Source organism: Pelophylax lessonae (genome assembly GCF_965119305.1).
Source record: "Pelophylax lessonae genome assembly, chromosome: 1".
Taxonomy (NCBI): Eukaryota; Metazoa; Chordata; class Amphibia; order Anura; family Ranidae; genus Pelophylax; species Pelophylax lessonae.
In genome coordinates, this window is record NC_138768.1 from 317,189,658 (window position 1) to 317,261,746 (window position 72,089).

Consider the following 72,089-nt stretch of genomic DNA (forward strand, 5'->3'; position numbering starts at 1 on the left):
TCACAAGAGGTACATTTGTTAGGACATGGTGCCCTGCTTTGATAGCTCTTTTAGTAACAAATATGAAGACATGTACATGGTTATCTACGAAAAATATGGTACATTAATGTTTGACTGTGCATAGGAACCAATTACCTTTAGTAGAATCTGTGCCACCATCTGGGCCCATTTCCTCATCTTCTCTTACAACTGCAGATGGAGCTGCCAAACCTCTCCTCCTCCTTTCCCATTGTTTGGCAAGGAGTTTTCGTTTTTCTCCTATTTAAAGGTTTGAATAATAATCTGTGATTAATAGGAATGTTTGCAGAGAAGATTCGTGCAGGAAAGAACGTTCGTTGCAACACAATACATATATTTTTAACTATGGCTTCCTGACTTTTAATGTCATATACTAAAACATCAACAATAGATCGATCTAATCACGACATGACAACTAAAATGAGTAATCTAACTTTTTACATAGACATTATAATCTAGACATTAACTTATCCATGATGCCATCTTTCCTGGCATTGGGCAGATCGTAATTTGCCAACTTTCCATCATAGTCCATTTTTTCTAAAATGGAGACCATCTCCACCATTTCTGCCTTTGTCATGGGTGTAGCCCTTGATTTTCTGGTGGCCCAATCACTTCTGCCCACACTAATTGAGCTCTCAGATCGTTGAGACATGGTTCTTAATTAAAAAACGATTCTTCAACTGCCTCAGGTGTGTGAGTGTCGCATGTAGGCCTGATCTTCAGCACGTACACACCCCTGCACAAGCCCGCCACTGGAGGAGGAGTTGACGCATGCGCTGTATTTAAAGGACGCCAGATCTTTCGGCCGACGATTCGCTAGCGGACATATCGAGGGTTGGAGCACGATCGAACGGCGAATCACGACTTTTCCCCACAAACAAAGGTACGACTATTTTATTAGAATGTGTGTTTTGGGCCCTATACAGCTTTTATTATGAATATCTTTATTATGTCCCAAAATACATGCTATTTTAATATGTTTTGTGTTGTGTTGTGTTGTGTCTTGCAGGCATATACTGTCCTGCAAAATGGTGGACAATTACACCAGCCATAATTTCCTCATCAGCTTCATTGATGAATTCCGGCAACTGCCCTGTTTGTGGAAAGTCAAGTCGGCTGAATATAAAAATAAGCACCTAAAAAAACAGGCCATTGAACATTTAGTGGCCTTCTACAAGCCCGTCTGTCCTGTGGCAAATGCTGAGTATATCAGAAAGAAAATTAACAGCATTCGCACTGCATACAGGCGGGAGGTTAAAAAAATTGTAGAGTCCACCCAGTCTGGAGCAGCTGCACAGAATGTACATGTACCACGGCTGTGGTATTTTGATAACCTCAGGTTCCTGGCAGACACATTGGAATCGAGGCCGTCAATTTCCACGCTGCCTTCGACTTCGGCAGAGGGCTCAGTGTCTGTAGATCCAAGCCAGGATGAAGATATCCTAGAGGGCAATTTGACTCAGGTATGGAATTTCACTATATATTGTCTGCTAAAAATGTAATCATGTAACAAAATTATAAGCTAAACCATAATTGACTCTTTATGTAAACTGGCATAGCAAGGGGTTGGCATGACAGGCAACCGCCAGGGCCGCAGGCCAAGGGGGGTGGGTCGCAAAAACATTGCCATTGTTTTAGTGATTTTTTGAACAATCCACTCAGCCTGCACACCCCAGAACCCCCAGTTTGCAGGCGGATTCATGCAGGTGTAAAACATTGAGAGCTGCTTCATGCAGGTGTAAAACATTTAGAGCAGCTTCATGCAGGTGTAAAACATTTAGAGCAGCTTCATGCAGGTGTAAAACATTGAGAGCAGCTGAGCCAAAAGACCAGGAGACTGAGAGTGCCTCTCACTGCATCCCCAGCACACCTCTGGTCTTCCAAACACTGCTGCATCCCCAGCACACCTCTGGTCTTCAAAACACTGCTGCATCCCCAGCACACCTCCAGTCCTAACAAACACTGCTGTAGCCTCAGCATTCCTCTGGCTCAACCTTTTTTAAAAGAAAACTAACAAACTAACAGCTCCTGCAAATGATCCATCCATCCTTGCTTCCATGTCTCTGGTCTCTCACTCCAGGTCAGCAAGGCAGGTGGCTTCCTTATTCCTGTTTTCCTGCAACGCTTCACCCTCAATGCCCTACATCAAGCCCTCTGCAAGTTCAGGCCCCTCTCTCTCTGCAACCCCCCTCCTCTCTCTCTCACACCCCCTCTTTCTCTCCCTCTCTCTTTCTCTCACCCCTCTCTTTCTTGTTTTTCACACCTGAGACAATGTTTGCCCAGCTCTACACTGGGCAAACAAGGGACAAATGAGAAACATTTAATGCCCTTTTATATTTTTTGGGGGGGTTACATTTTTACATTGATCTTGGGGGGGGGGGGTTGTTGCCAAATACAGCTTCTCAACAAGGGCACTGGAGACCCTAGATACGCCACTGTATGTAAAGTCTGCTATTTGTTCACAATAATATAACAAACATGACTTTTTATATACACTATAACATTCTAATCAATTGTTCATTTCATCAACAGGGAAGTATCACTGAGGAGGAGCCAGGTTGCAGCCAGGAGCCTGGGGAGCCTGCGGAGCCATTGGAACTCTTTCCAGCACCACCTCCTCCTGCCAAATGGAGGCAAAAGAGGAAGCACGTCGATGATCTCACCGACGAATTCATACATGAGGCCACCATAGCCCTCCGTAGGAAACCGGGGGCAAATGAGTCCTTCGGGAAAATGACGGGCAAAATTTTAGAGCAGGTGGACCTCAGGCAGTGTCAGTATGCCCGAAAAATTATTATCGATGTCCTGCACAAGGCGGAAAACGGCGTCCTTACTGAGCACAGCCACGCGTGCGAGGAGCACCCATGCCCTCCACCTCCACCTCCACAACACCCACCACCTCGCCAAATGCCACATGGCCAGTGGCAATATGGCCAGCAGGATCCAAACCTGCCCTCATGGCAGCCTGATTACAGTTATCAGCAATTATGATTTTTGTAACCCCCTATTATTTATTTTACCCCTGTTTGTCATTTTCTAATTTAATTTAGTCCAAATGGACCTTTTTTATGTTTATTTTTTAAATACGGAGAGTATTAATGTTTTCTTTTGTTTATTTCTGAGATCCAAAAATAAAGAGAATTGGAAAAAAATAATGGCCTATCTGAATTTGTTAACATGTTTAATATTGAGCATAACCTGAAAAATATGTTTTATACATTAATTCATAAAAGAATAAAGGGTCATATCAATAGTTAGATCTTTGGTGTGAAAATACAAAAATAATGGCGAAGAGTTAAAATTATTTAATTAGAAAATTTGATAGAACAGATAGAATAGACAAACATTATCTTCATCATAACAGAACACATGCCTTTTTATTAGAAAAGTATGGCATTATGAGCAGCATCTTCCTTCTTCTCACATTTATCAAGATGAGCATGTGCTCCGCATTTCACCTATTTTTTGGACTGCCGCGAGCCGAAAGTTCTTTCTGGATAAAATGTTGAGTTTACTTGTGAAAATTCTTCCGGGACCTCATTTGGTTTGATCATGCGTGTTGGGATTTGTAGCTGTGTGTCGGCCGAATTCTGTACTGACTGGCGAACAATCGGCCGTTCTGGTGTCGGCATACAAAAATTTTAATGCTTGCAAGACAGATTCTTGTCGGCAGAATGTGCGCTGACGGCTGTCGGAGGCATCATACTAACAAGCGTACAATCGGCAGATCGTTCGTCAGCCGACGCTTGTCTGCCAACGATCGGTACGGTGTACGGGCCTTTAGGGGTTGGTTGTTGGCAGCTTACACCTTTAAATAAAACACACACATCTGTCGCGAACTCCATAGCGCTGGTCACTTCTGTTTATTTTCCCCTCTAATATGGTTTACTCATGAAGGGCTTAATCATAGAGGCCTTTCTGGCTATATAAAATTAATGGTGGGCGAGCGGCTCAGTATGATTTCGGCCCGAACATCACCCGTTTGGCAAACAACAGAATTTGTGGGGGGGCTCAGCAGGATGTTTGCCCGCTGAGCACACCACAATGCACTGCGTGCTGCACAGTGCATTCCAAGCCCGGATTGGCTGAAGCAATGCACCTGACCGCTGGCCAGGTACAAGGCTTTGCCCAATTAGGGCACAGTGAATAGCTGCTTTTTAAGGAGCAGGCCGGGAAGCAATAAAAAAATTTGAAAAAAAACAGTGTGGGGGTCCCTGGTGTGAATTTTGAGGGAAACCCCCACACCAACATTGAAGAAATAAAACAGCACGGGGTCCCCCCCAAATCCATACCAGACATTTATCCAAGCATGCAGCCTTGCAGACCGGGAAAGGGGGGAGACAAGTGATCGCCCCCCCTACTTGAACCATACCAGGCCACATGCCCTCAACATGGGGGGGGGGGTTTGGCACCATGTTGATAGGGACAAAAGCCTCTTTCCAACAACCCTGGGCTGTGGTTGTGGGGGTCTATGGGTAGAGGGATTATCAGAATCTGCAAGCCCTCTTTAAGGAGAGGGCCCCCAGATCCGAGCCCCCACATGTGAATGAGTAGGGTTACATTGTACCCCTACTCATTCACCAAAAAAAGTGTCAAAAATAAATAAATAACACACACAATTTTTGACAATTCCTTTTTTAAAAATAAAAAAACAATGTCCCCCCCCCCCCCATGTAGATCCAACGTCAGCCAGGATGCCCGTCACCACCACCAGACCCGAAAAAAGAAATAAAAAGCTCCACCCAGTACGCAGGCTAACCGCTGACTGCCTGCTTTGTCGTTTGACAGTTCTTAAATAGGTAAGGAGTGGGGCCACCTGGCGACATCACCTGGTGGCACTGCCCCATTGTGACATCACTGACCCATCATGCAGTGATTGGTGACGTCACACAGGGTGGTGCCACCAGTTGACATTGTCAGAGCCGAATAGTGTACCCTTTATCATTGCCACCATGGGTGAAGGCTCTGCCAGGCAGAACTGGGAGCAGATCCACCAGCCCGATCCGTCCCTAGTCTGGGACACCGGAATTCGGATGGTGCAGGACGGCGGACTCGCGCTGTGCACAGGAGGCGGCCGGGAGGTCCTAGGAGCGGTATGTCCCCAGTGTGCCACTGTCACATTGCAAGCGTGGGCCCAGTGCGAGCAGTGTGGTTATCTGCTGCTCCAAGCAGAAAAGAGCAAGGGCCGGCCCAAGAAGCTATATGTTGCATGGGAGTCAGGCCTCACTCAGGAGGTGACCGGGACTGAATCTAAGTTCCTCCGCGGAGGCGGGAGGGGCATGTTGCGTCTAATGATGCAGTTAGAGGCCTTGCCAGCCGTCAGTGGGTCTTCATTATGTGGAAGGGGAACTCGGTTGCAGAGCTCCCTTGGGATGGGATCCATGCCAGCACCGGTGACCGGAGGGTGGCCGGAGGATGTAGCTACCCCAGCAGTAATGTCAGGATCCACCCCTATTAGCATTCGGCAGCCTAAAAAGCCTGCAGTTACTCAAGCCTCATCCACCAGTGCTAGTGGTGAGGAAGAAGCATGCCCTGTATCCATCTGGTCCCCGTCTTTTCAGTACAAGTACGGATCAATAGAAGAGGGGATCGATGATTGGGGATCCACAGACGAAACAGAGAGGGATTGGGGGTCAGAAGCTGGGAGCAGCTCCCCAGGTCCTGATGTGGCAGTGATCATTGATAAAAAGGCCAAGGAAGCCATGGAAAGTGGGGACTTAGCTCAAAAACTGGGGTTCTGCGATACTTATGTTAAGAGGATTCCAGACCTCACTCCTCCAGGAAACATTGCCAGAGCCAGAGACCAGAATGCGGCCTATGAGAGTATGATACAGAGAGTGTCCACTCCATTTTCTCCACAGGGGAGGGGTAACAGGAGGACTCTCCCCCGGCTGTCTCGAATGCAGAGGTGGCTACAGAAGAAGGTGGCACTCAAATATGGATATGATTATCCATATGCACCCAGAGAGGTGATGCTACTGATAGAAAAATTCAGAGACTTTTGGTGCAATGAAATTATCTGGGATTTCCTGTTTGTCCCCAAGCCATACAGGGACTCACTGGAAAAGAAATAAAAAGAGAAATTTAACAGTGTGAAAGGTTAATGGAACTTTGGGCGCTCCATTTATAAAGACTGAGTGGAGGTTCGTCGCCCGGATGGATCAGGACAGGCCTGGTCCATCAGAGTCAAGAACGAGCAAGGTACTTATGTCCGGGTCCCTCACCCTGACAATTATATCTAAGGGAACCAAGTGGTTCATCTGAACATTCAAAACCATGAAAACTGTGTTGGCCAGCTGGCCATCGCAACTGACCAAGGAACTTTGGAAGTGTAATGCTGAATTTCCATGTTGTTAAAGTGTTCAAGTTCAATGCAGACCCCTTCGGCCATCGAGCCAGGGTCTTGGAAGGAATGTTGCTATGTTAGACCCCTTGGGCCATCTGGCCAGGGTCTCTGTGGATTACAAATAACTGTGTGGGAAACCTTCCACAGTTCTGACAAGGTGAAGATAGAATTTGTTGCAGATTCAAGTGTATCCAGGAACTCTGGTGGGGGGTACCCTAAAGGACCCCTGTGTTACTTCCCTGACTCAGCAGGACTGCAGGTCACACAGCATGGTGACTTTCCCTGTTTCCTTCAAGAAGTACCTTGAAAGACAGCCAGAGGGTGCTGTGTCTCACTTCAACCAAAGGACTCTGCCTAGTTAGTCAGTGTGAGGGTATAGACTTCTACCTGTTAAGAAGTTGATCCAGCGAGTCAAGACACTGGATATCAGAGGCAGTCAGGGAAGGGAGTGGAAAGGTTGCCCTTAGAGCCAAAAGGAGGGTCTTTCCACTCAACTGTCTAGACAGATAGTCTTGTATTTTCCAAAGTGTATGCAGTTGACTAAATTTTGCTTCCATTTTTCTCTTCAGGTGGGATCATCTTAGAGGCAGTCAGTTAGGAAATGTACAGTGTGTTTTGCTTTGAAATCCCCACCAAGCAGACTTGTATAAAGTACTCGAAATTTCTACTTGAGTAAAAGTACAAGTGCTCGATCAAAAAATTACTTGAGTAGAAGTGGAAGTGCTCACAGAAAAAGTTACTTAAGTAGAAGTACTAAAGTATTCAACATTTTTTTTACTTAAGTATTGCAAGTAGTTTTATCAAAAAAATTTGCTACTTAAGTACTAAAAGTAAAAAGTACCAGTAGTTTTGAAAAAAAAATTCTACTCAAGTACTGAAAGTAGAAGTACAAGTACTGTGTTATGTAGTTATTAAAGAAATAAGTCAAAAGTTTGAACATCATATTGTTTTTATTATTTCAAATGATTTATTCAAATGATTAACCTGTGTTTGTTAGTAGTTTCTTGATGCACTTTAAGCGCTGTAGCACCATTTATTTGTTTGTTTCATATTTTCTTTTTATTGGAAAGATTTGGTATAGCAGCTTTTATTATACACAGCCTTTATTTTCGTATGCGCTGATTTACAAATGACATTATACACATTTTTTTGAGCTTTATGCAACCTGCCATCTACTGTTCTGGCAGTGGTAATTTTTTTAAAAGTAACGAGTAACTATGCAGCACAAAAAAAAAATACTTGAGTAGAAGTATCGAAATCATCGAAAAAATGTAGTGAAGTAAAAGTAGAAGTAGGAGAAAAAAATTCTACTCTAGGAAAGTACAGATACCGCATTTCGGTACTTAAGTACAGTACTTAAGTAGTTCTACTTCGTTACTATACATCTCTGCCACCAAGTGAGTTTGTTTGGTGGGGGGTGCATCAGTTCTCGTGCACTTTAAAATGTTTGTATATTTGTACTGCAGAGTACAGCTAATTTTTTCACCGTAATTTATTTGTACATTCGTTTTTCCCTTCTCCCCCTTTCAAGGTTTGTGGGATACTCCTGAGTTTTGGTCAGTGTTTTTGACAGGAGGCGGCTGCCTCAGAGTCAGAGGGACCCGACTCAGTTTGGTGTGGGGTGGATGTAGCACCCTACAAGGTAGGTGCTAGGCAAAAGTATAATGGGCCTTGGCTGCCTAACAGCAGGGCCATGATTTTCAGCTGGGCTGTCATGTCTTCCAGATGTTGCTATTGAGGCTGGGAAGTCTCCCCACTGGCTCCATGAGAAGGGTTCTCATTGGGCAGTGGAGGAAGCCCAATCAGTGGCACATTCAGGCCTGTGTCTACCCGAGAAAGGCAGACTCTGCCGCACAGGATTCTGGGAGTGGGTATAAGTCAGAGGGGAACGCATGACGCAGGTCTTTGGCAGGAAGCAGAGTCCCAGGAGGGAGGGTACGGCTGTCTCTCCTCCTGTCATATGGATCGGGTGTCTCGGGTGGCTGCCTGAGAGTCCAGAGATAGAGCTGAGCTGAGCTGCAGAGAGGATCCGGTGTGCCGAGGACCAGTGGAGAAAGAGGGGTTCAGTTCCAGGAAAGCATGCCAAGTTCATGAGTACTGTGAATTTTCCCTGAGGGTCTGCCTGAAGTGTAGAGGTGACCACTCCGGTGAAGGTCCCAGGGATCCAGGAGCCAGCTAGTATCAAGGGGGGTGCCTAGTGAGAGGACCCTGAAGTGTCAGAGGGGGTGCCTAGTGAGAGGACCCTGAAGTGTCAGAGGGGTTGCCTAGCGAGAGGACTCTGAAGTGTAGAGGGGACCCCAGCTGTTGGGCCCTGAAGAGTTAAGTGTACAGTGTTAAGGGTTGCAGCAGCACAAGCAGTTACAAGGAGCTACGTCAGTCAGTGAAGGGCTGGAAGGAGCCATTCGCAGGACTTTTGAGCTAGACAGAGTGCCAAGAGTCAAGAGTTACTACAGTCCTGGATCTTCTGAGTTAACCAAAGAATTAAAGTCGAAGTTTCAGCACATCTCAGCAAAACAGTATTTTCAAGCGCCAGGAAGCACTTTTTTTTATATATGTCTGTTTTGCAGCAACAGTTTCTTTACACAGTACAGGTGCACCACTTTACAGACAGACTAAGGGGACCTCTCAGGCACTATATTTAAAAGTTTTTTTCATTTAAAGCATCAGTAAAATCACTGCTCCTGTAAAAAACAATATTTTAAAAAAAAAATGTTTGCATTGATACATGTCCCCCAGGCCAGTACCCAGGCCCCCTTATCCTTTTGATGGCCAATTACTTGCGTATAAGCCCTCACAATTGGGGGCTTTTGATTTTTCAGGGACTTTAATAGAGTTTGCGGCTCAAGGCCGAACTTTTTATATGTTCAGAAGTTCTGGTGTGAACTGAACAGGGGGGTGTTCATCACTATATGAAATCATTTTCTATGAGACACTGGTGATGTTACCCTGGCCCTGCAGCTGCATTCTGAGAAGTTGCTGTCACATGTTCTAGGGGACAGACCCAGAGTTCCAGGAAGTAAAGGGAGATGGATTAATTTACCCTTAGTAAAAATGGCTACTGTGAGAATAAGACGGAAAAGAAAAATAAGGTATACAAAAAAATTAAAAGCCTGCATTTATGTATACAGTGGAGTTGATTTACTAAAACTGGTACACTCAGAATCTGGTGCAGCTGTGTATGATAACCAATTAGCTTCTAACTTCAGCTTGTTCAATTAAGCTTGGAAATAAAACCTGGAAGCTGATTGGTTTGTGTGCATAGCTGCACCAGATTGTGCACTCTCCAGTTCAGTAAATCAACCCAAGTGAGTATCTGCTTGTAGAATGAATTTCATAAACATTTCTCAGTGTCATTTGTATAAGATTTTTAAAGAAATTAGCTTTTGGGAAAACGTAGATCAGTCTATATATCCCAGCCAGTTAAAAGAAACTACGTTCTCCTGAAAACTTGCGTCTTTTTTCATGTAAGTTAGCCAATAAAGAATATCACTTTCTCCATGAAAAATTACCTAAAACTGCCAAACTTAGCTCTTAGTTCCTTCCAACTTTTAGAACCTCAGGGTTTGTTTGGGTAATTTGACACTGAATTGTTAGCTCACTGGTTCTCCAGATGTCTGCATAGAGACTAAGGTCAAAATATAGGTATTAACTGAGTCAGAATAATTGTCCTAACAGCAGGATTTACATCCCTGTGGTCCTCTTTTCTAGCCTTCCTCCTGTGTACAGCTGATGAGCAGCCACTTTATGCTGGCTCCCAATTTGCGTGTGCCCCCCTTTACACCACTAAGCCACAATCCTCCCACTGAGTACCAATGCCTGCCTTCTCCCTCACTGGACACCAGTGCCCCTTGTTTTCTCCCACTGAGCACCCATGCCATCCTCCTGTCCCTCCACTGAGCACCAGCGTTTCCCCACTGAGTACCAATGCCCCACACTGCCCCATGGAGCACCTCTGCCTCCATCGTCTGCTCCCTGCTGAGCATAAATGATTCCCTTTTTTTCGCTCTGAGCACCAATAGCTCAACTTTACCCCAAAAGAACACTACAACAGTTTTTTTCCCAACAGCAGCACTGAATAAAACATTGTGGAAATGTTTTCCACCCACTGACCACAGATGGTAGACATTTTTTTCCTCCCACTGACCACAGATGTCAGGCATGTTTCTTTTCTTGACAGGCAGTATACAGGACATTAGGCCACTGCTCTTTATACTGCATATTGTGTTTTACATTATATTGTGCTGATCACTCTACTGTATTGTGTTGTGCATTACAATAGTGCTGACTGCTGCACATTACATAGTCTAGTCTTGACCAAAATGTTTATTGCCACAACAGCTGCTGGTTGCTGAGTAATTTCTGAATATATTAATGAAGTCCTTTAAGTCATGCTCAGACAAAGATTTAGCTCTTTGCCAATACTCTGTTATTTTTATTTTATTTTTTTATTATTCTTTACTGTAGGTTCAAGTGTGTCTCTGAAACTCTTAATTGTGGAGCAATAATTTTGTGGGTACAAGCACTGTGTCTATTACAGAGGCGTAACTAGAACCTTCAGGGCCATGGTGCAAGAAACCATGAAGAGCTCCCTGACCCCGTCCTGGAGCCCTTGCCACTGATCCAGGGCCCTTTACTTCAATCGCGGGGCATTTTATTGCGTTCCCACAGCAGGACCCTTTCATGTGTTCTGCAGCGGGACCCCTTCCTGCATAGTTCCCAACCCTTACAAAAAAATTTCAGGGACACTTTTTTTTTCTATTTATTCAGCCAGCTATTGTAGGCAGAAAACATATCTTAGTTAGGGGTGGGCCATTTACAAGAACCATCTAACGCCATACCCCTTTGCACATTTCTACACCTCCCAGAATGCCTCTGTACCCCCTGCACATCTCTGTACCTCCCAAATAACTGATGCACCCCTAGCACACCTCTGTACCCCCCAGCATATTTCTTTACCCTTTTGCACATCACTGCACCTCTTACGCACACCTCTGCACCTCCCAGCATCCTCCGTATTCCCGGTACACTTCTGCATCTCCTAGAATCCTCTTTACCCCCAGCATGCCTCCATACACCCATCAAGCCTTTGTAAACCCCCCCCCCCCCCCACACACACACACACACACACACACACACACGCCTCTGCACCTCCCAGCATCCTCTGCATTCCCCAGCAACACCCCCCAGGCAGATATATGTACTCTGCTGCACATCCCTGCACCCCGAAGATCTGCATTTTGGCACCCCACAAATCCCTAAGGCCCCTTTAACACGGGGCAGACCTGTCAGCCTGATTCGCTTGCTCAGCAGGGGATCTCTCTTTTGATCTCCGCTGAGCAAACAGATAACAGTTCCGTGCCTGCTCCACTAATGCAGAGTGGACACAGTCCGATGCTCTCTATGGGCTGTCGGATAGAAAGGGACCACCTGTCCGTCTCCATCCGACTGTCAACTGACCTGATCGGTTGGACGGATAGGGAATGGATCTCTATCCATCTGTTTTTAGTGGACAGGATCGGACAGCAGCAGGTGTCAATGGACAAATGCCCGTTAACACCTGCCCCTCCTTAGAGAGCAATGGATGGACCAATCAGGGCCATCTGAAAAATGGACAGGCGGACCCGATCAGTCTGCCAGTGTGAAAGGGGCCTTACACATCTCTGCTCTGTACCCACTTGATGTGCACCTCCAACCCCCATCACATCTCTGTACCTAACACACACACACTATGCACCCTCGTCTGCAGTCTATGGCACCCCTCTATTATGATCTCTGCAGTCTTTGGCACCCAGCCAGTATGAGCTCCATAATCTGTTGTATCAGCACATATGAATTTTGAAGATAGTAGCACTCAGTTCACACATTCTCTGTGTACTGTGGCACCCAGATTGTATCAGTAATGGTGTGGAACAAGTGGCACCCAGCAGCATAAATCATGCATTGCCACCCAGCTAGGATAGTCCTGTACTGTGTTACCTCCCCCAACATACACACATATACACATATTCTCACACACACACACATGCACAGATATACAGTATATACACATATATGCACACACGCATACACACACACACACACACGTACACGTACGCACATAGAGTATATATTCACAGATATACACACACCTGCATGCACACACATACATATATATATATATATATACACACACACACACACACTGCACTTCTAGTACAGTCAGATCACCCCATGGCCACTTACTTGCACATTTATCAGCAGCTCTGTCATGCCCACAGCATCTCCACCTGCACCCCTGGCTGTCAGATCACTATGCAGTGGAGGGGGCGATCGGCAGCTCTGTGGTGCCCGCGGGATCTCCCTCCAGCTAGCAATTCACATCCCTATATACAGTGGAGAGGGGAGGGGCCGATACCTGCCCGGGTCAGTGGCCACTCCCCTCTCCACTGTATAAAGGGAAGTAAATTGCTAGCTGGAGGGAGATTCCGCGGGCACCACAGAGCTGCCGATCGCCCCTCCACTGCATAGTGAAGTGATAGCCAGGGGTGCAGGGGGATATGCCGGGTCTTGGGCCCCCTCCACAGTGGCGGAACGCCAGGGCCCATTCGCAAATGCAACCGCTGCAACCCTGGTAGTTTTGCCACTGGTCTGTTAGTTGAGTTTTGCTAAAGTGTAATGCCTCCTAACTAGTTTTAATTCATGGGAGTTTTTCCAACTATAAAAACCTTCAAGCCATCAGCAGCCACAACAGGTGTGGCAGTACTCAACAGATTGGTCAGTGTCAAATAACGTTTTCGTAAATATTTTATGGAAATTGTGTTTGCAGTATAATCAGTGTTATCATTGTATTTCTATAAAAAAAAAAAAAAAAAAAACTGTAGGGTTGCCACACTTTAAATAGACTATACAGAATAAAATTTTTAGCTATCTAAACAAATACATAAATAATTTTACTAAAGAACAATACCTATTAATAGAACAATAATGATAAGAGACTGTATTCCTCAAGTTATTATGATTTATTTAATTAATTTATTGTTTACAGGTATTTATTTAGAGCCATCAGTTTACGCAGAGCTTGATAAATCTTTGTGTATATACAAAATGTCTAAAATAAAATTGTACATACAAAATGTCTAAAATAATTGTACAATAGGTTAGTAACATTTTTGGCCACTATGCCCTCTTTTCTCATGGAAGCTAATTGTGTGTCAAACGTATTGTCTCTTTCCTCTTTTCCCCCTTTTTACATTGCAAATTCATCTTTCACATTTCAAGGTACAGAATCACAACTGCTTTTGGCCCATAACAGTAGCAACATGTTGGCCTTTCCAGAATGGAAATGGTTAAGGTCACTGTGTTTCCTGCAGCACTACAAATTGGTTGAACACATATCCCTTAGTATCCTGTTGAGGCGGTGTATGTGACAAAACTTTTCAATTACATATGTAGAGGACATCTGCTGTGTGGCTACACAGACACTTTCACTGGCTCCCCTCCCAACTCTGCTCACTGTCCCCTTTTCTCCCCTCTTTTCTACCCCCCACCCTTCATTTTCCCCCCTGCAGAGTTATTGTTCTTTGCCAGAACTTCATGACTTGCTGAATAAGAGGTGGATCAAAGAGACACTGAAGAAAAGAGTAAGCCTTGCTGAACTTGTATTAAACCAACACAACCAACCAAATATTAACTAAAATGTTGTCTGTTAGTAAAAATAATAAAATAGTTTACCATTTATTTGTGTATATATGCCTTTCTTAGCATTTGTGTTCATATTTACTGAAAATAGTAGAAAAGTAAATTATACACGCCTGCTATAGGACATTATAAACCTATTTTCCATTGCAAGGATTTATAGCTACATGTGCTTCTGTACGAGGTTTCACAGGACTGACCTGAACTACCACCAGATCCCTTATCAGACTGTAAAGTCAGCTATAAAGTCAGAATTCCGTTTGATTTTCTATATGTTAGTTGGGTCAAATTGGCTTTGTTTTCGACCAGAAAATTAAAAGAAGCAAGATGGAATTATTTTTTCTTATGAACAAACAAATTTCTAACAAGCCAAAAAGTCCATTCATTCCTAATTTGAATGTTAAAAGTTTCAAACTAAATTTTGAATACTTTCGAACAATATTCAAATGGGAATTTTTTTTTTCTGGATTTTCATATGAAAGTTCTTTCTGAAATTTGCCACCTAAAGTGTGATTTACAAAAAGGATTTGAGAATATGAATTGAATAAGTTGAGAGGATATTCACTTTAGCTATCCAATTGTCTCAAAATTAATCCCTGTTAATTTTAAATACCCAGTCATATGATGGTGAAATAGGTAACCAGAAATTTGCTTTTACAAGTTTGGATAATTTAAGTGAGTGTTTACTCAATTTAGGGAGATTCCCAACTCCTTTAGTAAATCAGAAGTGGTAAATGTGCTGTGTTTGACAGCCTCAGATTAAAGCCCTGTACACACCATAAGAAAATCATAGGAAAATGTCAGTTCAATGAACGATCGGCCGACTATCTGATCGTTAATATAGAGCTTTTGACAGTGGATTGCAACTGTTCGGATGACAAAAACTGAAGGTGCAGGCTAGAAAATTGTTATTGTCCGGGAACACAATGTCTGATTTTCATTTACTTAGTAAAGTTTTCATCCAAAAAAAATCAGAAGAGCAAGACTACGCATGCTCGGAAACTAAATAATACATTACACTACGATTCAACACACTACATCACTTCCAAAGTTGTATTTTGTTGTACGAGAATTTTCCTAAGTTAAGTAACTTAATTTTTGATGTAAGGCTAGCATGCAAAAAAAATCGGACGATCATCCAATATTCTCATTGTGTGTACGGGGCTTAAATCTCCCACTCTATAATAAAAATAAAAAGAGCAGGAAGATCTGGATACTATTACCTCTTTTGACACTACTGATAATGTTTTCAACTGGCCATGCACACTGTTTAATATTGATCAGCTGTATGGAACATTTTCACAGAAGGCAAAATTAAAACTGTGTAAGCAGTTACCAAGCTACTAATGTTATACAGTAAAACAGCAACTGGTTAGAACTTGTAGGATCACTCTATAAACCTTAAAGCGGAGTTCCGGGCACAGAAATGATTTTTTGCTGAACATACCCCCGGGGACAGTCAGGGCTAGCACATTCCACAATGGCTAGCCTCTGATCTGTCCCGGTTCGCACTTACCTTTTAGAAGAAATACTTACTTAGAAAATTTCTTCCACAGCGTTTCCATCTCTGTTGTGGGCAGCTGAAGCCGGCGCGGTCCTCTTCTCTGTCTTCTTCCGCGTCTTCGTGTCCCAGAATGCACTGCACCGGCCCCTCTCGTCACTTCCGGTGCGGCGCCGCATTCCTAAACAGCTTCTGGGCATGCCCAGAAGCTGTTTAGCAGGGGAATGCGGCGTCGCCCGGAAATGACGAGCGGGGCCGGTGCCGTCGCATTGATTCCTGGGAGCTATGACGTTTAGCTCCCAGAAATCATCGCGAGGCAGGAAGTGACGGGGTGAGCCGCGGCTCCGAGGGAGGAAGCAGTCAGAGGTGAGTATTTACGATCTTCAATAAAAAGGTGAGTAAACAAAAAAAATAAAAATAACTATCCAATTCCTTTTCAGGTGAGCTCTACCTAGCGGAGGGGCACAAAAAAAAAATCGTTTTTGTGCCCGGAACTCCGCTTTAATCTAAATTCTGTGTCTGCTGAATACAACACAAATCTCCATTAAGGATTACTAAGTGGGCAGTAGGAGTTCACTTCCTGAAGTTTGTTCTTTGTAACTGTGTTCCTTCTGCTTCCTGCATCACAAATTCCTTTTAAATTTTTAGTGCATGATTGAATCTGGTTTGTGGCTGTGAAATTATCTCAGCACTGTTGGTTTTTAAGTTAGGCTTTAAAAGCTGAAACAAGGGTGTTCCAGCATCTCCAGCATATGTGTTCCAGGAGCACCAGATTTCTGTGGGGTACATTGATGTACCACTGTAATGCCTTGATAAAAGACTAAAATAGTACGCGGGTAATTCGTTCTTTCTTTAATTTATCATTTTTCATTTTAACTGCAGTGGACATTAAAAAAAATGTTTTTTAATGGATTACTAATGGGAAAGGATGTGACAACCGACAAACAATATTTCATTGAGCTGGACTTTTACCTTAAAAAGAGTCCACACATATTGAAGTGCGTTTATCCAAACTGTCACACAATACGGCAGTGCTAATCAAGATCAATGAGGCAGAATATGAGACAGATGTACACATATAATAATTTGGCTACTTGAATCATAAATTTCCCCTCAACTGCTCAAAATATTACTGAGACAGAATAAAACCTGCCCCTGACCACTTCTTTACTGTGCTTCTGTTTTTGGAGAAACTGTCTCGTCTTCAAGCAAATCGGTCTTATCTCCAGTGGTAATTCTGCACTTGATTGCACACGACTGTAGGCGAAGGGGTTGCAATAACCAAAAAGTTGCATAGACATTGCAAACCAAAAGGTAGCCTGATTTGTCTAGTTTTGTCACAACTTTGCTTGATAAGAAAGTTAGAACTGTTCTACCAAAATTGCTGCTATGTACAACAATAAAAACTCTATCACCATTTACGCCCACACCATGAAATAATATTAGAGGCAAAGTATCTTCCAAATAGATGCCTCACAAAGCTACATTCTTCAAACTATCTTCTTATCCTGAAAAGAAGGTGACACTGGGGGAGGGCTAGGCACTCACTTCACAGGGCAATCAGTCAATTTCATGGAATTCTTGCCTTATTTGTCAAAATAAGTGGGAGTTGGTAAATGTAGGAGTGTCTGATTAGTAGCTGACCAACTGTGATGTGCCTGAGAGTTTGGGACAAGAGCTTCAGATAAAGGAAAGGGAGATTAAATATGCCTCAGGGGGAGTGAGGAAGACAAAGAAAGTTCCTGGTACTCTCGTAAGTGGTAGGGAAACACAGCAAAGAAAGATAGATCAGATAGATAGATAGATAGATAGATAGATAGATAGATAGATAGATAGATAGATAGATAGATAGATAGATAGATAGATAGATAGATAGATAGATAGATAGATAGATAGATAGATAGATAGATAGATAGATAGATAGATAGATAGATAGATAGATAGATAATGAACAATGGAGGTTCTGATAAGTGTTACTTAAATGCCTTTCGGCAGTGAGCGATAAGGTGGACAAAAGACAAAGAATCCAAGCCACTGTGAAGGAGCAGTCAGATATCAGGTTCTACACTTGTTCTGGGGAAGCGGTGTTTCCAGTGCTTGAAATGTCACGCAGGAAGCAAAGGAAACCTCAACAGCTTATCTCCGACTGTGACAACTCAACCTCTTCAGAGAATGGTAAGGACAGTCCCTGGAGTTGGGGCAAGGCAATGAGAGAGCATGTGTGTGTCTATGCTATGTGTTTAGGAGTCTGTATACTTCAATGCCACTGTAATCTGTAGCTCCTTTGATGGGGGTAGATGTTTGCAATTTGCAAACAAGTTATACAAGAAAAAAAGAAATCCTTTAACTAAATGTACATTATATTGTGAAGAATGTATCCTTCTTTAAAAAAAAGCATCTTGCATTGTATCTGTGTGTGAAGCCTGGTACAAAACGAGTTGTCTATTTACTGAATGCACTACAATTCAGATTCTAGATCAACCTAATGACAATTAAATGCATGTCACTGAACTCAGTGAGTGTATTTTACATCTGTATAGGTTTAGTATGCGTAGATCACAATTGTTGCAGGAATTTGTGTATGAGCCATTGTTACCTGCTATGATATATAGGCCGATTTACCAAAGGTATTGGAAATGTTCACTTAAGGAATTGTGTGAACATTCACTTCAATTATTCAATCATATGAAAAGCATGTTTCTGGATTTCAAATGTAATTTGCATCTGTGTGATTGAACTTTACACCAGGATTTTGTTACTTTTTAAATTCCATACTTGCTATTTGTCTGTACCTACGTTTTATATTTCAAGAAAATCAGAATGAATACAATCATATGAATAGCAAATTCCTTTTTATTTATTTCATTTGCACATGGTTGGGTATTCAAAGTGAACAGAAATTTGCTTTTCAATTGGATAATTGAAGTGAATATTCACACAATTTATAGTGCAAACATTCTCAACTCCTTTAGTAAATCAGCCTTGTAGTTTCATTGTATTGACTTTAGACATTCATTTCAAGACAGATAAGTATAAACTATAATAGACCAGTGTATAACTTTCCAGTGACTGTACATCATTCAACAATTCACTTTGCAATGTTGCTGCGCTGTTGTCTATAATGGTCAATGTTTGTGAGATCACGCTTCCACAGTCTTACAGGGCAGGAGGCTACATATATGTTTAGATTGATAATGGTGTTTATGTAAATGATACAGATTAGTTACATTAAGGCACTATCTATCTATCTATCTATCTATCTATCTATCTATCTATCTATCTATCTATCTATCTATCTATCTATCTATCTATCTATCTATCTATCTATCTATCTATCTATCTATCTATCATTGGTATCTATCTATGCCTACTACGTATCGCACACAGCCACGCTTCATTGTTTTATTGCATTTTTTGGCCACAAGAATGAAAGTGTTTAGGTGATGTTGAGAATTGCATTATACATGACTTTACTTAGAGAGTAATTTTTACAGCTCAAAAGTATCCATTTAATACTTATGGCAAAGTTTCTCCCAATAGCTTTCTGTGCTTTGAACAGTTTGTGATACCAGTTTATAAACAGTTAACATTCGCAGTTCTTATTCAGCTCAGTAATAAACACGCATATACACATGAATACTGGTGTTTGTTGCCCATGGTAGATCATTCCAGCAGGTGCGTACTTTTAAATTGCTGTGTGACTTCGGCCATTCACGTTTATCTTTTTTCCGCCATTTGCCCCAAGATCGTCAAGCCATGCACGCTGACTCCATTTTTAAAGGATGAGTTTTCATCATATGCTTTTAGAAACAGAAAGATTTCAGAACAAATTTGCTTTTATTGTTTACATAGTTTTTTCATAAAAGACTTAATTTTTGTAATTTGGTCAACTCCTTATTTTTGTAAAGTTGATTTCAGGCTCTAAGACTACATTTTCCTGAAATTTCTCCTTCCCCTTCTGTACATATATACATTTCTATATTATATTACATTCCCTAAAACAATAGCTTTTCAGCATTTGCTATAAATACATGTAAATCACATAATGGGTGAATTGTTGCCTCTTGTGTTACCCAACACAACAATCGCAGTCTGCTTCAAGCTGTACAACTCACTATGAAAAACTGTTGACTTTTATCTTCAGATGTATGGCAGTATTGAGCACTGTGGGGTTGATTTACTAAAACTGGAGAGTGCAAAATCTGGGGCAGCTCTGCATGGTAGTCAATCAGTTTCTAACTTCAGCTTGTTCAAATTAAGTTTTGACAAAAAAAAAACCTGGAAGCTGATTGACTTCTCTGCAGAGCTGCACCAGATTTTGCGCTCTCCAGTTTTAGTAAATCAACCCCAATAGTCCTAAAAAAGCACAAACCTAAAATTAGTCTTTGGTAATAACATCCACAAGTACAAAATATTTCACATTCATGTAACTTTCCAGTACCAATCATTTGTATGGGTGCATGATTAGCGTCATGTGATATAAAAGACACCAAATGGAAGTCTTCTGCTATGGAATTACTGGATAGGAAGTCTGCTGTTTGATAGAAAATGTAACTGCCCATCCACACCACCTTACAACTAACTTAATTATTCCACCTTGCGGGTTTCATTACCTGTACACTTAGCTTAAAGCGATTGTAAAGGTAAATTTAAGAAAAAAAGATAACAAACATGTTTATAGTTACCTGAGTGGCCACAAACCTTCTTTTCTCGGGTCCCCCGCCAGTGCTCCTGGTTTCTCCTCTCTGTCCAGTGCTTGGGAGCAAGCACGCACGAGTTCCCCCATGGGAAGCGGCTTCTGGAGGTGCTGGGGGCACTCGTGCATGCTCGCTCCTGAGCCCCACTGCTGTGTCCATTATCACAGACAGTGGGACTCGGACCTGCCCCCTGCTCCCTTGTCACTGGCTCCCGGTCCCCCAGCAAAGCCAGCAAGACTCAGAAGAGAGGGGAGAGAAGAGCTGCAGATATGCATAGCCCTGGATCAAATGAGAGCTCAGGTAAGTAAAAGGGGGAGGGGGGATGCTGAAACATTTTTTTACTGTAAGGCAAGAAATCCATTAAGGTAAAAAATGTTTAGGCTTTAGAACAACTTTAAAGCTGGGTTCATACTTCTTAGGTCTACCGTATTGCATGTCCTTTGTACAGGAATCGCACCGGATTCCTGTACAAATGGCATGCGAATTCAGTGCAGTGCAAATTGAACCATACATTATGGATGGCTCAATTCGCACTGGACCCGCACCAAAAACATGCAGGAACCTTTTTTTTTTATTTGTCCATGCTGGATCCGATCTCATGGGTGTTCAGACACATGTGATCCGATTTCATTTGATTCCACAGTTTTCACTGCATTCTGCCAACCGATTTGGGGATGTCGTTAACTTTAAATTGACACCCGCAGTGGTTTGCAGAGCGCAGTGTGAAATGCCTGTGATTCTGATGCGGTGCGGGAACAGTGTGAACACAGCCTTACTGTACACTGTTTCTCTACACACTGTTGATCTTCAGGAACACATGCGTCAAGTCCTCCATTAGTTTTCCAACATGTAATAGATAAGTATGCACCAAGGGAAGTCAGTGAGAGTGAAGGCAGAACAGCTGCATGCAATACATATCTGCATGCATATTTCAGGGCAGTTACCCGAAAATGACTGAAGTCATTGAATTAGAATGACAGCCAGGTAACTAGCATTTAATAATGGCAATCTACTCATAACTTGCAGCACAGGTTTCCTGGTTGCCTGAATGTCTTTGGCTTAAATACTTTCAGGGTCACTAGCTCAGAACAAATATGCAGCAAGGGAGTCCCTTTAAAAACATACTTTTTCCACATCAGAGCAGGCAGCATACAAATCCATACAGGTTTCCTTTAACATTTTATTGATCCAAAAATAAAAAATAAAAAAAAAAGTTGCATTGGGGTTATCTTATACACACAAAAGCATTTTTATTTTAAATAATAAACAATACAGATTGCACCACAAATGAATTAGCAAGATGTAAAGTGTTTATACACATAGAAAAGTAATTGGGCTTAGGGAGACAATATTAGTCGGGTGATACAACAATAAGGATGTGCAATAAAAAAGAAGAGTGTACGTTTTTTTTTGTAGCAAAAAAAGTTTCTATATTTTGCAAAGAAAACAGTGTTAAAGTTTATTAGGGTTAAACTTTATGGGTGATTTTTATTTAATATTCCTATACAATTGAATTCCTTGCTGGCAATGACGATATTCACAGCACATCAAAATGAATGTGCAAAAAAAAGTAATGGTCAACAAGTGAAAATCTCTTACTCACATGAGATTAACAATATAGCTTAACTGTAAGGACTTTTATTTGAGTACTTTAAGGACTTTTAAGAATTAATATATAAAAATGCATATATATTATTAGGATGAACTTTTTAGTATGTGTCTTGTTAGAAATATAAATAAACAATAATTAAAGAAAAAAAAAAATCATCAATATCGTAAAGGCAGAAAAATACATGACATTTATTTTAACTTTAAAAACATTCTTGGGTTTGTCCTCTTCTAAGTAGTGTGCTTATAAGTTTGTGTGCTTCTAATTTCACACCCCTGATCTCCGATTTCTCCCTCTTTATGAACAGCAATAAAGAGGGACGTTACACGCGTAACGTAACAGCAATAAAACGGTACATAGGAAACCATGCCTTACTGAGAAATAACATTTAAACTAAGTAACAAGATATAAAAGAACGTTGACATTATGTAGAGGAGCACTTTACTCTTTCAGGAACTGCACCTTTGTTAGTACTTTGGACAATTATGTATTTATGTATCATGTATCCCAGATTATAACATATATATATTTAACTCAAATATCACATTTTTTTTTTTTTTTCTTTAAGTCCTCCCTAATAGAACAGTTTTATCACACTTAACAATTTTTCAGTGTTACTTTACAAACAGGCTTAAAAATGTGGCAAGGAGTATACCTTAAAGTTACACTAAACTCTGGTTTAAAAAATATATATTAGTGTATATATTCTTATAAGCACCTAGTTCTGCTCTCAGTCTCCTTCAAAACTCTAAATTATTTTTTTATTTTTTATTTTTTATTTTTTTTTCAACTTTGATCTAACATCCTGTAAGAGGGTGGCAATGTTCATTCTCCATAGTCCCACTGTATGTAGAACATAGCCACCCTCTCTTACCCACTCTTGAAATAGGAAGAGAGACTATGGATTATGGGATTTCAAGTGTTCATAGAGAAGTGCACATGACCACAACTAACATGCACTACTTGTTTCTAACAAATGGAAAGGGAGATGTTCAGGATCTCATGAAAGACATCACAGGGAGGCAAAAAATAGTAAGAAACGATTTCATGAAAAATAGAATACAGGGCTATTAAGTAATGGATGTGCATTGATGTTTTTTGAAGAATAAGAATATCATTCAGTGTCACTTTAATTTCACATTGCACATTTACAATCTTTTAAAACAATTGCCTATGTTAGATGTATACACAAAATGGCCCATAAAACAATAACCTGTATAATATGCCCAATATTGAATGTGTAAGTTAATACTGAATCACAGGCAATGAGGCTGATTTACTAAAAGCTGAAGAATCTTAACTGAAAAAAAAATTGTGTCTATGTTCACTATGCACAAAATTGAGTCAAATCAATCAGGAATTTGCTTTGCTTAATTGCAGAAAATATTCACACTTTGTTTTTAATTGAAGACTCTCAACTTCTTTAGTAAATCAGCTTCTATCATGTCATTTGTCTTCTCTCAAAATTCAACCCTTTGAAATAGAGTAGAGTTAATTTACTAAAACTGGAGAGTGCAAAACCTGGTGCAGCTATGCATGGTAGCCAATCAGCTTCTATTTTCAACTAATTCAATTAAGCTTTGACAATAAAACCTGGAATCTGGTGGGTTTCTATGCAGAGCTGCACCAGTTTGATTAAATCAACCCCAGTCCATAGTTCTTCATTCTCAGATTAGCATGAAAGCCACATGCAATTACTAGAACTTTTTTGCAACACAACTGCTGGTAGAGACAGTGAGCTGTGGTACTTTGAACTTGCCAACAGGCTTTTGTACAGTGCCAAGTGTCAATGTTTGTCTAGCTTCCAAAATATACCACTTTATTAAAAAAAAAAAAAAAAAATGAATATTAAATAACACAAAGTATAGCATTATAAAATAAAAAACACCAGCAACAAAGCTTTTAAAAGAAAAAATATAAAAAAAAGACCAACACCTTAGAGTTAGATGAAAGAAAGGACACAAGAGGAACTACAACTGGTATATATTAGTACTGGAACCTTCAGAACAAATAACATTATGTTCACTTTACCTTGCATTCATTTTTAGGGTCTGCCGTATTAGTCTTTGAAAAGGGACTCTCAAATAAACCCTAATATCAATAAGATTTGTTTTTCTATGAGTTCACCAGATCAATTAATTCATCCAAAGACTTCAATGTCACTCTGCCTGCTCAGCTTCTGTTAGCACCACTGGCAGTGGACAGCATGCTGTCAGGTCAGACATTGAGGGAGGCACGTGCTGTCTACGAACAACGCAATGCTAATGGGAGTGAGCAGAGCATTGGCAGGCCTTGCACAAGATTTTGGACCCATGAGGTGTTGTGAAGGCTTGACCCTAGATAAGAATAGGATGTCCATTGTTAAAAACTTAAGGTAAACAATAGATATGCTTTTGCACTGCTTTTGAATTTTTAAATAGTCTTGATAGCTATGGATTGCCTCTAGCTCATCCAATCAAGTAAACACTACCTATAAATTGGATAATGATGTCTTTTTATTGCCTTTGAAACAGGAAGATCATTGTCTTAAATTAACAACACATACTAGTTTCTTAAATAACAACAAATTCATTTTACTAGCACATATGCTAGCACTGCTGGGCCCATAACTGTGAAATATACTATGGATGCAAAGAAAGAGTTGGGGATGCCATTCTTAATCTCGTCTTGCATGGTATTGTGGAATATGTTGGCACCACACAAATACATAATATTAATGCAAGGCCACACACAGTGTGGGTGAGATAAAGTCCCTCTGGCTTGTACAGTCAGCAGCGAGGCTTGGATGGGAATTCAGGGGGTTGGCTCCATTCTCAGCTCATTGGGTTGGGACACTTTCTTTGCATTGTCACTGTGATGAGAAGGGGGCTTTTGTGACTCACAACCTTAGTTCAGCCAGCTGCAAAATCTTTTTCCCAGGATCTGAATAGGAAAAACTGAGGGTAAAGGAGGGGGAAAAGAGCAGAGAGGGAGAGGAGGGGGGCTAAGTAAGAAAGTATCAAGAGATCTTCAACACACAGGCAATAAGACTCCCTTAGTTTATGAGAATCCCGTGAAAGGAGTAGGCCTCCTCACCTGTATTTGGTTGTATAGAAGAGTTTGCAAAGTTCTGCCCTTTCTCAGGTATACATCAGGTCATGCATGAACAATGACATCTCTATTTAATGTATATTGTTCAGTGTATATATATATATATATATATATATATATATATATATATATATATATATATATATCCATATAATGAACATAGTACATAAAACAGAGATGTATATCTATATATTTTTTTTTTTTTTTTTTTTACTTTATGGGGTTGATTTACTAAAGACGAATAGGCTCTTCACTTTGCAAAATAATTTTCTCTGCGCTTTGTGAATGTAAAGAACTTTCGCTATGTAAACAATACCCAATCACATGTAAGAAAACTATAGAAATTATGATTGGACAAAAGAAGTCAGCAAAGCTTCACCTTATTTACCAAGGTAAGGGAAAATTCCCTTGCAAAGTGAAAATTCTCTTGCAAAATAAACAGCCCAATTGCCGGTAACAAACGAGTCCCTATGTCTTTCTAGTCAAGTGTACATGAAACATTGCATATAAATATTTCCATGTACCTTTTCCAGCCAGTGATAGCTGATATACTGCCGAGTTCAGCATACAGATCTGAGTAGCAGGAACTCAGGTTTAACAGACACAGCTGAATGGGTCAGCTGAATGAACCATAGCAGTGATAAAACCCCCTCCTGCTTTGTAGTAGAGACTGTTCTGTTCTTCAGTCTGCAGGAGCAGTCAACAAGTGCAAAGCTAGCACTGGGCTTTCTCATTAGAAAGCCCAGAATGCACTACACACATTAAAGCATGAAGGTATTACATTTTTACTTGTAAAGAAAGACAGTAATTAAAAAAAACCAATAATATTAAAAATGATCAGTTTATAAACTGAATAACTTTCATAAAAGAATAAAAATTACAACGAGTCATTATCGCTTGAGTACCGAGTAACTAGTCCTCTTTTGCTCTGGTGTTCATTAATCATATCACATGAAGAACTCTACTAGCAACCAAAAATCTCACTTTGTAATTTTAATCCTTCCATGCATCTCACATGTATGGAAAGGATCTAAATACACTATGTAAACATTGCTCATTGGCCAAGGATCAGCAATGCTAAAGTAGGTCTAGCCCATTTCTGGCTCAGTTAGTTTAGTGATGACCACACTTCAGGCTAGGAATGTATTCATTTTGGATCAAATGCATAGCCAAACATGCTGGTAATGTATTTCATTCAATCAACACTATTTGATTGCTGCTGATTGCAGAAAACATCAGAATCTTGCTTGACTACACATTTTATAGCCTGTGCAGTCATCATGGGACTGAATGGTTTGTATGGAAAGAAAGAGAAGATAGTCTGGTTTCATCTAAATTCCACAGTTGGGAGGCTGGATTTCGAACCATCAATTGAGGTTTCCTTACCCTGTCCCTGGTGCACACAAACCTATACAGATATCTCACATCATTTGTGTCACACACATGACAGGGGTTTTGTCAGAATGTTAACTCCCTGTCACGTATGTAATAGGGCCTGTCTCATGCTTGCACTGGCACAACAGGAGTTGAACAAGTCAGTCTGTTTTATTCAAGTCATAAAGAGAAGAATTTGCACCGCACACAAAGGCAGATATGAGAGGGACTTCGGAGAGGGTATGGTAATCTACTCAAATTTAGAGGCAACAGAAACCACTAAAATCATAGGCAAAAAATTGGGACAAAAGTGAATGAGTTGTCCATTGCAACCTGTGCTATACGGAGCTGCCACTTAGCAGTCTGTACTCCCACTAAGCAATTAAAACAGAAGTTCTAAGTGATAGGAACTGTAATATTTCACAATGTTCTGTTGCTGCTGGAACCTGCTGGTTTATCCTATATCCTCTGTGTTACATGCAGTTTGTTCTCTTTTCTCTTGCAATATTCTGTAGAAGCCATTTTCTTATCATAGTTTCAGTGTTTACCATTGCCTGCCCCTAGACTAACCACATTTTACATTATTTTGGATCCTTTGTCTTTGATGTAATACAGCATATATTCAAGGTATAATTGACTTTGGTATAGCTTAGTATCAGCATCTTGGATATGGTATCAGGAGTAATTTGATTCTACAAGCATGGAATGGAAAAAAGATGGCACTCTTAAACAAACAGAACAATCATATACAGATATAAAAGTGTGTCTCATATAAACGAAGCAATGTGAACCCCCAATTTTTTTTTATACTCTGGAAGCATCAGTAAAGAGTGAAGGACTTTGGGGAACAAAAAATAGAGATATATTGAAATGCAACTGATGTGTACTTAAATACAGATAATGAGAAAATGTTGATTATGCTGCACAAAACACTTGACACAATTCAGTTGTATAACTCTGGATATAGTATATAGACTTTTCTAAGCAGCTTCCATAAGAAATGTGTGTAGGCATTCAGGAACCACTGATATCTAAGAAAAAATAAACATTTTTTGCAAGATATCTGTTTTTAGCACACACAATGACCTTGGGATACCTATGGGCAGGCAGAAGTCTCCCCTATGGTCAGTCTCCCCCCCCCCCCAGGCAGGCAGAAGTGCCATGAAGACACCCCTGGGAGTCCTGTCACTATGGCTTCCTTCATATTAAAATCTTCAGTTCCATCACAGAGAAAAAGATAGCAGGATAAGCACTGGAGAATTCTCTGTTGAAAGAGTTTCAGTTCATGTCAAACACTGGAGCTGGGACTTGTAGCCAGGTGCTTGGATAAGAATGGGGAATGAGAGAAACACTGGGGTTGATTTACTAAAACTGGAGAGTGAAAATCTGGTGCAGCTGTGCATGGTAGGCAATTAGCTTCTAACTTCAGCTTGTTCAATTTAGCTTTGACAAAAATAACCTGGAAGCTGATTGGTTTCTATGCAGAGCTGCACCAGATCTTGCACTCTCCAGTTTTAGTAAATCAACCCCACTGTCTGCAGCTGCTCACTGCAGATGCTGCCCTGTGGCACTGAACTAATTAACAGCTATATCAGCAAGAGGATGGAGCTGGTGAGCAGAAAGAATTTAGCAGGCTGAGTCAGGCAGCTCTGCACTGTGGGAACTGTAGTCCAGAACAGAGGAACTCTACTGTAATTAAGAGCTTTTTGAACTGCATTTACCAGAGGGAGATTGCCAGAAGGAGGGGAAAGAGCTGCACTTTCTCAGGCTCTACAAGACAGAGCTTCCTCTTGCTGTAAGGGAGACCAGAGAGTGCACATTGCTGTCCATTGTGCACCATCACTGTTGCATATCAGCGGCCTGAGTGGGATCTGGAGTGTTGAGTTTGGGAGTGCCGTCAGCCAGAGTTACCTAGGAGCAGAACAGAAAGTCGACTATTTGCTGTGTGTGACCATATGGTGAGCTGCAATATCACTGGGACTGGTGATCTGCTGCTATGGGGATTTTCTATTTGTTGTTAGAGAGAGAGAGGCTGAGCCCTTCAGGAACTGACATTACAGCCATATAGTAGAATTATTGCTGCCTGCAGGCTTGACTGGCATGATTCTCATGTGCACCAACAGTACAACTCGGCCCCAACGCTAGCTGGCTAAAGAGTTAGAACTAAAGACTGTCCCTTTACAGCTGCTACACAGAGACCTTCACCTATTGCTTATGCTAACAGGTACCTCTCAGGGGACATTGTACCATATACTATCCATTCTCCTAGAGTGCACTCTAGATTAGTTATAGTATTATTATTCACATTGCAGTTAATGTTTAAATGCACTGTTGATCTTGCTGGTTCATTAATTAATTCCAGTCTAGAGGTAGAGAACTCTAACCTAAGTCACTTCAGTCTGGAGATCAAATTTCTTAGCAGACTGTGTCTGAATCTTACCTCTCTGCTCAAACCACCATTTACCCATATCAAAACATTGAGTTAATTTACCACTAAATGGTCTTGTGTCTATTTCCTGATGCTAATTCACAGTCCAGTTAAAGGTATCCACACTTGTTTTCCCATTAGGTGCATGCAGTAACTTTCACTCAACTAGGTGTATCAGAGGGTCTGAGGTTGTTCTTAGGGTCAAGGCGCAGAACATAGGATCCAAATTACCAACCGGCTCCTTTGGGGGTAGTCCTACACTCTTATTAGGTTATTCTGTAAGCCTTGTGTGAGCCTAATTTGTGGCAGTAAAATACCAACATAATTGGAAATTTTGTTAGTGTAGTGAGATACTCTGTATTGTGGGGCATGTTAAATGTGGTGAGGAATCTGTGATTGCTAGAGAATGTTTACTAATGGTCTCCATGTATCCACTGTAGTAATGGAGTGATTGATAGATTGTACCCCCATTTCTTGTCTGAGGGTCTGGCAACTTGGGGTACTAGTAGAAGTCATGCACTATGCAAAGTAACTTGACTTAGGGTAGGGTAACCCCTGTGTATTTACCTGTTCTTGAAGAAGTCTTGGCTAGTCTACAGTTTGGAGCTTCCCCTTAGACCATGTCTGGATCAAGAGGAGAGTCCTTGGTACTATTGGTATGTACCTTAGTACCTATGGACCTTGGTATGTCTCTGACATTTTACTCAGTTTAGTGCATAGTGCTCCATAGAAGACATGCTTTCAGGCATGGTATAGAGGTATACCTGACTGAGCTGATTTAGAATATCAGTCAGTACTTAATTTGTCAAGGTGAAGGAATAAATCACCTCTAATGTTGGGTGTCGTACGTGTGTGGATGCTACTGCAATATGTATAACATTTAATTTCGTTTTTACATTTTAGAATGGGCTGCCTTGAGATTGTGTATAATTTTAAAGGGAACCTTGACTGAAAAAAGGTTGAGAAACACTGTCCTAAAATTTAAATATTAATGAGATCTAAAAAGTCCACATTATTTATTACTAATGAGAATGCTGCACCTAGTCTAGGTAATGAACGTGTAGAGTTACAGAGGATACAGTGAGCACCAAGCTACACAAAACAAGTGGGCTACCCCTTGCAGTCTACAGAAAATAATACCTGCGCTGTTACAAACCCTAAAAGAAGAGGTGCAGAACATATAATTCTGATGCCAGTTATAACATTGCATGGCCTACATGGAATAAAACAAATGCCTTTCAATGTAGATTACAGGAATTTTGACTACTGCATCTTTCACTTTCAGTTGTCAAAGTCTGCATTATATAATGTGACAGAACTGTGACTGAAGAGAATGAAATGCTAAAGAAGGGACATACAGCTCATCATGACATGTAGTATCCCTAAGAAAGGTAATGTGATGTCCAAAGACATAGAACAAATGTATTTACTACAGCAATTTATATAGCCCTGATGATTTTGCACAGGGCTTTATACATTGTACATTCACACCAGTGTCTGACCCCAGGGAGCTTACAATCTAAGGTCCCTATCACATATACAGAAAATAAGGGCCAATTTAGGCAGGAGTCAATTGACCTATTCCGTTTTTGAAGTGTGGTCGAAAACCTACGCAAGCACAGGGAGAACATGAAAACTCAGTGCAGATAGTGTTTTGGCTCCGATTGGAACAGAGAGGCTCAGTGCTGCACATCAAAAGTGCAAACCATTAGGATACTTTGCAGCACAAATGGTTTAACTAGTAAAGCCAAGCTGACCAAAGTTATCAATTTGATTGTATAGGACACACATTCCTATACAAGGTATTTAACCACTTTACCACCGGAGGATTTTCCTGCTTTACGTCCAGGCCACTTTTTGCAACTTGGCACTGCGCGACTTTAACTGACAATTGCGCGGTCATGCAACACCGTACCCAAATTAAATTTACGTCCTTTTTTTCCCACAAACAGAGCTTCCTTTTGGTGGTCATTGATCACCTCTGCGCTTTTCATTTTTTGCGATATTAATAAAAAAGAGCGAAAATTTTGCGAAAATTGATATTTTCTACTTTGACAGTTAAAAAATATCCAATATATTCAATTTCTGTCATATATTTAGGCCAAAATGTATTTAGCTACATGTCTTTGACAAAAAAAATTCTCAATGAGCGTATTTTTAACCGCTTTAAGACCGAAAGATTTTACCCCATTCCTGAGCAGGCTATATTTTGCGATTCGGCACTGCATTACTTTAACGGACAATTGCGCGGTCGTGCAATGCTGTACCCAAATTAAATTTATGTCCTTTTTTCCCCACAAATAGAGCTTTCTTTTGGTGGTATTTGATAACCTGTGCGATTTAAAATTTTTTTAAAAAGAGCGACAATTTTGAAAAAAAAAAACAATATTTTTTACATTCTGATGTATAACATTCCCAAAAAAAAAATGTAAAAATCAAAATTTTTTAACATTTTAGGCCAATTTGTTTTCTGCTACATATTTTTGGTAAAAAAAAAAAATCACAATAAGCGTATTTTGATTGGTTTGCGCAAAAGTTATCACGTTTAATAACTACGGAAAAGATTTGTCATTTTCATTGTTTATTTTTTTTTACTAGTAATGGCGGCGATCTGCGATTTTTTTTTGCAGGACTGCGACATTGCGGCGGACAGATCGGACCCCTGACTGACATTTTTGACACTTTTGGGGGTACCAGTGACATTACTACAGTAATCAGTGCTATACATATGCACTGTTACTGTAATAATGACACTGGCAGGGAAGGGGTTACCTTTATTGGTGATCAAGGGGTTAAATGTATGCCTCATGCTTACTGACGTGTGTGGGGGGGGAGGGGGTTGTGTGACACAGACACAGATCGCAGGTTCAGCTATGCTGAATCCTGTAATCTGTCCCTGTCTGTCACAGAGGAGATCCGCCTGCTTTGTTTACACAAGCGGGCGGATTTCCTCACTCCATCCCCGACGATCGGGGAAGATCGGCGGTGATCACCGCCTCTCCTCCCCTGGCCCGACTCCCGCTGTGTCTGAATACAGCGGGAGCGAGGCTCCGGCGGCACGTGCGCCGCCGAGAGAGGGGGGAGTCTGGTGACGTAGGTCTACGTCGCCAGACGATAACGAGCCACTTTGCCGCAGTACCAGCTCAGTTAGCGGTCGGCAAGTGGTTAATTGTCTTCCCACTAACAGATAAAACCGCTTGCAATATTATTGCCATGCCCAGGTTTTAATACGTACATAGTAGGCAAGTCATGATATTCCAAAATAAATTGTTACAGACACCTTTCTCCAGCAGAAAATCACATACTTTTACATCCCAGTGAGGAATTTATCTAGTTCACTCTTTTTTCCAGATTAGCCTCAATTCAGCAGACAAGCTGAATATTTTGTGACGCCAGTGGTCAATATACGCTCTTTTAAAAAAATGCAGTGTCTAATGTCTGCCTGAATGTCACACTTCCTCTACAAAGAAGTTCAGGAATGGCTAAGTAACATTTTCCAGTTCGGAATCCTTGGGTTTCCCACAATGGTGACAGCACACATGGTGAGGCAGAGACTAGTCAAGTGCAGACAAGATGGCTGAGCACATGGCACCTGAGTGTATTAAAAAAAACTAGGCAAAAGTTTGGAGCAGGCAGCAAACAGAAGAAGTAAACCAAAAAGGTGAGGCAAATGTGGCTAGAAAATACCCGCTGTATATGTTGATGTGAGTATGGTTAGACACAAAATGTTGAGTGGATTCTATAATATATAGTTCTATAATATTAGTACAATACTAATACTAGTTTTTCTTTTAGGAAAATAGAAAGTTACTAAGCTACAAATTTAAGTCTGAGTACCTCAAGTCACATGGCGAGATTCTGTTGCTGCAAGGGCCTGTTAGTTAGGCCCCTGTTTTTATGTGCATAAGTCATATTAGGGTTGATTTACTAAAACTGGAGAATTCAGAATCTGGTGCAGCTCTGCATAGAAACCATTCAGCTTCCAGGTTTTTTTTTTTTTGGTCAAAGCTTAATTGAACAAACTGAAGTTAGAAGCTGATTGGCTAACATGCACAGCTGCAGCAGATTTAGCATTCTTCAGTTTTAGTAAATCTACCTCATTGTTTCATATGTTTGCTCAGCTGTGAGGTCTTCAGTAAAGCCATGTTGATAACACAGATTCTGTATCTACCCTTAGCCTGGCTAACCATACCTTTAGGCTCTGTTCACACTGGTGCGATGTGGGAACCGGCGCTGTTCCTGTGTGGTTTCCCCTGTCGCAGGCAGTTCACACTGCTCTCTGCGAATTGGTACCAATGTAAAGTTAATGACACCCCCAAATCGGTTTGCAGAACGCAGTGCGAACTGTGAAATCAGAAGGGGATCGTATCGCATTGGTCTGAACACCCATGTGATCAGATTCCAGTGTGGACCATAAAAAGGGCCCTGCACCATTTTGGAACAAATGTGATGCGATTTTAGCCATACAAACTGCATGGCTGAATTTGCATCGCACAGACATCGCATGTGATGTGCACAGCAATGCGCTGCCAATCACATGCAATGTCTGACATCACATTAGTGTGAACCCAGCCCAATACTCCAAAAACCCTGAAAAGTGTACATGAAGGGCTTTAAAGAATCTTGTAGAGTCAAAACCCAAACATTACACAGATTCTTTTAAAACATGAAGTTATTGTGTCATATAATTCAGTTGTTCATTGGGAAAGAGTTAAAATATGTAAAATGGACCTGGAAAATTAGTGTATCCCCCAATTTGGATTCAGTAGAGCCCTTACACTGAATATAACCCTCTTGCCCCATTTCTAATGCCCCGTACACATGCATCGATAGTTGGCCGTGAATTTTCGGCCAACGTCCGATCGGCCGTTTTTTGGCTTGTTAGTATGATGCTTTCGACAACCGACTCCGACTTTTCAGCCGAATAAAATCTGGTGTGCAGGCTATAAAATTTTTGTTGGCCGTCACCGCAACGGCCGATTTTCCGTCAGTCAGTACAGATTTCGGCAGACAAAAATCTGATGAGCAAGACTGGGCATGCTCAGAGATGAAAAAACACACGGAAAGTAAACCATCACATGACATCACTTCTGAAGTAGATTTTGTTGGCCGATAAAATTCGTGTGCAGTCTAGAGCACATTTCAACCAACACAACAACACTGGACAAAAGTCGGCCGATCGGTCGGCCGATAATCGTTGCGTGTGTACGAGGCATAAGTCATTGTCAAAATGTCCCTGGAAATGTCCTTTGTCTCCATCCATGGCCCAGCAAATTTACATGTCCCTTTTTCTTGCTTTCACTCCCTCTCCTTGTCTAGCTCATCAATGTGGTTGTCCTTAAGTTATGACTTCCTTTGATCCCTATGGGTACCATGGAAATAATCCTTCCCTGTCATCCAAGGAAATGCAGCACGCTGTACCTGGAAATCTCCACGGTACTTAGTAAAAGCCAAAATGTAGCCCCACTCCCACCCTCAATTCAGCATTACAGCTGTAAATACCACCCAGGTCAGCCATTTCCATCTTAGCAGCAAAGCACCTTGAGAAATAACATTGTTCCTATCCAAAACAAGATAACCAGGACCAGCTCAGTTGTTACAAACCTTTCTGGACTTTTACCTACTACTGAGAGAAGAACCAACCAGGGTACCTATTCAGAAAAGCAACGATGATGTACACAGTGTAGTTATCATATCAGGCTAAACTGACTTCTTAGCTGGCGTTAAACTATAAAAAAACAAAATCTGAAGCTCATTGCATTGTTTGTTAAACATTTTTCAAACTAGGTTAGAACTGAAGAAGATACTGTTACCCCATGCACAGGTTATCTCATATATATATATATATATTCATTATTATTTAATGGTAAAATAAAATACATTTTTTCAGGTAAATATTGCATATGGATATTTTTTCAATTTTCAGAACACCGGGTGGAACTCCAGTTTTTTTCACATATTGACCAGTCTACTTCTATATTAGAGTGCCCCCAATCTAGATGAAGGAGCACAGGGGCACCTTTGGAAAGCAGCATTGGTAATCTGAGGGAGGGGAGTGTTAGATGTACTAGCAGATTTAAATACCCTAACAAATATAAGCCAGCTCTCGTTGCAGTTACACAAGCAGTTACAGAAACCATGCTTTTTTTTTTTATTTAATACTTTAGGATAAATATTTTACATGAATAAATAAAAGTTGATCCTTGAAAGCAACCCTGTCAGTGATAAATGGTTTGCCTCAACAGTCTAAACTGCTACATTTTCAGGAGAGCTTGTTCTGTTGAAAAATAACTTACTGCTCAGATCACGAGGTAAAAATAGAACAATGAAAGTCTAAAAAAGAAAACTAATACAGCAATCCCATCTAAGAATTTTTAAGCTGCAATATAATAAATGTTTGCTTTTGAGTTTACTACCAATTTAAGTCTTAATGGCACCTCCAGGCATTGGAAAGTGCGGTGCAGTTTCCTGTGCACAGAAACACATAGTGCCACAGCACGCTTTCCCTGTGGCCGACCACAGGAAAACGTATAAATGCGAACCTAGCCTGGGAATGCTGTTCACCTCCAATTACTTCACATTGAGACTGTCCAGTGTTCTAGATCATAGGCCTTATCTAAGAAATCCTTTTGCATATTTTTACAGATCTAGGAATATGGGATATATTTAAAATCCTGTCAGTTTTTTTTATGCTGTATCATTTTGAAAATGTCACCTTAAATGGCTGACTGTGATTGACAGCAGCAGGAGCCAATGGCTCCCACTGCTGTGCCTGAGCCAATGGGGAGAGAAAGAGCCAAGAAAGAGCCTCTGCTCTCATGCACATCACTGGATCGAGATCGTGCTTGAAAAAGTTTTTTTTACCTTAAAGTTAATCTAAACCTGATTAATGAAACCTGATCTGGGCACATCTATCTGTAGTGTTTACCTATCTCTCCTCAAAGCTCTAAGTCCCATGGATTTCCCCTGCACTGTTCTTCTGTTATCAGCATGATAACTTCTCACAAGATCTCTGTCAACTGAGATAAAACCAGGCTAAATTTGTGTCGGGGTGGGTGCTATGAATAGATTAGCTGAGAGCTGGTCTATTCACAGCACAGCTCTTCATGTTTCTGCCTATGTGGAGAGGGGGGTGGGTACCTTTCCTCCAATCAGCTGTCTCACAGTGTATAGCCAAACTTCTCTCCCACAGTGAATCAGGAAGAGAAAATTCTAACAGGATGTGCATTTTCTAAACAGTCTAAAAAGCTGAAGACAGCACATATACAAGTAAATCTAATGTAGGAGGATTTATTTAATCTCAGTGTATCATCTGAGGCTGTTCACTTCACTGGGTATATGTGAGGATTTATATCCACTTTAATGCATAGAATGCATTAAGGTAAAAAAAAAAAAACTCTGCCTTTGGAACACTTTAAATGTATTTCTGCCTATGAAGTCAGTAATTTTTTTCCCCATTCATACTTACCTAGGTGAATGCAGCATCAGTCCGATGCTACATCTGTCCCCCAGTGCCTCTACATTGAGAACTGAGAGATCGAACATTGCTGATCGCTCAGTGCTGACAGCTCCCCGAGCAGAGAGCTGCTGACTGTGGGCTATGGAGGGGGCGGAGCGGCCGCCTCAGACTTTCAGCGACTCGCTGAGAGAGAGACTGAGCCGGGTCCAAGCACCTGGCGGATCCAAACTCCCTGGTATTGATGATGCGGTGCCTGGACCGACATCTGGCCCGAAAATGGGTCACAGGAGTGCAGAACAAACTACACTCCTGTGATCTATAGGAGATGTACAGGCAAACAATCTTTAGTTGTACATCTCCTTTAACATCCTGCCCATCTAATAGGATTGAATAAGGAATGTGAAGGATGGGAAATCAATTTAAACAAGGATTGTGTGGAAACCCATTTTGGAGTAGAGATGTAATGGTATGGGAACCCTGTCAGGTTTTCCCCATTCTTTCCAAAAAGTGTTGTATTGTAAGGGTTGTTTGCAAACACTATTATTTTAAATATCATTAATTACATCAGCCATTTTTAACCAGGGTTCTGTAGAACCATTGTGTTGCTCCAGAGGTTGTTAGGTGTTCCTTGAGCTCTGACTAATTGACTTCCGATAAGAAGGTACTTGCATAGTTCTGAGGCCAATGCCATTTGAAAGCCCAACACCAATTATATCTTTGTTTGTTTCTATGGGTGGCATTCTGACCACCACTGTAAGGGGCAAGTAATGTGTTGGGCGCTTGTGCCGATGGATAGGACCCGCACTGAACTGTAGTTGGAATGGAGGGATGTTGATCCTAATGTGGCAAAATCCGATGTTGGTTCCTGAAGGAAGCACTGTGAGCAGGCAGAAGCCGGAATCCCGCTGGCACATATGTAATAAGAAAGGACAGGCGCCACTCAGTAATGCAACCACGATTTATTAAACAACAACATAGCACACTTACATGTGGGTAATGTATGGGCTTCTCCTGTTATTCTCTCAACCCCGTGGCATGGCGCTCTCTTTCTCACAGCCGAACCAGCAGCCGGGAGATGACGCCGCCTCGATAGAGTCCAATGGGGGAGCAGGATCAGTCCAGGAACAGCGGTGAGCCGCTTGTCCACCTATGATGATGTAACGCGTTTCGGAGCATGCGCACAACGCTCCTTCCTCAGACGACTTGAAATACCGATAGAGATATATAGACTGCGCTCTATCGGTATTTCAAGTCGTCTGAGGAAGGAGCGTTGTGCGCATGCTCCGAAACGCGGTACGTCATCATAGGTGGACAAGCGGCTCACCGCTGTTCCTGGACTGATCCTGCTCCCCCATTGGACTCTATCGAGGCGGCGTCATCTCCCGGCTGCTGGTTCGGCTGTGAGGAAGAGAGCGCCATGCCACGGGGTTGAGAGAATAACAGGAGAAGCCCATACATTACCCACATGTAAGTGTGCTATGTTGTTGTTTAATAAATCGTGGTTGCATTACTGAGTGGCGCCTGTCCTTTCTTATTACCACTGTAAGGGGGGCACTCTTCCCATTAGCCACCAATAAATTGTTTTTAGCATGGGTTTCCCTAGATCTGAAAATTATATCAAGGGTTCCTCTGGGGTAAAAAGGTTGAGAAAGGCTGGTTTACCTGCCTGCATGGTTAGCTTTTATTAATTTGTGTAAAACCTTTATCCCAAAAGAAAAAAAACTGTTGTTGTAACTGCTTCAGAAGCTGAAGTTCAGTTTTATTTATTTGTCCAGTGAGTCTAAAGCCCCGTACACACGATCAGAATATCGTACAAGAAAATACAGCTTTCGATGTGATCGTACGATAATCTGATCGTTAGTACACAGCTTTTGTATGAAATTTTCCAAAGGGACAAACACGGAAATGTTTTCCGTACAATACCAGATCTTACAATTTTCGTTTAATCAGCCCAGTTTTTGCCCTAAAATACTATACAAATACATTACATCACTTCCAAATTTTATTCTGTCGTTCGAGAATTTTCGTATTTTAAAAACCTGTTCATTTTTCGATATGGAGACTAGCATGCAAAAAAAATGGATGATCATTCCTCCGATAATCTCATTGTGTGTACTAGACCTAACTTTGCTAGTCTATTTAACACTACCCTCTCCCCAGATTGACAATGTTGCTGTCCAAGGGTGGCTCAGTTGCTCCACCGTAGAATGGGAACACCTAGGAAGTGTGTTGCGCTGGCTAGATCACCAGGTAAAAATAAAAGAAAAAAGCCTAAAAAGAAAGTTTAAGTGATATTAAAGGCATGTTTTTTTTAACACTAAACATGTCATTCTTACCTGCTCTGTGTAATGGTTTTGCACAGAGCAGACCCAATCTCCCATTTCTCAGGCCCCCCGCCAGCGCTCCTGGCCCCTCACTACTGCCGAGTGACCCCAAGGCAAACAGCTTGCTATGGGGGCGCCCGAGCAGGCTCGCTCCCGAGTTTCTGCTCTGTGTGTCCATTCACACATGGAGCGTAGCTTGGCCCTGCCCCTGCTCTCTCCTCATTTGTTCACTGGCTGTGATTGACAGCAGCGGTAGCCAATGGCTCCCACTGCTGTCTCGGCTAATGAGGAGGAAGAGACCCAGGAGAGACGTTGCTCTCTTGCACATCACTGGATTAGGATGGGGCCCAGGTAAGTATTAGGGGCGGCTGGAGAGGCAGCTGGAGGGGCTGCTACACACAGAAGGTTTTTTACCTTCGTGCATAGCATTCATAAAGGTAAAAAGACCTTGAGCCTTTACAACCACTTTAAGGCAAAGACCACATTTAAGGATCTGTAAACTGAAATGTATTCATTTTTTGTTGGGTTTAGATATGCTACAAATACTACAATATATGTTACTGTCCCAAGATTTATTGGACTATCAAAATGAGTATGATTTGGGGCACATTTGGAATGGAGTTTAGAAAAAACACATTTCCATTATTACTTTGCAGGGAGATACATACTAGGTGGCTATCATATGAAAAGGATCAGTTCAGTACTTGTAGCAGCTCCTAGGACTGTGATATGAAAGGTATGACTGCGATATGAAATCTATACATATTAGAGAATAGTATACATTCTGCAGCAATGATGCATATAGGAAACCACAGATAAAAAAAGAAAATTTGCAGAATGGAGCTATACTGTAGTTTAAGTGGAATTGTGTTTATTAGGAATGGTCTCGGGCGTGTTTGGGATCCCACCTGCCCGTTCCTGCCAGGAAGCTGACACTGCACACCGCTAATCACAGGCAGTGCGAAATTTCCCGATCCACAGCTGCACAGATTAGGAAATGTCTCACTGCCTGTGATAAGCAGCCGTGTGCAGTGTTGGCTTTCTGGCGGGACCGGACAGGTGGGATACCGAAGACGCCCGAGCCCATCTCTAGTGTTTATGCATGTCTTCTCTATGTTTGTACTAAGTAAGCTGGGTATTACCGAAGTAGGCAAGGGTCAAAACATTGCAATGACTCTACTTATACCACAATAAGCAAGGAAAAATTCCAAATTGTACTTGTAACTCTGACTAAGTTACGCAACACAAATTAGATCATCTGAAATGCAAAAAATACAGTAGACCTTTAGTACCCATCCCCAGCTGCAGCAGGTATAGTAACACACACAAAGGTGTGAATGGGCCCTTAAAATTCCCCTTTAAAAGCATACAGTGCATAAATGTGAACTAACTTTTCATGCAGTATGTGTTTTACCCCAGAAAAATACACAGGTTTAAATAGGCCTTTACATGCATTGATTTATTTTTTGTATGTACATTCTGCATTTACAAATGACACAATCCTTTAGATACAGAATTTGAGTGAGGGACACATAAACGGGAATGCGCCTATTAATGAAGCAGGAATCTTCATTTTGTCTTGGCCATTAAGACACAGGTATAGTCTATGCATAGGGTACATAATACAGTCGTATAGCAGATGAAAGCAAATTCCACAAATCATTTCTTTGGTAGTGAATACTCTCTCTTCCCAAGCTGTGTTTCAAAGTCCCCCATACCCCCAGCCAATTCAACAAGTTTAATTAAGCTCGAAGAACCCGGGAGTAAATTAGCCAGAACAAGGGACAGTTACCATGAAAGGATTACCATATCAATGCTTGGAAGTCAGTCCCCTTGGCTCTTGTGTGAATACAAATCAATTACCAGGAGCTGTGAAGCTGGCTTTTCTCTCCAGAGTATTAATGCTTGACAAAAGCTGGGATACAAAGAGAGCCCTGTTAAATGAAGAGAGAGTGTGTGTGTTTGTGTGGGGGTTGAGAAATGGGGGCTTCAAGGAAAAATTAAAGTGGTTGGTGTTCAAGTTAAACTGAATTGTACTTTTATAATATAAACATTATTTAGAAAAATCTTTAACAAATGCATTTTATTTGTTTTATGGAAGCCCAGCAGGTTGCCATGTGTATTCACAACAAATTCTTACCCATGCATAGAGTAGTGCTACATGTTATTAAATTTCAAAGTTTTTTTTTTTTTTTTTTTTTACAGGGGACACAGCAGGTGAAGAAGTTCAAGTGTGTCAGAAATGCTGCGCCCAGTTTGACGAACCTTCTGATTTCACCCGACATAAAGAATGCTGTTCTCTTGACAATCAAATTGTTGTGATTGTGGAGAACCAGGGAGAGTCTAAAAAGAACCAGCAAGAGAGCATTATTGAGGATTCTGCCTCACAACCTAACTCTCCAGAAATTGCTGGGTCAGGAAAGAAAACAATGGTGACTGGACAATGTGACCAAGAAACACATTGTCAAATGATGGGATCTGTGAGACCAGAGATGGACAAAAAGGGTGTGGGACCCTCTCAGCGCTTCCTTATTCCCAATGGGGGTTTAGTAATGGATGGTCTGCAAGGACCAAAGGTAGGTCTGGCTCCTATGAGTCAAGAAGCCGTCCCTGGGGGTCAGACTGCTTCAGCTCCAATAAACATTCCCATGATTCTGGAAGAACTTAGAGTTTTACAGCAGAGGCAGATACATCAGATGCAAATAACAGAGCAAATATGCCAACAGGTACTAATGCTTGGATCCCTTTCTATGACTCCTTCAAATCCAACAACATCACAACCAGAAAGGAACACTGCAACAAAACCCTTACCTGTCTTCAGTTCATCAAAACCATCTGAATCTATTCCAGAATCAACAAAGACATTTTGCAGAGATGAGCCCTCCAAGCAGACATTTCTTCACCTCTACAATCCTATAGGACAAGCATTTGGGGCTAGGAGCATTCCAAACATAAAAGACAAATTGATAGGGGGAATCTGTGAAAAACCAGTTCTAGGACAATCTTCACTTCCAAGCTCACCAGTAAGCCCACTCATTTCACCACATGCAATATTTTCACCAAGTTTACCAACCTTACCATCTGGATTATTTTTAGGGGCTAGGGTATTAGAAACTACCCCAAGCCATTTAAAGCAGAAGAACAATGAGTTGCTACGTAGTGAAAGCCAACTAGAAAGATCATCAGGAAAGCACAAATGTCGCTTCTGTGCAAAGGTTTTCGGCAGCGATAGCGCCCTACAAATACACTTACGTTCTCACACTGGGGAACGGCCGTACAAATGTAATATATGTGGAAACCGTTTTACTACTAGAGGTAACCTGAAAGTACACTTTCATCGACATAGGGAAAAGTATCCTCATATACAAATGAACCCACACCCTGTTCCAGAGCATTTGGATTATGTTTTGACTAGTAATGGACTTCCATATGGCATGTCAGTACCTCCAGAGAAGGCAGAGGAAGAAACAATAGAAAAGAAACCAGTTGTACCTCCAATAATGTCAACAGAAGGCTTAAACTTCTTTTCAAGTTCAGCAAACCAAGCATTACCAGCACTCAACAAACTGGTACTTGTGAAAGCAAATGATGCTGCTTTGAAAAGTTCTAATGTATGCCCAAAAGCAAAGTCTGATGAAAATACCCCTCCCCTTGAAAGGTCATCCACTGGGACAACTGACGTCAGTAGTAGGATGCAACTTAGCAAGCTGGTTACCTCTTTTCCAAGTTGGGCACTGCTAGCCAGCCATTTTAAATCCGGAAGCTTTCCTTTTTCATACACTGTTGAACCACTGGCATACTCAGAGACTTCAAAATTACAACAGTTAGTTGAAAAAATTGACAAACAGGCAACAATTCCAAACCAGTGTGTCATCTGCTTACGAGTATTAAGTTGTCCCAGGGCACTTCGGCTGCATTATAACCAACACGGAGGGGAAAGACCATTTAAGTGTAAAATATGTGGGCGGGCATTTTCAACTAAAGGAAATTTAAAAGCCCATTTTGTAGGTCATAAAACCAGTTTATCCTCAAAACCGCAAAATTCATGTCCAATTTGCCAGAAAAAGTTTACCAATGCTGTCACTCTCCAGCAGCATATAAGAATGCATCTTGGTGGGCAGATTCCAAATGGAGATATATCACCTGGAGTCGGCAGCAAAACAGAAACCATAGAAGACAAAAGCATTCCAGATTTTTCAGATGAAGTTAGTACTGAAGATGACTCCTTGGATGTAAGTGAATCTGAAAGTGAAAAAGCAGCATTAGTAGAGTCAGAAATATCAAGCATGGATGATGACTCCACAGCTTCTGTTGTGAAGAACAATGATGACAGGGCATCACCTTCTTCTGCTCTCCAGCCTTTGCCTTTTCCTGCCACAGAATCAACTGTTTCTCCAGATCAACCACTAAGCACGTCAACTGAACCAGGCTCACATCTAGATAAAGCTGATAGTTCTAATGAACCAGGCTCACATCTAGATAAAGCTGATAGTTCTCATTTAAGTAATGAGGAGGAAGACAAACCTGAGAAAAACAAGAATCCAGAAAATACAGATGAGAAGAGTCTAAATGGAAAAATCGATACAGAACAGAAAGATCAAGATACACAAATAAGCACCACAGCTGAGGGAAGTCCCCAAAAAGAGGAAGCCCATGTGTGTGATTTTTGTTCTGAGAAATTACCCAGCACTGAGTCACTGGGGGAGCATGAGAAATGCCACACCAAAGATGGATTGTTCCATTGTTTGGTTTGCAAACAAAGCTTCCTGGAGGCATCCATTCTGAAGAAGCATGTGCTACAGGCACACCAGGTGAGCCAAACCTTTCCTCCTCAGCCAATGAGCAGCCCTAAACACCCATCTCCAGCCCAAATATTACTGAAGAGTGAAGCTTTAAGCCCACCCCAGACACTGGCACTTGTTCAGCTCCCAGGGCTACCGCTGGCCTCATCCCTCTCCCCTCCTTTGAGACGCAGCCCTAAGCAGCATCTGTGCATAGTTTGTAAGAAGATGTTCTCATCGGCCAGTGCATTACAGATTCATGAGCGGATTCATACAGGAGAGAAGCCTTTTTCCTGCAATATGTGTGGAAGGGCGTTCACCACAAGGGGGAACCTTAAGGTAGGTTCTCCAGCTAGAAGATCTCCACTTTGTAACAAACACTAAGATACGTGATTTGGTAATAAGCACACAGCATGCCATCTAAGACTGTCCGGTTAGATATAATACATAAAAACCTGTAAACATAAATTATGAAATTTATGTTGTCTTTAAAGCAACCCTGTCCCTAGTCAATTTAAACTTAAGCAGAAGCAGCCTACAAAACAAGGTGACTCATACTTACTTTTTCATTCTGCTGTGATGCTAGTCATCGCTCTTTTGCAAAGCTACAGAGAATGCCAGAATCTAACATTTCTGGGTATATCTTGATGTTTGGTCCTGCATTATGCACTGTGGTACCTCCTGTGGTCCCCTATATCACTACAGAAAAAAAAACACTATAAAGATAGTGGTGAGTGAGATGAAATGCAGAAATCAGGGGGGGGGGGGGAGGGTATATGACATGCCCAGAAGTGTTGGATTCCAGCAGTGGCTATAGCTTTGCAAGAGAGCAAAGATTGGAATCGCCACCTGCCGTAAAGCTATATATATCAGTCATCTTTATTTTTTGTAGGCTTTTTCTGTTTGAGTTGCAACGTGGCAAGGTTGCATTATTATAAATTTACAAATCAGTATATTTTATCCCTCTGAAGGAAGCCTTAAAATTACCATTATTACAGTGCTCATCTCTGTGTTAATGTCCTTAAGGATCTAGGCAGTAAAGTAGCATTATGATGGGGAGAATTTTTGCTTGAATATTAATATTACTTACCTTACCTTAGGGGGAGTGAAACATAAAGGATAGGCACACATAAAACATTTCTACTGTTATATAATAAACAAGCAAAAAGTTGGAGGAGCAAACCCTGAACATGTATTTCTAAAGCTGGTGCAGCTATGAACCAAGCGACATGCATATTAAAAAAGAATAGCGCACACATGCAAAAGAAATGACTATCAAATATGAAGGCAATCCATAAATAAAAATGGGGATTTGGTCCCACCATATGGCCATATCGTGCTCAAGCCCACCACTATGTCAAAGTACCCCATTGTCAGTGGGTCCTACACAATCCATAAAAAAGTTATAGAAAGTGTAGAAACACCCATTTTTTACTATGTAGAGTAGGAAGACCCATTCCATAGCAGGAGTGCACAGTTCTCTTTAAAATTTAAAGTTCCCCAAACAGGTTAGCAATTGATAACTAAAATATGTTTACAGTGCAATGTTCTACAGCCTCTGTTTTCTTTTCCAGGTACACATGAGTACTCATGTATGGAATAGTACCTCTTCAAGAAGAGGAAGACGTTTATCTCTGGATAATTTAGGCCCTCTGCTCTCAGGAACCCCAATGAAGCTGCAAGATTTCCTGTCCAGGGATATTCCTACACAACTTGTTGGAGTTAGCCCTTTATCATTTTGGAATCAATACACAGCTTACCTCACTAGTGGTCCACCATCAGCAACTGGTAACATAACTTCTACAGCTGCAGTCATTTCACCCCCTGCTCTGATTGGATTGCGAGCAGCTAAAGTTGGACACATTCCAGCTGGAGGACTAGTGGAGGTCAAAGAAAAGAGTCCAAGCATTGCAGAGGCTATACATGAGAGTCCCATTAAAGAAGAAAAGTAGACAGAGCCTTCTGAACATGGCAGCAGAAATGACTGATAGTCATATGATGTAAAGACTGAATAGGTATTGTGTGTTTAAAGTCTCAAACAGTGCCTACTCTTCGTATACAGCTGACAGTTTCCAGAGATGGTTCCACTGTGTCCTGTTATATTTCAGTCTAGTAAAATACAGTGAGGTCTCAATGAGATATACAAAAAACTAGTAAAACAGTGCTAGCATATGTCCCAGTTTACCAGGGACAATCCAAGGTTTGAATAGAAAACTTCCATTTGAAAAACGTAATTCTCTCTCTAGTTTGTAGAAGCCTGTTAATAAATAGAACATGGAGAAGAATTCACGGAATCATCCAAGAACATGTCAAATATGCCTTAATTTTGTATTGATATAGATTCTACAATTATTTTTTCAAGAAACAATATGTCAGAACTGAGAAAAACGACATGAACACAAGATAATAGAAAGACAAAACCAGAAGTAGCTATAGTTTTTGCGTCGACGACACCTGGAAAACCTGGAAAAGTTTCATCTGTAACATACTATCATTTTCAAAAATACAGCCATAAACATTCCTGCACTTCTTAAAACAGGTGACCTACTGGACATTGAGCTTATCATAATGCATCAAAGCATGATCTACACAATCATGCTCAGGGAGTTGGAAGTTCTTTCAACACAATGTACAAGCAGGCTTCTTTAGTGCTAAAAACCATAAGTAATGCAATAATCCACAGTGACCACCATCCAGCTTTCACAGTTTGGCCTTTTTTCAAACTAATTGGTAAATAAGAGTTACTGCATATGCACATTATTACATTTAGATAAAACATGTGTTAAGTTTTGGATACAACAGGGCAAGTTAGGACCTCTGTTCCCCTAATGGGTACATCTCTGCTTATTTCTTGTACCAAGGGATAGCGTCACTAACATTAGAAATAGGAAAAAATCTTTATGGGAACACAGCCAGCAGTAAAACCATTGCAGAAGCTCTGAATCCTCCTCACTTGAAATAAAAAGTTGTTTTGTTGATGTCTGTATTTCTGCTGGAAACATCTACCCCGTAGCTCTCTATTCCAGATGTCACCAGACACCAAAAGAGGGAGTGAGGATAAAGGTGAACTCAGACAGCAGTAAAAACTATACAGAGGTCCAAGTCCTTCTCTTCTCTATCCAAAGCAAACAAAAACAGTTTAGGCTGGACTTCTGTTTTTGTGTAAAGGCCTAACAGAGTTAAATAGATCCCGGATTCTGACTATCTGTGACGTTTTACAAGTGCACTGCTAAAATGCCTGCTCACGCAACAGCAATTTTCACTGTGATTTCCTTTTATATGTGCCTATGTATGACAGATTATTTTTTGTTAGAGATAATACAGAAATGAAGCACTCGTGCATCTTTTTTAATGTAAGAGATAATGCAGAGATGAACCTTTATACATGCTTCCCACTAGCACCACTCGTCTGCTTATATTTGATATTGATAATAATTTTCATTTTTATCAGACTTGATGTGCTCACTGCTTCTGACTTACATCGTGATTTCTGCTTTACCCTCCTTTGTCTGCATAGGACGCTTACTCAGACAATGCATGGTAATGTGCTAGTTCTGTTCTCGCAAACAGTAGTATGTCTTTGCTAAAATAGTTTACATATAATATGTGTGTGGTTAATAAAGGATATTCTCTTTAAAATTTTAATTTGTTGTGTTTGTTACTAAAGATATATATATGTATATATATATATATATATATATATATATATATATATATATATATAAATAGACACTCAGTATCTCACAAAAGTGAATACACCACTCACATTTTTTTAAATATTTTATTATATCTTTTCATGTGACAACACTTAAGAAATGACACTTTGCTACAATGTAAAGTAGTGAGTGTACAGCTTGTATAAGTGTGTAAATTGTGTAAATGTGCTGTCCCCTCAAAATAACTCAACACACAGCCATTAATGTCTAAACCGCTGGCAACAAAAGCGAGTACACCCCCAAGTGAAAATGTCCAAATTGGCCCCAATTAGTCATTTTCCCTCCCCGGTGTCATATGGCTCGTTAGTGTTACAAGGTCTCAGGTGTGAATGGGGAGCAGGTGTGTTAAATTTGATGTTATCGCTCTCACTCTCTCATACTGATCACTGGAAGTTCAACATGGCACCTCATGGCAAAGAACTCTATGAGGATCTGAAAAAAAGAATTGTTGCTCTACATAAAGATGGCCTAGGCTAAAAGTAGATTGCCCTGAAACTGAGCTGCAGCACGGTGGCCAAGACCATACAGCAGTTTAACAGGACAGGTTCCACTCAGAACAGGCCTCGCCATGGTCCACCAAAGAAGTTGAGTGCACATGTTCAGCGTCATATCCAGAGGTTGTCTTTGGGAAATAGACATATGAGTGCTGCCAGTGTTTCTGCAGGGGTTGAAGGGGTGGGGGGTCAGCCTGTCAGTGTTCAGACCATTTGCAGCACACTGCATCTAATTGGTCTGCATGGCTGTCGTCACAGAAGGAAGCCTCTTCTAAAGATTTACATAGTAGTTGAGGTTGAATAAAGACAATAGTCCATCCAGTTCAACCTGTGTAGGTGTGTATGGCCACAATCATCTCTCATACCCCTGAATGTTCTGATCCTTGAGATGTACGTCCAAGATGATGCACAAGAAAGCCCGAAAAAAAAAAAAAAAAAAGAAAGCCCGAAAACAAGCAGACTAAGGACCCGGATTACTGGAACCTTGTCCTGTGGTCTGATGAGACCAACATAAACTTATTTGATTCAGATGGTGTCAAGCATGTGTGGCGGCAACCAGGTGAGGAGTACAAAGACAAGTGTGTCTCGCCTACAGTCAAGCATGGTGGTGGGAGTGTCATGGTCTGTGGATGCATGAATGCTGCTGGCACTGGGAGCTACAGTTCATTGAGGGAACCATGAATGTCAACATTTACTGTGACATACTGAAGCAGAGCATGATCCCCTCCCTTCAGAGACTGGGACGCAGGGCAGTATTCCAGCATAATAACGACCCCAAACACGCCTCCAAGACGACCACTGCCTTGTTAAAGAAGCTGAAGGTAAAGGTGATGGACTGGCCAAGCATGTCCCCAGACTAAAACCCTATTGAGTATCTGTGGGGCATCCTCAAATGGAAGGTGGAGGAGTGCAAGGTCTCTAACATCCACCAGCTTCATGATGTCGTCATGGAGAAGTGGAAAAGGGCTCCTATGACAATCTGTGAAGCTCTGGTAAACTCCATGCCCAAGAGGGTTAAGGAAGTGCTGGAAAATAATGGTGGCCACACAAAATATTGATACTGTGGGCCCAATTTAAAAACTTTCACTTAGGGGTATACTCACGTTTGTTGCCAGCGGTTTAGAAATGAATGGCTGTGTGTTGAATTATTTTGAGGGGACAGCAAATGTACACTGTTATACAAGCTGCACACTCACTACTTTACATTGTAGCAAAGTGTAATTTCTTCAGTGTTGTGACATGAAAAGATATATCAAAATATTTTAAAAAAGTGTGAGGGATGTACTTACTTTTGTGTGAAATACTGTATATATATATATATATATATATATATATATATATATATATATATATATAGATAGATAGACCTTGTGAGACACTTGTGGGTTTCACTTATATTTTTTTATTTAAATATCCTTTAAGGGGGCATGGCAGGCATGTGCGCCCTATGCCTACAAACTTTTTGCTAACAGGTGTCCCTCATTTCCATCTCAAAAAGTTGGAAGGTATGTATATATTTGTATACACTTAACAAAATGATAAACGCAACACTTTTGTTTTTGCCCCATTTTTCATGAGCTGAACAAACAAGAGCTAAGACTTTCTATGTAAACAAAAGGCCTATTTCTCTCAAATACTGTTCACAAATCTGTCTAAAACTGTGTTAGTGAGCACTTCTCCTTTGCCAAGATAATCCCTTCACCTAACAGGTGTGGCATATCAAGATGCTGATTGGAAAGCATGATTATTGCTGAGGTGTGCCTTAGGCTGGCCACAATAAAAGCCACTCTAAGATGTGCAGTTTTACTGTATTGGCGTCCGAAAACCAGTCAGTATCTGGTGTGACTACCATTTGCCTTCAGCAGTGCAACACATCTCCTTCGCTTAGAGTTGATCAAATTGTTGATTGTGGCCTGTTGAATGTTGGTCCACTCCTCTTCAGTGGCTGTGCCAAGTTGCTGGATATTGGCAGGACCTGGAAAACTCTGTCGTATACGCTGATCCAGAGCATCCCAAACATGCTCAATGGGTGACATGTCTGGTGAGTATGCTGGCCATGCAAGAACTGGGATGTTTTCAGCTTCCAGGAATCACGTACAGATCCTTACAACATTGAGCCGTGCATTATCATGCTGCAACATGAGGTGATGAATGGCACAACGATGGGCCTCAGGATCTTATCACAGTATCTCTGGGCATTCAAAATGCCATCAATAAAATGCATCTGTGTTTGTTGTCCATAAAATACACCTGCTCATTCCATAACCCCACCGCCACCATGGGCCACTCGATCCATAATGTTGACATCAGCAAACTGCTCACCCACACTATGCCATACCTGCCCTCTGCCCTGTACAGTGAAAACTGGGATTCATCCGTGAAGAGAACACCTCTCCAAAGTGCCAGACGCCATTGAATGTGAGCATTTGCTCACTCAAGTCAGTTACGATGACAAACTGCAGTCAGGTTGAGACCTCGATGAGGATGACGAACATGCAGATGAGCTTCCCTGAAACGGTTTCTGACAGTTTGTGCAGAAATTCTTTGGTTATGCAAACAGATTGTTGCAGCAGCTGTCTGAGTGGCTGGTCTCAGATGATATTGAAGGTGAAGATGCTGGATGTGGAGGCCCTGGGCTGGTGTGGTTACATGTGGTCTGCGGTTGAGAGGCTGGTTGGATGTGCTGCCAAATTCTATGAAACGCCTTCGAAGATGGCTTATGTTAGAGAAATGAACATTCAATTCACGGGCAACAGCTCTGGTGTACATTCCTGCAGTCAGCATGCCAACTGCACGCTCCCTCAAAACTTGTAATATCTGTGGCATTGTGCTGTGTGATAAAACTGCACATTTTAGAGTGACCTTTTATTGTGGGCAGCCTAAGGCACACCTGTGCAATAATCATGCTGTCTAATCACCATCTTGATATGCCACACCTGTGAGGCGGATGGATTATCTTGGCAAAAGGAGAAATGCCCACTAACACAGATTTAGAGAAATTTGTGAACAATATTTGAGAGAAATAGGCCTTTTGTGTACATAGAATAAGTCTTAGATCTTTGAGTTCAGCTCATGAAAAATGGGAGCAAAAACAAAAAAGTGTTGCGTTTATAATCTTGTTCAGTGTATGTATATGCAATATGTAACAAACATCTGTAACACCAGAGCTGCCAGCAGGAAACATGTAGCTGCAGCATAATTCTTTATTGATCCACAAAGGATAACAATGTTTCTAGAATGACAACAAGAAGGCAACAGTTTTGGGTTCATGTACTCAACTCTTTTTCAAGCCTATTATGCAATGTTTACAAACGTATAATTTGCTATTATCCTAATTGCACGTTAACTGAAAAATTACATTAAAGTGGTTCTGCAGGCAGAAGGTTTTTTTCACCTTATTGCATTCTCTGCATGAAGGTAAAAAGCCTTCTGCATGCAGCTCTCCCTGCAACCCTCCCCCCCCCCCCCCGAAATACATACTTGAGTCCAACCCAGCTATGTGCATGAGACCTGAGGCTCTCTTGTGTCTCTCACTCCTCATCGGCTCATATGCAGCAGCAGGAGCCATTGGCTTCCACTGCTGTCAATCAGAACCAGCGAGGAGGGTGCAGGGGGCGGGGCCAAGTCCCGCTCTGTGTGTCTTATGGAAACTCAGAACGGGGCTTGCACGAGTGCTCCCATTGCAAATGGCTTGGTATATGGGCACTTGGTGGGGGGATGGAGCCAGGAGCGCCAGCGGGAGACACAAGAAACCATTGCACAGAGCAGGTAAATATAACATGTTTGTTATTTAAAAAAAAAAAAAACGGAACCATTAGTATTACTTAAATTGTTTAATGTTAACCCTTAATGTGTAATTTTTGAATTCCTACAAAGTCACTGAGCAGACTTGGAAAATATTTTCTCATACCAATATGTGTGAATTTAAATGTAATAACTATAAATATTGCATCCCACATTCACAAAAATAAATGTAGATCAAAGTTCACATTTAACCCCAATGGCTGTAAAGTATTCAAATCGTGTATCCACTTTACCTCCTTCTTTTTCAGTATCAATTTCCTATCTCTACCGTTCCTTAAGTTAGGAATGTGATCAATATCTGAGAAACAGTATGACTTCTTTCCATAAAATGTCTTACCAATGGTAATTCTACTCGCTTATCCCAAATGGCATACTTTTGCCTCGAAATGTGATCCTTAGGTTTCTGCATGGTCTCCCCAACATAACAGAGACCACATGGACCTCTAATTATATATATATATATATATATATATATATATATATATAGCAAATATGTAGACTGACAAGAGTTTGGTTGGTCAATATAATTGATGAGAACACTTGCTCCTATATCCAGTTTATAGATCTGAATATAAGGAGAAACCAGCTAAAACTGTGGAAGACAACAAAGATCAACAATCTCAAAATTGTTGGTTTCCCAGTGGACCTTGGGAGAGTGCTTTATTGTTTTTTTTTTTTTTTTAACTAAAGTTGGTAGTTGAATGCCACTGCTTTATGAATCCCTGGGTCACCTTGGTACCTTCTTTACAAAAAAAAGGTACAGTATGTTTAGGCATATTACGGTGGTTCATATTCCAGGTTATTTTTTTGTTATGTGATCAGATTTACACAGTTCTGAAATGCTCATGGAATGTGGCCACAGTTAGAAAGTTTCCATGTTTCCTTTAATGGAGATACCATAAAATGTGTTTCTTTCTCCATATATTGCATGTCCAAGTTATATATAAATCTATACTGGAGTGTTTAGATATTGGGTTTGTGTTACTGCATGCCTATGTTTTTTGCACCATTTATATTTGATGGTTGCCATTTATGAACTTGACCCACTGATTTCTGAAGCTGCTTCCATCACGTTTATGCATTGCATATTTGAACTAGATTCTTAATAAAGTATTTGTAAAGCAGGCGCTGTTAAATAGAGACCTAATCAAGTGTAACATATAGTAAATAACCACCCAAATATGCCCATCAAGTGAACACAATTAACCACATTAAGACAGCCCGCAGCAGATTTACTTCAGCAGGCAGCCTCTCCTGCACAAACCGACGTAGCCCTACGTGGTGCCGGGGGGCGAGCGTGCGCCGCCAGCGGTGCGCTTCCACCCCCACTAGGCAGCGGGGATGCCGATGCACAGGGCTGGCGGCCACCATTGCCGCCAGGCACCCATGATCGGTCCCCACTGAGAGAGAAGAATGGTCAGCTGTTGTAAACACAGCTGACCGTTGTAGTCTCTGAAATGATCACAAAGCCCCTGTGATCCTTCTATATAAGATCACAGGTCTCCCTGATCTTTTCACAAGTCTCTCCTCCCACAGTTAGAAAACACTCCCTAGGCTCATATTTAACCCTTTGATCACCCTTAGGTTAACCCCTTCCCTGCCAATGCCATTATTACAGTAACAGTGCATATTTTTAGCACCTGATTACTGTAGTAATGTCACTGGTCCCCCCAAAAGTGTCAAAAATGTCAGTTAGGGGTCCAATCTGTCCGCTGCAATGTCGCAGTCCCACTAAAAACCGCAGATCGCTGCCATTACTAGTAAAACAAAAAGACATAAATTCTTTCCCCTAGTTTGTAAATGCGATAACTTTTGCACAAACCAATCAAAAACCAATCAAAATACGCTTATTGTGATTTTTTTTTTTTTACCAAAAATATGTAGCAGAATACAAATTGGCCTAAAAGGATGAAAATGTATTTATTTATTTTTTCAGAAATGTCGCTCTTTTTTTTGTTTATAGTGCAAAAAATTAAAAAATCGCACAGGTGATCAAATACCATCAAAAGAAAGCTCTATTTGTGGGAAAAAAAGTACATCAATTTTATTTTGGTACAGCATTGCACGACTGGACAATTTTTCGTTAAAGTAACGCAGTGCCAAGTCACAAAAAATGGCTTCATCATTAAGGGGGCAAATCCTTCCAGTCGAGAAGTGGTTAAGCAATCCACTAATACTGTATTTCAGCATCAAAAATAATATTAATATATGTGAATGGTATCAGTCCATAAATAGAAAAGAAAAGGTTAGATGAAATGGTGCTCAATAGATGCTGTCACCAACACAGTGCCTTCTTATTTTCATTCATCAAGTGCTTTACCGCATGATATAGCACATAGATCTGCTCACCAAAAGCCCCAGGTCCCAGGGACCACACAGCCTTTTCAACAATTTGAACATCTGGTTCAGTCTGACATTCTCCTCAATCACCTCTCGGATGGCCGATGTTAGTTATATGGAAGCAAAACAAAAACATCCAATAATAGTGCAACACTAATTTAACCACTTCAGTCCCGAAAGATTTTACCCCCTTCCTGACCAGGCCCTATTATGTGATTTGGCACTGCGTTACTTTAACGGACAATTGCGCGGTCGTGCGACACTGTACCCAAATAAAATTTATGTCCCTTTTTCCCACAAATAGAGCTTTCCTTTGGTGGTATTTGATCACCTGTGCAAATTTTATTTTTTGCGGTACAGTATAAACAAAAAAAGAGCGACAATTTTGAAAACAAAAAAAACAATATTTTTCACATTCTGCTATTTGACATTCTCAAAAAAATATAAATGTAAAAATCATTTTAGGCCAATTTGTTTTCTGCTACATATTTTTGGTAAAAAAAATTGCAATAAGCGTATTTTGATTGGTTTACACAAACGTTATCGCGTTTACTAACTACGGGAAAGATTTATGTCATTTTTATTGTTACATTTTTTTTTTACTAGTAATGGCGGCAATCTGCGATTTTTTGCGGGACTGCAACATTGCGGAGGACAGATCGGACCCCTGACTGACATTTTTGACACTTTTGGGGGGACCAGTGACATTACTACAGTAATCAGTTCCACAAATATGTACTGTTACTGTAATAATGACACTGGCAGGGAAGGGGCTAACATTATGGGCCTAGGGGAGTGATTCTAACTGTGGGGGGCGTGGCTTCTGAAATGACCATAGAGACCTGTGATCCTATATAGAAGGATCACAGGGGCTCTGTGATCATTCCAGAGAGAAGAACGGTCAGCTGTGTTTACAACAGCCGACCGTCCTTCTCTCTCAGCTCGGAGCGATTGCGGTTGTCAGGTGGCAATCGGAGCCGCCTGCCCCATGCATCGGAGTCCCCGCTGACCACCGGCGGTGCGCGCTCGACCCAATTTGCCTTGGAGCGGCTGCCTGCCGCAGTACATCTGCGGCGGGCTGTCATAAAGTGGCTAATGAATAATACAGTGCCTTGTAAAAGTATTCAGCCCCCTTGAACTTTTTGACCTTTTGCCACATTTCAGGCTTTAAACATAAAGATATAAAACTGTAATTTTTTGTGAAGAATCAACAAGTGGGACACAATCATGAAGTAGAACGAAATTTATTGGATATTTCAAACTTTTTTAAACAAATAAAAAACTGAAAAATTGGGCGTGCAAAATTAAGTTAATACTTTGTAGCGCCACCTTTTTCTGCGATTACAGCTATAAGTCGCTTGGGGTATGTCTCTATCAGTTTTGCACATCGAGAGACTGACATTTTTGCCCATTCCTCCTTGCAAAACAGCTCAAGCTCAGTGAGGTTGGATAGAGAGCGTTTGTGAACAGCAGTTTTCAGTTCTTTCCACAGATTCTCGATTGGATTCAGGTCTGGACTTTGACTTGGCCATTCTAACACCTGGATATGTTTATTTGTGAACCATTCCATTGTAGATTTTGCTTTATGTTTTGGATCATTGTCTTGTTGGAAGACAAATCTCCGTCTCAGTCTCAGGTCTTTTGCAGACTCCATCAGGTTTTTTTCCACAATGGTCCTGTATTTGGCTCCATCCATCTTCCCATTAATTTTAATCATCTTCCCTGTCCCTGCTGAAGAAAAGCAGGCCCAAACCATGATGCTGCCACCACCATGTTTGACAGTGGGGAGGGTGATGAGCTGTTTTGCCTTTACGCCAAACATAACGTTTTGCATTGTTGCCAAAAAGTTAGATTTTGGTTTCATCTGACCAGAGCACCTTCTTCCACATGTTTGGTGTGTCTCCCAGGTGGCTTGTGGCAAACTTTAAACGACACTTTTTATGGATATCTTTAAGAAATGGCTTTCTTCTTGCCACTCTTCCATAAAGGCCAGATTTGTGCAGTATACGACTGATTGTTGTCCTATGGACAGAGTCTCCCACCTCAGCTGTAGATTTCTGCAGTTCATCCAGAGTGATCATGGGCCTCTTGGCTGCATCTCTGATCAGTCTTCTCCTTGTATGAGCTGAAAGTTTAGAGGGACGGCCAGGTCTTGGTCGATTTGCAGTGGTCTGATACTCCTTCCATTTCAATATTATCGCTTGCACAGTGCTCCTTGGGATGTTTAAAGCTTGGGAAATCTTTTTGTATCCAAACCCAGCTTTAAACTTCTCCACAACAGTATCTCGGACCTGCCTGGTGTGTTCCTTGTTCTTCATGATGCTTTCTGCGCTTTAAACGGACCTCTGAGACTATCACAGTGCAGGTGCATTTATACGGAGACTTGATTACACACAAGTGGATTCTATTTATCATCATTAGTCATTTAGGTCAACATTGGATCATTCAGAGATCCTCACTGAACTTCTGGAGAGAGTTTGCTGCACTGAAAGTAAAGGGGCTGAATAATTTTGCACGCCCAATTTTTCAGTTTTTTATTTGTTAACAAAGTTTGAAATATCCAATAAATTTAGTTCCACTTCATAATTGTGTCCCACTTGTTGTTGATTCTTCACAAAAAAAATTACAGTTTTATATCTTTATGTTTGAAGCCTGAAATGTGGCAAAAGGTTGAAAAGTTCAAGGGGGCTGAATACTTTCGCAAGGCACTGTATATAAGCCACCACACACACATCAATGGTTGTGCTTACATAAGAAATGCCCTGACTGGCACCAGCTCAGACCGCACAGGTTGCATCCCCTTTTCCAACCAAGTCGCAGGTTCACCCCTCACTTCTATTTATGGACTGATACCATTCACTTATAGTAATATTATTTTTGATGCTGAAATGCAGTATTAGTGAATTGTGTTCACTTGATGGGCATATTTGGTTGGTTATTTAATTATATGCTACACTTGATTAAGTCATTATTTAACATTATTTACTTTATGAACTAGATTCTTGCTAAACTTATTACAAAGAAATACTTATCTGTGAACTGGAAAGCAAATGAACGTTTCACAATCTGCAATATCCCTTTTAAATGTGTATTTCTCAAGCATATTATATCCCACAGGGGCAAAATGTTAGATTTGTATTTCTATTGTGTTACTCTTCTGTAAGAATTTACATCTTAATGTCCTGAAAGCAGGCAGAGCAGAGAATGTAGGCCTAGCACTGCCTGCATATTAAAGATGCTGTGTTTCCATGGTGCCCGTCTTCTTAATTTTCAGGCATTGCAGCAGCTGAGCCTAGGCCTAACGTTCATTCTTCTCACAGATTGGAAGAAGAGGAGATCAAGAGGTCCTGGTTACAGATAATATTATTTAAGCGATTATGTTTGACTTGCCAGGCTCATGGCGCACATATCCCCCACTGTTAGACCAGCTGGCCTCCCCTTCTCTATTCAGCCAAACTTCCTGCCAACTGAGCCCATCTTTAATCCCTTTAAAGCACTTGGGTGAACATTTCCTCTTTATCTCTGGTTTTATTCCTCTCTTCACTGTCTTCATGGCATTTTCTCTCAACGCCTCAATAATTGTAATAATACGTATAAAGAGCAGGTTGGCATGAGCATATGAAGCTTGCATTCTTAAGGCTTGCAAAAAAAAAAAAAATCTAAAATAATAATTGTAACTTGTATATATTTTTGTCCTATTATTAGTAGGGAAAAAAAATAATATTTTTATAGTCACCACTACCTAAGCTAATATAGCATATGTGAAAATGCAGTAAGTCCTTTAAGCCTGGTCTGACAATCTGACAACTGTGGCATTTGTCAAAAAAATATGTATGAGAGTGTCAGTGAACTGGAGTGCAGCTGTAGTCTTACTTTTAGAGAATATGTTACCCCAACTTTTCATAATCCTGATATGAGCCTGCTGTACCATGTACTTTTATGAAAAAGTATCCTGTTCTCTTTGTATTGCTTCCTTTGTGTGAAATCCCTGGTGTTCCTGACAGTTTCCTATTAAAAACTGACCACGCTAGGCATCACAGTGTTGTCAGTTTTCTGGTTGTGCCTGCTCTCCTCCAATAACAAGACTGCCCCCACCCCCCTGCACAGCCATTTACTGGGAAGACCAGTATGCTGCTATTTCTCCACCCCCTAGCTCACTAATCTCCTTCTGCAGCTGAGAACAGATGGTATGTGATCACTTATATCACTGGAAAAAAAGGTATTTATAGTGTTTTTTTTTTTTTTGATCTGTACACAAATGCTTCGCCTTTTATTTCTACTTTAAACTGAATGAGTTGTTATATAAAGGTGAGGGTTTACATATAATTTAATAAAACCTAAGGCAATTTCTGCCATTAGGAGCAAATTGCTTTACACTTGATTAAGTCACTACTTAACAGCGCTTTAAAAGTGCTTTACATTTACTTTATGAACTAGTTTCTTGCTAAACTTATTACAAAGAAATACTTATCTGTGAACTGGAAAGCAAATCAACGTTTCAAAATCTGCAAAATCCCTTTTCATTGTGTATTTCTCAAGCATATTATATCCCACAGGAGCAAAATGTTAGATTTGTATTTCTATTGCGTTACTCTTCTGTCCTCAAAGCAGGCAGAGCAGAGAATGTGACCAGGAAATGTCATTTGGTGGCAGAAGTTTTTATTTTTCTTTCTAAATGAAGTACCTATTCTTAGGAATCTGTAAACTGCAATACAATATTGGCTTTTGGGTTTATTACCTCTTTAACCTCCCTGGCGGTATGATTATGTCTGGAAGTTCATACCAAAAGCGGTACAATTATTTTCATGGAAATTTGGTGTTATGTATTATAGGCCTACAATTCTTAGTAATTACTGACTTAAATCTGAGCAAAACAAGACTCTAGTAGACATCCCAGATGTGATAAATTTTGAAACACAAAATCATGAATTATAATCTCATAAATAATGTAATTTTATTCAATAATGCAGTAAATAAGGAAATTTGTCAAAGAAAGAAAATTCAATACAAATGCTGCGTGTGATAAATCTTGAAACAAGGAACTACACAAAGTCCAACGTCGCAGTCAGGACAAAGGAACCTAGTTTCCTTTCGGACTTTCTTTCCATTTCTATCGCGTTTCGAGCAGCAAACAACACACATCCTGGTTGGTGCTGCCTTTTTTGCAGTTGGCGGAATATAGTCTGCAAAGTGACGGCCGGTCAGACGCTCTGGGTTGACCACGTCAACAGCGCGACGTCCAGGTCTATTTTCAACTCCTGATGGTGTCTGGTACTTTGCAAAAATCTGCTCAGCCACCTTCCAGACAAACTCGGAATGAGCAAGAGGGTTTTCACTGTTGGCTTTGTGCAGGATGTAAGCGTTCCATAGACATTGTTCCAGAAGATGTCTAAATATTTTTTTATAATATTTTTTTTGCTGTTTTCGTACAGCGGGATAGAAGGTCATGGCCTGATCGGCTCTGTCCACACCTCCCATTGTTTTGTTGTAGTCAATTACGACCTGTGGTTTCAGCACATCTGTCCCACGTTTTGTATGGACCGTGGCAGTGGAGGTAGTGTGAACAGTGCTCATAAGACACACATCCTTCTTGTCTCTCCATCTCATTGCCATCATCTTTCCCTTCTGCCAGGCAACCATTTCTCCGGTTTTTAGTTTTTTTTTGGCAAAAAAAGATGGCATGTCTCGACGGTTAGGCCGAACGGTACCATATGCGTCGGTTCTATTTTGTAGCAAAACATCATATAGTTCCGGGGAGGTATAGAAGTTGTCCGTGGTCAAACAATATCCCTGGTTCAGCAAGGGGTCCAGAAGTGTCAGGACGGATGATGTGGCAATCCCATAGTCGCTGTACCTGGGGTTGAATTTAGTGCCTTTGCCGGTGTAAATTATGGAATTCCATATGTACCCCGTGGATGACTCGCAGAGCATATATGATTTGATGCCAAACCGCGCTCTTTTTGATGCGATGTACTGAATCCAACTTAGGCGACCCTTGTAGGCCATCAAACTCTCATCCACGCTGACGTCCCTTTCTGGCACGTAGCTCCGCTGGAAATTTCCTACAATAAGTTGCCATACCTCCCAGATCTTTTTCAGTTTGGGCGCAGGATGCGTTGCCTCATCAAATTCCTCATTGTTTGTGAAGTGGAAATACTTCATAATCAGGGAGAAGCGATACTCAGACATCACGGTCCCAAAGAACGGTGTGGCCAGTAACCTGTTGGTGGTCCAGTACCATTTTTGGAACGGTTTCCCCACCAACCCCTGAAGAAAGAGGAGTCCCATAAACAGCCACATGTCCTCTTTCGTTACCGGTTCCCATCTTCTGCTTCGGGAAAGCCTGGCATGCAGCGTTGCGGATTGCTGCTGTTGGTAGCGATTCGTCTCGGGGACAATTAATTCAATTACCTCCTCAGTGAGGAATAATTGCAGGTAGGCCAGAGGATTGTCACGCTCGACATCTACCTTCATCCCAGGTGATCCGGTGAAGGGGAATCTTGGGGGCGCTACCTGGTCCGCATCGCAATCAATAGCGCACATCGCTGAGGTCAGGGTCATCGCCGTTCTCACTTGCCAGATCCGTGTCAGTGTCGGACGACAAATCACTGCATGACTCGCTATCGCTCACTTCCGCGAGCACCTCCGGGTCGCTGCCGCTGTCACTCAGCTGGTCCAAAAGCGGTTTAGACTGGCGCTTTTTTGATGCCATAATATATTTTTTTTTTTTGGGCACAAATCACAAGTTTACTGAAGAGAGGGGCACTGTAATGTCAGATCTGAGGTGATCTGTGGTGATACAGTGTAATCCTATCAGATTACAGTGTATCACCTCTTTTATTTTGTTTCACTTTCAAACTTCCCACCCAGTTCCGCTCCCGTGCGCCGCCTCTGCTCGCAGGGAACGGAACCAGGAAGTCAGACGCCGGTCACCCGGCAATCAGAGCGAAGGACATCGCTGGATCGCCGGGACAAGGTAAGTGGATTGCTTCTGGGAGCCAAGGGAGGCTCCGCTGGCACTCTGCAACTCTACCCCGAGCGTGACTCGGGGTTACCGCTCTTGATATGAAAAATCAACCCCGAGACACTCTCGGGATTACCGCCTAGGAGGTTAAAGCAGCCGTTTTGTTGAAGGTAATCATTCCAACTTGAAAGAATATTGTATATTTATTTTAATATACTGGATCATCCTAAGTATCCAGCTAGAGACCTAAGATATAAACAGTTTTTAGTTTCTTAGTCCTACAGGCATATACCTCTCCCAGTTAGTGTCCCATTGTCTGCCGCAATATCGCAGTGCCATTATAAGCCATTGATCGGCACCATTATTAACATAAACAAAAAATGAAAACTCCAGTATATATACCATAGTGTGTAGGCACTATAACTTTTACGCAAATCAATCAATATACACTTATCTGGATTTTTTAATCATAAACATGTAGCAGAATACATTTTTGCCTAAATTTATATAGAAATTAGATCTTTTTTTTTTTTTTTTATTTGGATAGATTTTATAGCAGAAAGTAAAAAAATGTTTTTTGTTTTTTGTTTTTTTTAAACTGGTCTTTATTTGTTTATGGCACAAAAAAATAAAAAACCCAGTGGTGATCAAATACCACAAAAAGAAAGGTCTATTTGTGTGAAAAAAAATGATATAAATTTTGTTTAGGTACAGAATTGCATGACAGCGTAATCAGCAGTTAAATAGCGCAGTGCAGAAAATCATAAAGCAAGGCAGGATCACAAAGGGGGTAAAATCTTCCGCAGCTTAAGTGATTAAAATCATAGATTATACAAACTATTTATATATTCTGAGCAGTAAATGTATAGGTATAGGCATTGTTGAGAAATGAATCTTCAAAATTTACAACAGACACACAGAAATCTTAGCTTTTTTCCCATTGTTTTCCCTGAGGCTGCATTCACATGTCAGCGTATGGATCGCGGGGAGAATCGCCGTGATTCCGCCCACGATCCGGAAATCATTGCAAATCGCGGGACGCATGTGCGTTGCCCATGATTTGCAATAGCACCCCAAATGCTGTGCGATGTTGCCGCGATTTCCGCCTGCCGAATCGCGGTAATATCGCGCAAAAAAAAAAATCGCGGGACGCATTGCGCCCAAAAAAGTACAAGAGCTTCTTTGGAGCGTAATGTGTCCTGCAATTTTTTTTGCGCGATGTTACCACGATTCGGCCGGCGGAAATCGCAGCAACTTCGCACAGCGTTTGGGGTGCTATTGCAAATCACGGGCAACGCACATGCGTCCCGCGATTTGCAATGATTTCCGGATCGGGGCAGAATCGCAGCGATTCTGCCCGCGATCAGTACGCTGACATGTGAATGCAGCCTGAAAAGAGGCATCTTGGCAGCCTGCCAACACACAACAGGTATTTCTAAGCTTTTAATGTTAGATTTACCAGACCATATTAACCATATAATATGTGGTCAAAACTAAACAACACTTTCAATTATATCCAATTAGACAGGCCTTTGTACTATATAGATGAAGGTAAATCTGAAGAAAATTGTACAAGAAAATTGAACATGTATGGCCAGTCTAAGGCCCTTTTCACACTGGGGGAGTCCGCCAGTGGATCCACCTGCTCAGCAGGGGTTCTCTCCGCTGATCCCTACCGAGCAGGGGGATGACAGGTCCTTTTCTGCTCTGCTAATGCAGGCAGACACGGACCCAGCCCACTGTCCTCTATTGGCTGTCAGATGAAAACGCACCGCCTGTCTGTTTCCATCCGACTGTCGTACGATCCGATCCACCAGATGGATGGGGATCTTTGACAATTAACTATTCACAGATTAAACAGCTAGAGAGTCATAGTATACAAATGGATGCCAAACCACAACTGAAAGAGTCCAAAGTGTCTGTAATTATTTGAATTACTGATACACAAAAACAGCCAACGTGTATTAAAGAGCAAAAAAAAAAAAAACCCCTCCTTCATTAGGGCTACAAAGCAGATACAAATAAAAATAAGTACTAGTGTTTTTTTGGTTTATTAAAGGCACATTTTTTCCATCATTTAAAGTGATAATAATGGATAAAAATGTTTGGCTTAAAATAGAAAAGATGGTAACTTACCGGCTCAATGAAGTGATATTGCACAGAACAGTCCCTTACCTCCTCATTGGCAGTCCCCTGCCGGCGCTGTCCGCTGTTCCTTCTTCCAGGTGCCTCCTTAGCAAGCTTGGCACTAAGGGCACACTCCCTCTTAAAGGAGTCTGACTGACAGCAGCAGTAGGAGCCTATGGAGCCTATGGATCTGGCTGCTTTGTGAGGGTGTTTGGGGGTCTCATTGGAAGCTGAAAGCCTCCTTTAATTAAGGCAGCCCCCAGATATCTGGCCCTAAACCCTACGTGAATAAGTAAACAGTAAGAAAAAAAAGAAAAAAACAGTGTGTCACAATGTAAATCCAATGTCAATCAGGTCATCCAGTAGTAAAGAGCTGATGTCAATCATGATGAATGAAGCCACAATGACTTGCCTCTCCTGGTGCTTCCCCAGCCACTAATGCATCGCAAATGTCAGCTCACTGTCCGCTGTTGAGTGTCAACAAACTAGCGTGAGTTCCCAGGTGAGTCACTGACCAAATATGGTCTTGACTATATTTGGTCACAGACGTCACCTTGGATTCCTAGCTGGATTGTTAACATTTAGCAGCCAGCCAGGGAACTGTTATTTGCGACGTGAGTTTTGTACGGTAGAGGATCATCATGGTGTGGGTCATGGTTTGGGTTATTGTTCATCATGATTGACGTTGGATCTACATCGCTAGATGATATAATGTTGCATTTACATTTGATTCATTTTTTGCCTGCAAATTTACTAAAAATCTTTACCAGACCAGTTACTTTAAATAAAAAATAGTGCTGGGGGCGTTCCCCTTCAAAATCCATACTAGACCTTTATCCACTGAATAAAGGTCTGGTATGGATTTGAGACGGACCACATGCTGTTTTTTACAAACATTAGAATTCGATCATACTGGTGCATAACTTCACATGCAGGCTTAAGGCATCCCCTTGAGCATGTTATTTTAGGAAATGACGCATTTTTTAATGCCCATTAGGTTGCATCAAAAGACCTGCTTCAAACCAGTGTTAATTTCGTCGACTAAAACCGACTAAAACGTTTTCGTCGACTAAATGAACACAATTTTAGTTGACTAAAATACGACTAAAACTAAAACAATTCAGATGACTAAAATACGACTAAAACTAAAATGGCATTTTAGTCATAAGACTATAACTAAAACTAAATTGAAATTTGCTGCCAAAATTTACACTGGTGTAGTGCTGTGCTAGTGCATGCACAAAGCTTAATACCATAAATAATAACATATTCGATTTTTCACTCCAGGACCAGCAGTAGTATATAATGAGTTTGGAAATTGTAGAGAAATGCTTAAATAATGCATCAGGGCTCTTTCACACAGGCGGTCCGATCAGATCCGCCTGTCAGTTTTTTAGGCGGATCTGATCGGATCCTCCATGCAGCTCTATGGGGCAGCGGGTGTCAGCGGAGGTCACCTCCGCTGACACCCGCTGCCATCCGCATCCGATCCTGTGCTGAAATCTGGACGGATGGAAACGCTATTTTTCCATCCGTTCAGTAATCGGAGCGGATCTGATGAGAGCGGACAAGCGGTCCGCTCTCCTCCGTTCCCATATAGAGGGCAGCGGGTGCTGAGACACCTCCCTCTCCACTCTGCAAGCGGAGACGGAGCTGTCATCCGCCCGGTTCAGCGGGGATCGCGGATCGATCCCCGCTGAGCAACACGGATCCGCCTGCGGAGGCGGACCGTGTGAAAGAAGCCTTACAAATTACAATTGAACTTCATCCATTCGATTATAGATGACTAAAATTAGTTTTAGTCGACTAAAATGTACTGGAGTTTTAGTCGACTAAATACGACTATAACTAAAACACTTGCAGAAGACTAAAATGGGACTAAAACTAAAATGCCATTTTAGTCCTAAGACTAAGACTAAATTGAAATTTGCTGCCAAAATTAACACTGCTTCAAACTGAATAGCTCCCATAAACTTCAGTAGGGTTCAGGCACTATGTTCAGTGTTTGCAGATTTCCCACTGGTTCTTGTAATTATTTCATGCATACATGTGAAGTATATGTTATCACTTGCTTCCAGCAGGAGATGACGCTGCAACACCTTTGTGTTATTGCCATTTGCATTTACTCTGGCTGAAACTACAACGTGAGGTGACATTACACATACGTGGGCTTTCAGCACTGATGCCCCATTGTATGCGTTTGCAGACATTGGGTAATGCGCTTTCAGTGGAGTTATGGGAAATATAGTATGGGCAGGGCTGCCAGTATTGTGAGGAAGAGCTAGCTAACTCTGCCAAAAATTGACTTCAGATGTTGGCGAAAGAAGCATGAATCAAAATTCCAAGGGACTAGTTGTTTTTGTTTTTTTTAATTATCAGGGTATGCAGCAGGCATCAGATTTAGTGCAATTACACAATGTTAAGTGGTTGTAACTCTTCTATAACAGGGGCACCACAAGCCTTTGGGTACAATGTTAAAAATACATAAACTATATTAATTCTAAACAAGCTACATGTATCTGAGAACCTACCATGAGGATTAAGGTGCAGCAGAAAGTCTGCAAAAGGAGAATACTCTTAACCACTTAAGCCCCGGAAGATTTTACCCCCTTCCTGACCAGGCCCTATTTTGCGATTCGGTACTGTGTGACTTTAACGGACAATTGCGCGGTCGTGCGACACTGTACCTAAATGATTTTGACGTCCTTTTTTCCCCACAAACAGAGCTTTCTTTTGGTGGTATTTGATCACCTGTGCGATTTTTTGATCATGCGCTATAAGCAAAAAAAAAAAGAGCGACAATTTTGCAAAAATAACAATATTTTTCACATTTTTTTATATGAAATTCCCAAAAAAAAAATTTAAAAATCAAAATTTTTTAACATTTTTGGCCAATTTGTTTTCTGCTACATCTGTTTGGTAAAATAAAATCACAATAAGTGTATTTTGATTGGTTTGCGCAAAAGTTATTGCGTTTACTAACTAAGGGAAAAATTTTTGTCATTTTTGTTGTTTTTTTTTTAACGAGTAATGGCGGCGATCTGCGACATTGCGGCAGACAGATTGGACCTTTGACTGACATTTTTGACACTTTTGGGGTTACCAGTGACATTACTACAGTAATCAGTGCTGTAAAAATGACACTGGCAGGGAAGGGGTTAACTTTATTTGAGAAGGAGGGGTTAAGTGTGTCCCTAGGGGCGTGTTTCTAACTGTGCAGGGATGTGGCTTTACATGTAACAGCACAGATCAACGGTCCTACATAGCAGGACCATATGATCTTTGCTGTTACACAGGGAAGAATGACAGGCGGATTTGTTTACATTAGCCGCCTGCCTTTCTCCCTTCACAGCGGACGATCGTGAGTGACCGGCGGACATCGGGTTCGCTGGTCACACGCACGGAGGTGTCCGTGAACGAGCCTGGGCGGGAGCGCGCCTTCGGGGGCGCGCGCTCGCCCCCTATTGGCTTACAGGCTAGTGACGTACCCATACATCACTTTGCCTGGCCGGGGCTGACCGCCGTAGTATATGTACTTGCGGCGGTCGGCAACCGGTTAAAGGGACTGCAGTAGTTTTGTACATATTTACTTTTTTAATGTATTATGTCCAGAACTAAAAAAAATATATTTTTCCTAAATATGTTTGTCCTTTGTTTAAAATATAAGTTTTTGCATATTAAAATGTGTATATTTTTTTGATCATCGGTGAAGCTTTACCCCTTTAAACTCTTTAACATGTTTTTTATAAATCTCTTTACAACCTGTTGAAAAAAACCCAATCGCAGACCACAGGTTGCAAGGTTGCAATTTATACACCAAACGGAATGACTCGTTTAGCTAATCAATCAGAGGTGCCAGTCAGACAAACAGAGCCACCAAGCCACCAGGGTCTTCTATATTGACTCTTTAACTCACCCATTATGCTCTGGGACACCATCCCAGATAGCAAGCAAATGTGCTGAAAGTTTGAAAATGACTTGCTAAGCTATTGCTAGACTTGCCAGGCTTCAGGGTTTGTTGCACAATTGCAGCAAGTCCGCATTGCATGACTCCGGATCGACTCTCTTTGCAAACATTCTGCAAGTCTTCTGCAAGGTCTGGCTCAGTTATGTTGTGCAATAGTCGTCCTACTACAGGGATCACTGTGACTTGCAGAGCTCTTGCTGTAGACTTTGCTCTTACTAGAGACTTGCCACGCAAATTTGCTACACATTGTAAAAGTGTCAACCAGAACTTGTGCTTCAAGTGCTCTGCAAGTGTACAACTTGCAAGTGAAAATGTGCAGCAAGTTACCAAGACTTACAATTCATCACTGCCACAAATTTGGGGCAGTTCATTCTTGCTGTCTGGTATTGTTATGCATTAAATATTTATTTGTAAAACAGAAATGTATATTTAGTAAACAAAAAAAAAAAAAGATAAAAATAAGTTTAAAAATATACATTTAAAAAACACTGAGGCTCCGTTCACATGTAGGCGTTTTGGGGCGTTTTTGGGGCGTTTTTCTGCTCTAGGATCAGCTCTCAAAACGCCCAACAAGACAAATCCTATTTATTTCAATGGCCCCTGTTCACATCTGAGCGTTTTGATGCTGTATACAAAACGCCCAACGCTCAAAAAAGTACATGAGCTTCTTTTTGGGCAGATTACAGGCGTTTTCCATTGGTCTCTATTCAATCTAGAAACGCCTGCACAAAAATCGCAGTAAAAATCGCGGTAAAAATCGCGGTTAAAAAAACGCGCGAAAACGCTATGCTCAGGTGTGAATGTAGCCTAAGTGCCAGTTCACACTACTCCGACTTGTCGCCTGACAAGTAGCTCCCAATGCTGTGCAATGGAACCGTTCTAATCAGAGTGACTCAAGTCGCTCCGACTTAGAAAAAGGTTCCTGCAATATTTTTTGGCGAAGTTGGAGCGACTTACATTGACTTCTATTATGAGAAGTCGTTTGCAAGCCGCGATGAAGTCGCGCTGCACGGGCGACTTCAAAGTCGCCCGAAGTCGGGGCAACTTTGAGTCGGATTAGTGTGAACCGACTCTAAATAAAAAGGCCATATAATACCCAGGAAACGATAATAGTCACATCCCAACTGAGATGTAAAAGAGAAGTATTGACTTTAAAAAAAAAAAGAATGTATACTCACTATGTGGATGCAGTATCAAACCAATGCTGCATCTGACCGCTGCTGGCTCTGCAGTGAGAACTGAGCAATCAAAGACCACTGATCGCTCAGTTCTCAACATTCTTTGGGCCTAGTCCCTGGCTTCTACCCACTATTGACTGAAAACAGATCAAACTGCACTCCGGTGATCTATAGGAGAAATATAGCCAAAATAGATTTTGCTATACTTCTCTTTTAATTCACTGGGAATTCTCAAGTGTAGCCAAGAGATCCAAAAGATCTTATGGGTATGACTCTGCTGCAATTCACTACCAGAAGATGGTTACATTTTTTGGCCTGGAACAGATATGGCCAATTATGAAAAAAGCATGGAAAATGTGGTGTTGTTTGTATCAATAATAAATCAATCAAAGTTTACCAAAAAAATGGATACAACAATTTTTATAAAAGCAGCATTTGCACACATACAGTAATTCATTCATCTGTACACCTCCAAAATACACATGTAAACAGTTAGGGCACACATATGAACACAAACCCACCATTACATCTGTAGCCCTTTTATGGGGAGGGGGGTTATGATAAATGGCCCTCCCCAACAGGATAGTGCACTAAACCTGTAGGTAAATAACCAGAAACTTTGCTAAGTGAAAGGACAGGTTCCCTGTGAGCTGAGGGCATTCCCCTAATGAGAAATTACCCAGTAATCTAAACAAATTGGATGAACTACTATACAAAAAGTTGGCAACCACCCCAATTTATAACAAGCATTTGCAGTAAGGTGCTCATGAAAGGGCAGCGCACATCACACACAGACAAATCTTTCCCAGCACACTTACCAGTTAGCCTGCAAAATAAAACAAATTGACCCTGTCTAACAATTAACCTTAAAAAAACAGAGATTTTAGTTGCACACATTTGAAAATATATGCGGAAGACGCAGTGCCCACATCAAGGCTCCTTTGTGTACTGTAGTCCTAACGCTATATTTTTGAGAGTCTCCGAATGTTAGCATATATAGCAGTGAATAAATTAAGGGCAAGTTTGCTGGTAGGAAGCCAACTCCTCCTTAAAGGCCCAGGGACACATCGGATGCCCAGCAAGAGCACAATGGTGGCTGGAGGCATCATATTCATTGCGTCCCTATGCCAAATCCCCAATTTTAACTAGCATTTGCAGTAAGGTGCACATGAAAAGATAACACAACACAGACAAAAATTTCCCAGCACACCTACCAGCTAGGCTGCAAAAAACAAAACAAATTGACCCTGTCTAAAACTTTATGTTAAGAAGAGACATCCAATTTGTCCCCACGCCAAATCCAGCTGAATTGTTAGACAGGGTCAATTTGCTTTTTTTTTTCAGGCTAGCTGGTAAATGTGCTGGTAAATTTTTGTTTGTTTGTGTATATGAACTACTGCAGCAGGGGTATAAAATTAACCATAAGTAGTTTGATTAATATCAGTAATTAAATAATACATATACTTCACTTGCATCAAGCTGGGTTACAGTTGTCACAATGAAACACTCATTAAGCCAGGTATACAGGGGCTGAATGTCGCGAAACAGTGGCCAGTAAAACAAAAACGACCAACATTCGGTCCATGTGTATATCGGTCTGTCCAACAGAAGACGGTGTTTGGCTGGTTGGAAAATCCGCATCCAACCAACTCCCAATCAGCGCTCTTAGCCAATGGCAGAAATCGCTGATTGGAGTTTTCTGGATGGGCCTTCCCCCTGTCAGAACACAATAGCTCAGTGGGGGAGATCGCTGTACTAACCTCGCATGGTTACTACAGTGGCTCCAACCAGAACTGACAGTTTTTTTCATTCAACCCGCTAGGTTGAATAAAAAAGAAAACCGAATAGTGTGTGACCGGCTTTACTCTACACAGAGATGTTCCAGCTTTTGAAACAACAATCTAAGCACCAGCAAACTCAGAATATATTTATCACTGGGGCAGGTATACTGATCAGTTAACCCATTACACACACTCACATAGTAGTCTCAGCCAAATGTTTTTGGAGGAAACATGCACCATTTACAGCATCCTCTATTGCAATCCTGACATTTATCAATGTCTGTATTATTGCTGCTACACCAAGACAGGATTGTAGCGGAGTTACACTATGGTAGCTTATTTACAGAGGCAAACTTATTACATTATAAAGTCATAGCTTTTAAAGATTAAGATTTTTAAGATTCTAAAAAATCATTTAATTGACAAGGAAAAGTATGAGAAGTGAAAACAGGGCAGGAAATATTTACCGAAAAGATATTACAAAACAAAAATAAGCAGCAGTAAAATGAAAGGTTTTTAAAAGTGAAAATATTTAAGTGGTGTCCACCTGGTTTTTGATCTAGGGCAGCATTTGGATCATTAGCAAAGCCCATCTGATATAGCAGTCACTGGCTCTCAAAAACATGATTCACATAATCCTTAGTAGTTTTGAGGTCAAATGAAAGCTCAGAGCTACTCATGCAACAGTTTATTCTTGACTCTTGACAGGGTGTAACAGAGCCAACTTCACCCATCCAAATGGTACAAAGGGTGTGTTAAAGAGCATTTTTTTTATGTTCAGCAAACACAACCTTCATGCTAACTATCCTGAACACATCTAGATTTCCACAATCCAACAGCTAGAATATCATTCGGCAGAATAAAATTACAATTTGTTAAATACCAAATATGATTTAGAATTTATGTGTCTTTTTCCTTGGCAAGTCTAGTGTGTCTTATTAGCCTTCAGACCATGTACTATAGACATGTTTAGTGTTTTACTGATTGGTATCTTCTTATACATTAGTGTAACCTTTTTAATGAAGGTAACTCTATTACAGTAGGAGTTATGGAATATTATTAGAGTTGAGAATTTGAGATATAGGAAAGTTCAATTTTAGATCAAAATCCATAGGAAAGTTCAATTTTAGGTCAAAATCCCCCAGACTGACAGATGTGTATGCCTGAACTGCTCAAAGACAGTGTATGACATTTACAACAGGCCCTCAGGATTCTTTGGATGATAGGCTGGTGAAGTTTAATGATGGCCTTCATTTTTTCTAAGGCTTTGTTCACAAGGGGCAATTACATCTGTGCCCCATGCAGGGCCATGCGTGGACACAGCTGCTGTGTCCCAATATGATATTAGTGCAGGTGCACAGCCACAAATGCACCCTGCGGCTGTGTCCATGCAGCCGCAGTCTTGCAGTAGACATCAGTGGAACTGCTGGCACAAGGATGCATAATACATCTGTGCATTCCTGTGCGGGTAAACATAGGGTAAACCCTTGCATTGGCCAGTGATGTAGTCACCCAATGTGAACGAGGCCTATATTTGTCTGCTGTTTATCAAATGTGCCTTGGGCTGTATTAATCATGCCTGCTTAAGGACAGCTATGAGATTTTATTCTGATCTTTTTTATATTAACTTGTCAATTCCGGAGAAATTAAAGGTGGCATGGTGTTCAGTACTATTCCCCCATTATCCCCACACAGTTTGGGATTCATCAAACCTCATTATCCTTATAATCCTCTTTTCCAGTGCAGTACAGGTAGCTATTACTATGCTGCATACAATGAGTGAAGTTAGTGGAGATCTGGAGGATAGATTTATTTAAAAAAAAATGTAATTATTGGTTCAAACCTGGAGACAGGGCTGTCAACCTGCAGATGAAATAAAATTTATTAGTTGCAGTTGTGTCTTTTGAAAGAACACACATAGGGAAGCAATACATGAATCTTACTGAGTGGAAACACTCATGGATCCTTATGCTCTGCAGTAGCCTAATGACTTCACTAACTGCACTACCTTGACTTTAAAGCTCCAATAAAGGAAGTCCCACTTTGTGTTCCTACCCCGCTAACTTCACATACCATATTGGCAGGACACATAAATCTAAATCAATATACAGCAAGAAAACTCAACTCCCAAACTTCTGAGACCCATAATGCATTTGACTAGCATTAAAATAAGAAAGCTGGAGGTAAATGATAGCAACTGGAGATAAAATACTACTGTCTGTGGAAATACATCAAACACATAACGACTGGGTGAACAAAATATTTTTGACAAAATATAAGGAGATAAAATATAGTCCTTTTTAAATTGACCCTAATATCTATTTTCTCTGTATATAAGAACTACGTAATTCTGCGGTTAGTTCTTTTGGCCAAAACAGTCTTATCTCAAGAATAGTTCTTCATTGTCTTTACAA

General features: G+C 41.1%; 1 protein-coding gene across 4 annotated transcripts; it reads left to right on the plus strand.

Moving 5' to 3' along the window:
* Positions 1-17,438: 17,438 nt before the first annotated feature.
* Positions 17,439-45,801, plus strand: SALL2 (spalt like transcription factor 2). 4 transcript variants are annotated; one of them, XM_082261877.1, is made up of 4 exons: positions 17,439-17,717; positions 40,729-42,951; positions 42,991-43,643; positions 44,879-45,801. In XM_082261877.1, the coding sequence occupies exons 1-4, from the start codon at positions 17,645-17,647 to the stop codon at positions 45,254-45,256; spliced, it is 3,327 nt and encodes a 1,108-aa protein (XP_082118003.1). In that variant the 5' UTR covers positions 17,439-17,644; the 3' UTR covers positions 45,257-45,801. The 4 variants fall into 4 exon arrangements, with proteins under 4 accessions (XP_082118003.1, XP_082118002.1, XP_082118004.1 ...); XM_082261876.1 differs by having other exon boundaries at positions 40,729-42,937; positions 42,977-43,643; XM_082261878.1 differs by having other exon boundaries at positions 40,729-42,937; positions 42,977-43,334.
* The last annotated feature ends 26,288 nt before the right edge of the window (positions 45,802-72,089 follow it).

Coding starts and splice junctions, on each gene's coding strand:
- SALL2 (XM_082261875.1), top strand. CDS start 17,645: ATGTCACGCAGGAAGCAAAGGAAACCTCAACAGCTTATCTCCGACTGT. Junction 17,718..40,728: donor CTCAACCTCTTCAGAGAATG/GTAAGGACAGTC, acceptor TTTTTTTTACAG/GGGACACAGCAGGTGAAGAA. Junction 43,644..44,878: donor CCACAAGGGGGAACCTTAAG/GTAGGTTCTCCA, acceptor TTTCTTTTCCAG/GTACACATGAGTACTCATGT.